At 55.2% G+C, this 69,421-nt stretch overlaps 2 protein-coding genes across 4 annotated transcripts; one reads left to right on the top strand and one right to left on the bottom strand.

The window, feature by feature from the left end:
• Positions 1 to 33,919: 33,919 nt before the first annotated feature.
• AGXT (alanine--glyoxylate aminotransferase) lies at positions 33,920 to 43,970 on the top strand. The gene is made up of 11 exons (XM_032753281.2): positions 33,920 to 34,120; positions 34,333 to 34,525; positions 35,809 to 35,873; positions 36,487 to 36,587; positions 38,001 to 38,071; positions 39,009 to 39,093; positions 40,142 to 40,237; positions 40,968 to 41,037; positions 42,517 to 42,612; positions 43,002 to 43,130; positions 43,694 to 43,970. Exons 1-11 carry the CDS (start codon positions 33,956 to 33,958, stop codon positions 43,799 to 43,801), a joined length of 1,179 nt encoding a protein of 392 aa, XP_032609172.2. The 5' UTR covers positions 33,920 to 33,955; the 3' UTR covers positions 43,802 to 43,970.
• Positions 43,971 to 51,942: 7,972 nt separating this feature from the next.
• On the bottom strand, positions 51,943 to 60,960 carry MAB21L4 (mab-21 like 4). 3 transcript variants are annotated; one of them, XM_032753278.2, is made up of 5 exons: positions 60,447 to 60,960; positions 56,464 to 56,689; positions 54,932 to 55,085; positions 53,216 to 53,572; positions 51,943 to 52,086 (listed from the first exon to the last, which is right to left on the bottom strand). In XM_032753278.2, the coding sequence occupies exons 1-5, from the start codon at positions 60,958 to 60,960 to the stop codon at positions 51,994 to 51,996; spliced, it is 1,344 nt and encodes a 447-aa protein (XP_032609169.1). In that variant the 3' UTR covers positions 51,943 to 51,993. The 3 variants fall into 3 exon arrangements, with proteins under 3 accessions (XP_032609169.1, XP_032609170.1, XP_032609171.1); XM_032753279.2 differs by lacking the exon at positions 60,447 to 60,960 and adding an exon at positions 56,886 to 56,952; XM_032753280.2 differs by lacking the exon at positions 60,447 to 60,960 and adding an exon at positions 56,943 to 56,952.
• Positions 60,961 to 69,421: the final 8,461 nt, after the last annotated feature.

Here is a 69,421-nt window from a genome sequence, read left to right as displayed (position 1 = left end):
ACCCGGGTCGTCATTCATCTCTTTGAGCCCCAGCCTCTCCGTTTGTGGAATGTGAAGTGATTACCCATCAATTTCATGGCGGGTAAATTGTGTCCAATAAACAATGGCTGTCAGGGCATGGTGAATGCTTAACCAGGCTGTGTCCACCCCTCCACAGTGGGTGGGAGCTGGCCTAGCTCATGGCCTGGGGTGCAGCGCAGACTCCCCAGAGGTCCAGGAACCTCAGCAGTGGTGTCAGCAGGTTTGCCGCATGCTCTGTGGCTGTGGTGATGGGGCGGAGACAGGACATCAGCCACTGGCCTGGGTCCAGGGAAAGGAGGCCCAGCAGAGCCCTGGTCACGGCCCAGCTCTTGCAGTGGAGCCGGAACCTGGGTGAGGAGCAGGCAGACCACACTGCAGCACAGGGGCAGCCAGGCAGAAGCTCAGGCCCAGCCCACAGACACCTGCCCCAGCTCTCCCCAGTAACCCTGACCCTTCCCACCATCCCAGCCTGCAGACACCTGCCCAGGCTCTCCGTAGTAACCGTGACCCTCCCTGCCATCCAAATCCGTGCTGTGGAATTTGTCAAGTGCTTACTTTTGGTTTTTTGGTTTTGGGTTTTTGGTTTTGGGGAGTTTTTTTGAGATAGAGTCTCGCTTGTCACCCAGACTGGAGTGCAGTGGTGCAATCCTGACTCACTGCAACCTCCACCTCCCGGGTTCAAGCAATTATCCTGCCTCAGCCTCCTGAGTATCTGGGATTACAGGTGCCCAGCTAATTTTTGTATTTTAGTAGAGATGGGGTTTTACCATATTGTCCAGGCTGGTCTTGAACTCCTGACCTCAAGCAATCCACCTGCCTCGGCCTTGCAAAGTGCTGGTATTACAGGTGTGAGCCACCACACCTGGCCAAAATGCTTACTTTTGAATAGCTGAACTGAGTTTACTCGCACCCACAGAGGGCACAAGGAGGCACAATCGCCCCCATCTTGCAAATGAAGACACCAAGGCTGAGACACTTGAAAAGGCCCCTGAGGGTCAGAGGATGCTCTAGATTGACTTGAGCCAGGTCTTTGGCTGAATACCCTTCCCCCAACTCTAGTAGCTTCTCTGGGGCCAGAGCAAGGCAGTGCTTAGAGGATGGGAGGAAGCAGGTTCCCTGGTAGGAAGCCCCCAGCCTGGCTTTTCACCAATGGAGGCATGAGATCAGCCTCTATCTGCACTAATGTTAAGCCTTGGCGATGACCTCTCCCCACTCAAGCCCACCCCTCCCAAATCCTCGTCATTCATAAACAGCTTCCACCCAGCTCAGCCATGGAGGCTGGTAGTACCTTCGAACCCAGGGTTCTCACCCTGGCTGCAGATCAGAATCACCCTGCTGTACCCCTCAGAGATCCTGACTCCATTGTTCTCCGTGAGTTATGGGGGCTCCTAGTTAAGCACGCCAAGTGGTTCTGTGTGTGGCTGGGCCCTGGGACCCCTGGTGTGGGCAGCCATCAATCAGGAGAAGTCCTGGCTATGATCACCTCTTGCCTGCCAGAGAATCAGATGGGCAGAGAGAAGATGCAAAGCAGCATTTCCTCCTTGCACACTTCCAAATGCTCGCCCACAGTGACTGTGTTTTTGTTCCATCCTGTTTTAGTGGACGCATGTTCTCAAAATCATTACTCTGTGCTTGGGTCTGGGGTCCAGGCCTCCTCCCCATTTTATGGATGGAGAAATTGAGGCTCAGAAGTTAGTCAGGACCAGGACACAGGACAGAGGATGCCAGATGAACGGCCCTTCCCATTCCTCTGCTGGAAGAACAAGTGTCCACTCCCTATTTCTTGTTTTTCTCCTGAAAATCTAAATGTTTATAGAAGTCATAAAGAGAAATAAACAACCAGGCTTTTGCCCCAGGAAACAGGTCTGGTGAAGACGTTTATTGGAGACTCTTGAGGACCAAACCCAAAACTGGATCATCCTGAGGGGAAGAGGGTGAGGAGGAGCCATGATGAATTGCACCAACATGGAATTTCTGAAGATAGTTGCGCCAGTTTCCGACCCTGGGGCAGCTGAGGGTGACCCCGTGTCCATGCCCAGCAGGACAGTCCTGACTTGTACTTTTGTGCCCATGCCCCCTTTCACTCTCACAGTGCCCGGCTTGGGCGGCAAATGACACAGGTGCCCTTCACACCACAGGGAACTCCCAGACCTGGAGGTCTCAGTGCGGTGGACAGACAAGGAGGCCGAGGCTTGTTGCGTTTTTGGAGACACTTTGCACCACATTCTGTATTTATCCACATTAGGTTTGGGACAGTTTGTTGGGAAGGGGCGTGTGTGTGTGTCTGTGTGTGTGTGTGTGTCTGTGTGTGTATGTATCCACTCACGAGTGGGAAAGAAAGAGGGCCAGGTGTGGTGGCTCACGCTTGTAATCCCAGCACTTTGGGAGGCCAAGGCGGGCGGATCACAAGGTCAGAAGATCGAGACCATCTTGGCTAACATGGTGAAACCCCGTCTCTACTAAAAATACAAAAAATTAGCCGGGCTTTGTAGTGGGCGCCTGTAGTCCCAGCTACTCGGGAGGCTGAGGCAGGAGAATGGCGTGAACCCAGGAGGCAGAGGTTGCAGTGAGCCGAGATCCCGCCACTACACTCCAGCGTGGGCGACAGAGCAAGACTCCATGAAGAAAGAAAGAAAGAAAGAAAGAAAGGAAGGAAGGGCAGGGCAGGGCAGGGCAGGGCGGAGGGAGGGAGGAAGGAAGGAAAGAGAAGAGAAGAGAAGAGAAGAGAAGAGAAGAGAAGAGAAGAGAAGAGAAGAGAAAAGAAAAGAAAGATGTCAAGTGGAAAGAGGCTGAGACCCTCAGAGCTCCAGTGGGTGGGAAGAGGCCAGGATGTGAAGTCATGAGAGCCAGGAGGCCCCAGATGCTCAGGACCCTCAGGAGTTCTGGGCTCTGTTAGCCTCGCCCTCCTCAGCCCCTGCCTTGGGGATTTGGACTCTGCGGGGCTGGGAGGAGGCCTAGGAGTCCATCATTGCAGGATCACACCCCCATCCCTGCACAATCCCTAATCTCACATCAGAATCACTCAGAGGTAGGACCAGGGTCATGATCCCATTTCGGGAAGGAGTGAAATAACTGGCAGGAAAGGGCTTTGCTGGGCCCCGAACTCAGAAACCGGAGCCCTGGGTGGGTGGGGCCCAGGCTGGGCAGCCCCCAGCCAACCAAGGGTAGGGACTGGTAGGGCCCCAAGTGAATGGGTCCCCGGGCTCTGGCCTGGGAGGCCCACCGGGGATCTGCACAGCGTGGGCAGCTCTGCCGGGATCTGCTCGTGGTGCACTGGACAGCCGGGTGCTGACTCAGTGTCTGGCCGGCGGCAACTGGGCTGGGGCCAGATCCCATTGTAGCGCAGCCGAGTCAGCAGGCAGCTGCTCCCGGACCAGGACCAGGACCAGGAGGAAGTGTTGGCTGTTGACACGTCAGTCCGAGTCCCCTACCCCTCTGCTTTTGCTGCTCCCAGTGCCTCCAGTTTTCCCTCATCTGTTCATCCACAGAGATCCTGGAAGCCCTGAGCTTCCTCTGTGTCTGGAGCTGCAGCATGGCAGTGGGAAGGGCTGCTCCTCTGTAGGGCCGCTGTGCTGTTTGCTAGGTGGGGCTAATAGCTGGGGTCACCCCTGCTGCTCACCCTTAGCTGAGGAAGACAGGAAGCAAATTGGGTGCTCCCCAGTGACTTGGGCCTGGATTCTGCTGTCAGCCTACACACAGAGCAGGAGGCTGGGGACTAGAGGTTCTCTGGGGACAGCATGTAGAGGACTTGACCACAGTGCTAGATGCTGGCAGGGATGGAATTGAGTAAGACACAGTCCTGCCCAGGGCAACCTGCCATCTTTCTGATGACAGACACTTACACAAGTACAGGGAAGACAGGGACCTCACGCCATGGAGGTGCCCAGGGTGTGCTGGGTGGACTTCTCCCCTATGCAGACCTACTCCTGCCTCCTCAGCCTGTCCCTGCCCCTGTGTCCTGGGAAGGTGGCCTCTCCAGATTCTATTCTGGCTTCAGCCAGTAGGAGAGACTGCCAGGGCTGGAGAGCAGGAGGAGAGGGTAAAGAGGGAGGGGGCTGATCCTCCTGGCCCCAACTTTTCAGATCACCCCAGACAGGCTGCCCTCTTGCTGAGTGCTTTACTTTCTGAATGTCACTGTCCAGTTCCACCAGTGGCTCCCTCCTCGTGCTCTCCAGCACTGGCAAAGACCCCAATGCCACCCACACCTCCCTTGGTGGGTCCCCAGCCCTGTCCACACCTGTGTAAGCAGTGTGTCACCAAGCTGTCTGCAGCTGTGCCCCTGGAGCATAGCAAGAGGTTTCCTGCCAGAACCCTCACTGCTGGTCATTCTCAAAAGTCCACGAGCGTTGACATAACCAGGCAGAGAGCCCCTCAAAATACCAATGAACTATTCGAAGAAGAAATTGTACAAGTTATTGTTCTCTGAGCCTAAAGCGATAAAACAAAAATTAAACAAGAAAAGTGTGGTCAAGAAAAAAACGTCTAATGCCTTGGAAGTTAAAAAACTCACTAGGTTAAATGAAGAAATATAACTGAAGTTGCACTCTTTCTAGAAATGAATGAAAATGAGAATGCTCTTTATCAAAACCAAGGGGCTGCAGCCGCTGTGCTGTGAGAGGGAAGTTCAAGCTTAAAGGCATTGATACGAATTCAGGAAAGGTTGGAAATGATTGGCCTCTATGTTCAACCTCAGAATCTAAACGATGAACAACAACACGATTCAACAGGGCAGGATAAAGGGATTAAGGCAAAACCCCAAGTCATGAAATAGAAAATAAACAAAAATTAGACTTAGGAAAAAAAAAAAAGGATTGGCTCTTTGAAAATGACAACAGGATGTAACTATAGAAACAAAATATTTAAAATTAAATACATATATAAAAAGTGAAAATCTAAGTAACATTGATACGGCTGGGTGCGGTGGCTCACACCTGTAATCCTAGCACTTCGGGAGGCCAAGGAGGATGGATCACCTGAGGTCAAGAGTTCGAGACCAGCCTGGCCAACATGGCGAAACCCCGTCTTTACTAAAAATATAAAAATTAGCCAGGCGTGGTGGCGCATGCCTGTAATCCCAGCTGCTCGGGAGGCTGAGGCAGAGAATCGCTTGAACTTAGGAGGCGGAGGCTGCAGTGAGCTGAGATTGTGCCACTGCGCTCCAGCCTGGGCAACAGAGCAAGATTCTGACAGAAAAAAAAAAAAAAAAAGGTGGATAATGAGAAGAAAATTGACGCAAGTCAAAGAGAAATTGCTAGAGGAGTCTTACTGTGCTGTGGCAAATCAAGCTATCAACTTGAAGGCCATAATAATTAAAACAACTCAATATTGGCAAGGGAACCAACAAAAAGATAAATGACAGAAGTAGCACATGCTAAGGCAGGATTTCAAACCAGTAGGGGAAAGGCTCAACCTTCTCAGCTGCACTTGGGTGAAGGATTTCCGGGGAGGGAAAGTCGGGAACCCTCCCTGCTCCATGCACAAGCCCAGTGGACTAAAACCTAACCTAAGAACAGAAACTCAGGAGCAAGCGAGTGAGTGGGTAAATCAGCGAGAATCAGCTCTTTCCCGATGCCTCACCCACGTGGAGGCCCCTGGCCAGGGTTGGCTTTGTCTGATGAATGCGGAACACCCTCCGCCAGCAGGGGCCCAGGCGCGGCTGGAGACTGGAGGCCAGCTGAGCAGAAAAGCCAGGCCCTGCAGCGAAGCCTGATCAGAGGCAGCTCCCCGCTCCCCGAGCCTGCATGCTGCAGATGGATGCTGGCTGGTGACGTGATCCCTGACCATGCAGGGCAGCCATCGGTGGGGATAGCCCATGTGTGCATACAGTTGGACGACTCAGAGTCAGTCCCAAGCCAGAGGCTTCTCACCCACAGCTGAAGTTTGATGTTGGGTCTGTGCCTCACCGCAGTGTGGCCTGGAGTTCCAGGATGCTAACGTTCACGAGCCTCTGCAGTGCCCCCACGGCACTTTCAGAGGAAGGCACTGAGGGGTGAGCTGGACACATCTCCTGATCCCAGGGCCTCTGCCTCCTCGTCTCCATCAGGGGTTCTCGGAGGCAGCTGGGCACCCGGTGCACCCGGGCCTGGCCACTGTGTTGTTAAATGCATCCTGGAGTTCTTGGCGCTCGGCCTGAGTTGGAGCCGCTGGTCAGAATTACCTCCAGTGCCCCGCACTGTGAAGGGGAGTGTGGCTCCTGGGAGAAAGGAGGTGCCATCTGCATAGAACTGCCCTCTCTCTCTCTCCCCTCATCCCCTTCTGTGGTCCCAGCTCCTGGTGCAGGTCACCAGAGAGTGACTTTCCCTGAAGCCCACACTGGTGGCTCCTGCCCTGGTCAGGAGGGGGCACACCTGGGTCCAGTTCCCAGGTAGTGTCTACTCAATGCTAGCTGTGTGTCTCCGGGCAGGGCTCCCTCTCTCCAGCCTCAGTTTCCCCATCTGTAAACTGGAGAGTCTTTTAGAGGCCACAACCTCTGATGACCCTTCTGTCACTCAGGCTCCATCAAAGGGTCTGCAGTTCTGCTTCCACCCAAGGGAGCACAGCACACAAGGGACTTAACTCGGATTCAAGGTCAGAAGATGACCTGCAGAAACAGAACCAGCAGCAGGAGTGGCTGAGATGGAAGCTTTCCTTAGTTCTTGGCAGAAGAGAAGTTGACCTTGGAGGAAGGAGTTTGGGGATCAATTCCCTTTTCCTCTGTTATCCAAGAAGACGTGTGGGGAGCTAGGAGGCCAGTCCGGATGCTGCCAGTTCCGCTGTGTGCAAAGCTGTCTCTGAGAGCAAACGTGGGGCTTGGTGGCTGTGAGCTGGCCACACTGAGCATCTCTTCCAGGCAAATTCTGTCTCCCCCAGCCCCAGGTGTAATCACTGGGCCATGACTGGAGAAATTGAGAGGGGAGGTGTGGAGGAGGCATCCTGGCAACAGCAGGGGCAGTCATGACCCATGGAGGACACCCTTCGTGGACCCTGACGGGGAGCTGCAGACACCCTGGACAGTGAGTTCCCTGGGCTGGTCAGTGGGGGACAAGGACCCCAGCAATCCATGGCCTGAGCTCACAGGCCTGGAGGGCTCCAAACAGCCTCCCCAGTGCCACCTGCTGGGAAAAAGAATTAGAGCCAGGGATGCGTCTAAAAATGATAGGAAAGGTTAGACAGGAGCTCCCAACAGGGCGAGTGTGCCTCGGGATCCGCAGCCCAGGCCCCCTCCCCATGGGGGAGCCTGTCCCCACCCAGGCCCAGGTGCCCACAGAAGTGTGGCCTCCCCGGGAGGATCCAGCTGTGGCTGGGTGGCCAACACGCCTCTTCTCAGGGTGCCTGGACACATGCTCCTGAGGCATGCCCCCCTGGGCTGAGCACAGGGAGCCCCACCTCAATGCTGAAGCTCCATCAGTGCAGCCACATAGGTGCCTGGGTCCATGTGGCCCCATCTCCTCCAGGCCAGCCTCCCCGGCTGCTCTTCTCCGTTTACAGGAGGGACCCTTGTGTACGTCACTCCCTGTTCCATGCCTCGGTTTCTTCATCTGTAAACGGGAAATAACACAGAATTTCCTCAAGGGGCTGCAAGGGCCCGTTGAGTTCTGTAAAATGTGGAGTACAGGGCACGCCGATGGCTCATTCACATGACTCCTGGGCTTCTAGGATGGACAGGAATCCAGCTTCCCAGCTGGGCTTCTGGTTTCGGCCCTTCCCTGGTGGATCTGGCATGGGAGGGCCCACTTCCTTCCAGGATCTTCCTGTGGCCTGTGCTCCTGGTCGGGCCAGCAAGAACGAACTTACTCTCAGGGTCCCCCCATCTTCCAGCCTCCTTGCAGCCTCCTGGGCCACATCTGCAGTCTCAGGGACTCAAAGCCCTGCAGGGAGAGGTCAGCAGGAGGCCTGTGGCCTCAGAACACCTCTCCACCCACAGGCACCACGTCTGGGGGCAGCCCAGGAGGGGCTAGGACATTCCTAGGGCCCTGAGGGATGAGGGCTGGGAGCTGGTCCTCAGGGCTACCAGGTGAAGGTCTGGGCTGGGCTTTGGGGAAAGGAATCTGGGGGTCTGTTCTGAGGAAGGGAGGTCTCTTGCCTGGGGTGACCCTTCATAGAGCACTCTCTCCTGTCCCACCAGGAATTAGGTGAGGCCTTAGGCTTCAAGCCTACTGGGGTTGTAAGGGAGAATGAAAATCTTTCCTTTCACCCTCTGAAGTTCCCCTGAAAAAATGAACCGACAGAAAGCAGATTAACAGGGGAAAAGGCATACAAATTTATTAACGTACACAGGAGTCAGGGAAATAGAAGAACTCAAAGAGGCTGGGCACGGTGCCTCATGCCTGTAATCCTAGCACTTTGGGAGGCTGAGGTGGGCGGATGGCTTAAGCTCAGGAATTTGAGACCAGCCTGGGTAAAACCCTGTCTCTACCAAAAAAAAAAAAAAAAAATTTAGCTGGGCTTGGTGGCACGTGCCTGTGGTCCCAGCTACTTGGGAGGCTGCAGTGGGAGGATCACTTGAGCCTGGGGGTTGGTGGCTGCAGTGAGCTTAGATGGCGCCACTGAACTCCAGCCTGGGTGACAGAGCAAGACCCCATCTCAAAAAAAAAAAAAAAAAAAAGAAGAACTCAAAGAAAGGCAGGATAGTTGCTGTTTTTATACCACCTTGAGATTTGTAAACCAAGAATAAAGTCCTAAGCCCATTCAACCAACTGACTAGACCCCGTTATATATATATATAAAGTTTGGTGCCGCAGAAGGAATAACATTTGAATATAAAATTTTATTTTTAATTCTCAGCAAGGCAAGTTACTTCTATAGAAGGATGTGCCCTTAGAGACGGAGCAATGGTGAGCGCACACTTGGACAAGGGAGGGGAAGGGGTTCTTATCCCTGAAGCACGTGGCCCCTGCTGCTGTGTCGTTCCCCTACTGGCTAGGGTTAGACCGCACAGACTAAACTAATTCCGATTGGCTAATTTAAAGGGAGTGATGGGGTGAGTGCTTTGGCGGGAAAAATGGTTATGACAGAGCAGGTAGTCGGAATGAGTCAGGGGGAGCGGGCGATAGGAATGAGTCTGGGTGAAGTAGGTAATCAGAGTGAGTCAGGGTAGAGTAGGTAATCGAAAAAGGTTGCTTTATGAGGAAGTTAAGTTTAACAGTAGAAGGCAAAGAATTGAACATACTGACATATTGATTCTTTGAAGAGAAATTTAGAACTTATATCTAACAACCTCCTCTTGACCAAGGAGACTCCACCGAAAACTGAAAAGCTGAATTCCCAGCCATGATAGAAAGTGGGGTCAGACATATCTCCTTATTATCCCTCCCTTTTGGGATTTAGGCAGAGCTGAGCAGCACTAACCTTAAAGTAGAGATCATGAGAGTGATAGAGCAGACTCCTTGTGGCAATAAGACACCAAATTCCAGCCTGACTCTGGTGTAGCCTCACATGACAGATGGCAGACCCTGAAGGAAATAAAAGTATTTTATTCCAAACCATAATTCTTTGACATATTTTGAGATGGCCCTGTAAAGTCATCTTTTGTGGGGGAAATTTGCATCTGCAGAGAATCTCCATTAATGCAGCCAGGGCTTCCTTTCTAGGCCTTTCCTGGATCTAAGGGAGATTAAATGAGAGTCTGACACTTTCAAAGTCTGAAAAGATACATTCACCTTCTATTCTGTCTGAAGACTGGGACCTGGGAGGCTTCATCTGCATAACAAGAACCGTGGTCTCAACAACCCCCTTATCTTAACCCAAGCCTTTCTTTCTACTGACTTCAAGTCTTTAAACAATGTTTAGCTCTTTCACCCAATTGTCAGTCAGAAAATCTTTGAATCCACCTGTGACCTGTAAGCACCCCAACTTGGAGATGTCCCACCTCTTTAGGCAGAACCAATTTACACCTTCCATGTATTGATTTATGTCTTTGCCTGTAACGTCTGTCTCCCTAAAATGTATAAAACTGAGCAGTGACCCGACTGCCTGGGCACACTTTCTCAGGACCTCTTGAGACTGCTCCTGGGCCATGGTCACTCATATTGGCTCAGAAGAAACCTCTTTAAATATTTTATGGAGTTTGGTTTTTCTTCGAACAGGTTACAGAAAGAATGGAGGCTCAAGCACAGCCAAAAACAGATCCCAGTGGCATGGCAGGTTATGGGAGGGGGAGAAGAGGAGGCCAGGCTCACCAGATTAGGGGACTTCACAGCCAGCAAACGGTAAATGTTTCTTTTAGCCTTTAAGGGTGACAGACTGATATGGTTTGGCTCTGTGTCCCCACTCAAATCTTACCTTGAATTTTAATAACCCCCACAGGTCAAGGGTGGAACCAGGTGGAGATAATTGAATCACGAGTGTGGTTTCTGCAATGCTGTTCTCCTGATAGTGAGTGGGTTCTCACAAGATCTGATGATTTTATAAAGGGCTTCACTTGGCATTCCTTCTTCCTGCCATCATGTGAAGAAGGACATGTTTGCTTCCCCTTCCACCATGATCGTAAGTTTCCTGAGGCCTCCCCAGCCCTGTGGAACTGTAAATCAATTAAACCTCCTTCCTTTATAAATTACCCAGTCTCAGGCAGTTCTTTAATGCAGCATGAGAAGGGAGTAATATCATAAACTCTCACCACAGAGAGTGGGGTGCTTCTGTAAAGATACCCAAAAATGTGGAAACAACTTTGGAACTGGGTAACAGGCAGAGGTTGGAACAGTTTGGAGGGCTCAGAAGAAGACAGGAAAATATGGGAAAGTTTGGAACTTCCTAGAGACTTGGAGGGTCTAGAAGACAGAAAGATGTGGGAAAGTTTGGAACTTCCTAGAGAATTATTGAATGGCTTTGACCAAAATGCTGATAGTGATATGGACAACGTAGTCCAGGCCGAGGTGATCTCAGATGGAGATGGGGAACTTGTTGGGAACGGGAATAGAGGTTACTCTTGCTATGCAAAGAGACTGAGGGCATTTTGACCCTGCCCTAGAGATCTATGGAACGCTGAACTTGAGAGAGATGATTTAGGGTATCTGGTGGAAGAAATTTCTAAGTGGCAAACTGTTCAAGAGGAAGCAGAGCATAAAAGTTTGAAAAATTTGCAGCCTGATGATGCAATAGAAAAGAAAACCGTTCTCTGGGGAGAAATTCAAGCGAGCTGCAGAAATTTGCATAAGTAATGAGGAGCTGAGTGTTAATCACCAAGACAATGAGGAAAATGTCTCCAGGGCATGTCAGAGACCTTCACAGCAGCCCCTTCCCTCAAGGGCCCAGAGGCCTAGGAGGGAAAAAGGGTTTCCTGAGTGGGGTCCAGGGCCCCCCTGCTGTGTGCAGCCTTGGGACTTAGTGCCCTTCGTCCCAGCCACTCCGGCCATGGCTAAAAGGGGCCAACATACAGCTCAGGCCATTGCTTCAGAAGGTGCAAGCCCTAAACCTTGGCAGCTTCCATGTGGTAATGGGCTTGTGGGTGCCCAGAAGTCAAGAATTGAGGTTTGGGGAGCTCCTAATCCCTAGATTTCAGAGGATGTATGGAATTTCCAGGATGTCCAGACAGAAATTTGCTGCAGGGCAGAGCCCTCATGGAGAACCTCTACTAGGGCAGTGCAGAAGGGACTGTGGGGTCAGAGCCCCCACATAGAGTCCCCACTAGGGCACTGCCTAGTAGAGCTGTGAGAATAAAGCCACCATCTTCCAAACTCCAGAATGATAGCTCCACCGACATCTTGCACTGTACATCTGGAAAAGCTGCAGACGCTCCATAGCCAGCCCACGAGGGCAGCCAGGTGGGGGGAGGTAGGGTGCTGTACCCTGCAAAGCCACAGGGGCAGAGTTGCCCAAGGCCATGGGAGACCACCTCTTGCATAAGCATGACCTGGATGTGAAACATGGAGTCAAAGGAGATCATTCTGGAACTTTAAGGTTTAATGACTGCCCTGTGGGATTTCAGACTTGCATGGGGCCTGTAGCCCTTCTGTTTTGGTCAATTTCTCCCTTTTGGAATGGGCGTATTTACCCAACGCCTGTACCCTCAGTGTATCTAGGAAGTAACTAACATGATTTTACAGGCTCATAGACAGAAGGGAATTGCCTTGTCTCACATGAGACTTTGGATTTGGACTTTTGGGTTAATGCTGAAATGAGCTAAGACTTTGAGGGACTATTGGAAGGGCATGATTGTGTTTTGAAATGTAAGGACATGAGATTTGGGAGGGGCCGGGGTGGAATGATATGGTTTGGCTCTGTGTCCCCACCCAAATATCACCTTGAATTGTAATAATCGCCATGTGTCAAGGGCAGAACCGGGTGGAGGTAATTGAATCATGCGGGTGATTTCTGCCATGCTTTTCTCATGATAGTGAGTGAGTTCTCATGAGATGTGATGGTTTTATAAGGGGCTTCCTCCTTTGCTTGGCACTCTTTCTCCTTCCTGCCTCCATGTGAAGAAGGATGTCTTTGCTTCCCCTTCTGCCATGATTGTAAGTTTCCTGAGGCCTCCCCAGCCCTGCAGAACTGTGAGTCAATTAAACCTCCTTCCTTTAGTAAATTACCCAGTCTCAGGCAGTTCTTTATGGTAGTGTGAGAACAGGCTAATACACAGGCTCTCAGCTTATCTTTCCTAAACGCAGACAAATGAGGGCCTCAGCAAAAGCCTGGCTGCGTCAATGCAGGTTTTCTATACAGATGCAAATTTCCCCACAAAAGAAAGCTTTGCAGGGCTGCTTCTGTTTTCAGGCCCTCTGAACAGCCATCTCAAAATATGTCAAAGAAGTCTATTTGCGGGGGATATATTTTGGTTTCCTTCCTGGTGGAAGCTCAGAACCTGCAGGAAGGTGAGCCTCCAGGCCTGCCTCCTTCTCTCCCTCTCCGCTGCCCAGAAACTCCTGGGACAGGGAGTCTAGACCCTGGTGAGAGAGTCTGAGAGAGTGGGCTGGCCAGGCAGCCCAGGCAGTGGGCAGCCACACAGCCCAGAGAGCACTGGCCGGACCTGTGGCATAGCTGGCCTCCTGCCAGGAGCTGTCTGTGTGCCAGGCACCATGGCCAATCTCTTTCCTGTCAACCCTAAATAAAGAGATTCAGAAAACAGGATGAAATGGACAGTTAACTTGAGCACAGAGCATGAGGACAGCCACCTGGGAACACAGACTCCAAAGAGTGGGAGTCGGCCCTCCGAAGTTCTGGGGGCTATTTGTATAGATAAGGTTTGGGAAGCTTAACAGGTGATATGGTTTGGCTGTGTCCCTCGCCTCATCTTGAATTGTAGTTCCCATAATCCCCAGATGTCATGGGAGGAACCCAGTGGGAGGTAATTGAATCATGGGGACAGTTTCCCCTAGCCTGTTCTCATGATAGTGAGTGAGTTCTCACGAGATCTGATGGTTTTATAAGAGGTTTTTCCCTCTTCCCTCTGCACTTCTCTCCTGCCACCATGTGAAGAAGGACTACAGTTGTACATTCGAAGTAAGGAACACCGTTGGGCATTAGAGGGAGAGGAGCACCACTGTACTTTAGAGGGTGAGGTGCACCATTAGGCGTTAGAGGGTGAGGAGCATGGTTGTGCATTAGAGTGTGACAAGCACCATTGTACATTAGAGGGTGGGGAGCACTGCTGTGTGTTAGAGGGTGGGGAGCACTACTGTGCGTTAGAGGGTGGGGAGCACTACTGTGCGTTAGAAGGTGAGGAGCACTACTGTACATTAGAGGGTGGGGAGCACTGCCATGTGTTAGAGGGTGGGGAGCACTGTTGTGTTAGAGGGTGGAGAGCACCGTTGTACGTTAGGGTGGAAGGTGAGCACATCATCAGCGCAGTGAGAGCACTGCCAGTTAGAGGGGAGGAGCACCACTATGCATTTAGAGAGATGAGCACTACCATATATTGATAGGAGTGAAGGCTGCACTGCCATGCGTTAGGGTGGGGAGCCTGTTGCGTTAGAGGGGGGGGGAACACTACTGTACACACATAGGGTGGGGAGCACTGCCATGCGTTAGAGGGTGGGGAGCACCGCTGTGTGTTAGAGGGTGAGGAGCACTACTGTACATTAGAGGGTGGGGAGCACTGCCATGTGTTAGAGGGTGGGGAGCACTGCTGTGCGTTAGAGGGTGAGGAGCACTGCCATGTGTTAGAGGGTGGGGAGCACTGTTGTGTTAGAGGGTGGAGAGCACTGTTGTACGTTAGAGGCTGAGGAGCACTGTTGAAGATTAAAGGATGTATTAGTCATTCTCACACTGCTATAAAGGAATACCCAAGACTGGATAACTTACAAAGGAAAGAGGTTTAATTGACTCACAGTTCACAGTTCTGCATGGGGGGGAGGCCTCAGGAAACTTATAATCACGGCAGAAGGAGAAGCAAACTCCTCTTTCTTCACTAGGCGGCAGGAGACAGAAGAGTGAGGAACAAAGCAGGACGAGCCCCTTATAAAACCATCAGATCTCGTGAGAACTCACTCACTATCACGAGAACAGCATGGGGAAACTGCCCCCATGATCCAATCACCTCCCACCAGGTCTCTCCCTATATATATAAAATGGGGATTAAGGGGATTACAATTCCAGATGGGATTTGGGCGGGGACACAACCAAGCCACATCAGAGGGTGAGGAGCACCGCTGACACTAAAGCTTGAGTCCTGGGCCCCACAGCATGTGATACTGGGCCCTGTTTACATCTCAATTCTTAAAAAAGATGTTTTTTAGATGACTGGGCAAACATGTCTATGGCCAGGCTCCCAGGTGATAGGAAGGAATTGTTATTAGCTTTTTTTAAGTGTGACAGTGGCATTGAGGCTGTGTGAAAAAGGTCCATCTGTTTAGGTGTGCACTGGAAGATCTGGGTGGAAGAACACACTGTCAGGGTTTGCTTTAAATCTTCAACAAAATTAAATGAGTAATATGGTGGGGGTCCTGAGAAAAGAAGCTGGACGGCAGGACGCTGCCAGCTGTTGAGGCCGGTGCTGGCGCCGACAGTTCCACTGTCCTCATGTCTGTGCCACTGGAGAACGTCCTCATTACTTAGAAGATATTTTAAAATGGGGCTGCTGGGATGTGTGCTTCAGTGGGAGGCTCCCTCCTCCCTCACAAGGAGGTTTGGCTTCCTGCCCCACAGAAGATTCACCCCATTACCCCAGGGCTAAGCTGAGGGAGGAACAAGAGGGCTCACCCCACAGACCTTACAGAGCTGTCCTGAGAAGTGGAGGCTGGGCCAGGGATGGGGTTTGCCCAAGGACACGCTGCAGGTTGAGGGCAGAGCCAGGCACCGAGCTTGTCGAGAAGGCCGAGAAGCAGCCCTGATGTGCACAGCCCATGGCTACGCCGAGTGCCATCGGGAACCGGGCTGTGGAAGCCCCTAAGGATGGCCAGAAGGACCAACCTAGGGGCCTTTAGAGCAGCCCACTCACCACGGGGAAGAGACAGTGCAGGAGCAGGAGCAGTGAAGGGTGGTGGGCGCTGCCCAGGGCAGGCCCAGCCAGGGAGGGCGGTCAGGCTGGTGTGGGGGCCAGAGCCCTGCATGAGAACGCCCCACCCACTGCTTGTTGATGATGAATGGGGGCAGATGGGGGTCAGAGGGCACTGGGAGCACCAAGGCTGGATGGGGAGATGAAGACAGGGCGGCTGGGCTACAGAAGGCAAGAGGCACATAGACCCCACAGGCATTTCCACTGGAACCCCCGTCAGAGCCACCTGGGCACCCTCTGAGTCATTCAGGTGGAAAAACAAATCCACGAACAAGTCCCTCCCTGCTTAAACCTGACCGACTGCCTCCTGACCATCCTCTGGTCACACGTGAACTCCGGGCCCCCTGCTGCCGTCCCCCATTGCTGCCGTCCCCCATTGCTGCCGTCCCCCATTGCTGCCATCCCCCATTGCATCCACCCCATGTGCAGGCTGCTCCCACCCCAGAGGCCTCGAAGGCCAGGGACCGGTGGGGTCCCTCCGTGACTCGGCACCCTTCCCCTTGCTGTCCCCTGAGTTTCCTGCAAATCAGGAAGCCCCCACCGGCCCTGGCCCGCTGGCTGGGTCCCTCCCCAAGAGCCAGGTCACCTGTCACTGTCTCTCACCATCCTCAGCCCCGTGGACTGTGCTGCGGGAGGCCACTGTCACGTCACCCAGGCTGAGCACACCCGTCAGGATTCCCAAGGCAGATCAGTGTCCAGCGGCTTCCCTGAGGCTGCAGGCCCAGGCGGGCTGTGGAGTCTGTGCCCACATACTGCAGGCCGAGTTTGCTCCGGGCAGGGACGGGGCGGGAGGCGCAGGTCCTCTTTGGGCCTTTCTGCAGTTCCTCCTGCCCCACATGGACATGCCAGCTGTCACTTGAGCCATCAGGAAGAACAAGAACCCTGTGTGCCCTGTGGTGGGGGCCACAGCCGGCCACTAGGTGTCACTGTTTCCTCAGAGACCAGCACATTGTCCCTATGCCTTCTCTCTGCAGTCCCTGTCTGGCAGCTCCTTGGGCAGGGTGGTGACCTCTGACCCCAGACCCGTCCCGGCTGAGCCGGTCCTGGCTCCACTGGGAGCTCTGTCCCCTGGGCTTCCTGCTGATATGTATGTCAAGCCTGAGCTGCCGCGTTGGAGCCACTAATCCGGGCAGAGCCTCGTGGGATCTCCCAGGGGCTCAGACGTTGGCCAGGACCCCACAGGAGGATGCTCAGGTCAAAAAAGGTGCCCGCACTCCAGGCGCTGCCCAGAGCTCTTAACTCTCGTGCTGAGAACAGCTTTGTGTGCTGAGTGCTTCGCACCCCCACAGGCCCCGCACGTTCTGCCTGCTGTTCCCTGTAATCCTCACCTCGCCCAGGAGTGGCGGGGCTACCCGCTTCTGGAGCGGTGGAGGATTGGACTATTTAGAGCACACACGCTGGGGAACCAGGGGCAGAGTTGTGAAGGGGTTGAGCAAAAGAAGCCTTTCTCCTGGGCTTGTAGATGGCCGTCTTCTCCCTGTGTTTCCACACGGCTGTGCCCCCTGCTGTGTCCTAATCTCTTCTACTTATTAGAACACAGTGGGGTTGGATTAGGGTCCATCCTAACAGCCTCATTTAACCTTAATTAGCTCTTTAAAGACCTTATCTCCAAATACGTTCACATCCTGAGGGACTGGAGGCAAGGACTTCAACACATACATTTTGGATGGCACAATTTAGTTCAAAACACCTCCCAGCCCCAGCTGGCGCCTGCCTTCCCAAGCAGACCCTCCAGGCTCTCTGTGCTGTGATCTGCCATTGCTGTAGGTAGAGTCCATCCTCCCATGATTCTGCGGGGCTCTCAGCATAAACCCAAATCCTTCCTGTGGCCCCACACACCCTCTGGCCACCCTGCAGCCTCCCCCTGGCCACACTGTCCTTCCTCTGATCCTGGCTGCACCCGCCCCTCCCACCGGGGGTCTTGCAGGTGCTGTCCAGCAGGCCTCGCCGCTCTAGGCCCCACCTTCACGCCCAGATTAACCGTTCTGCCCCAGGCAGATCTTGGTTCAGATGTGGCTTCTGCCAGAAAGTCTTCCTTTCCCTCCTGCTCACTCCCTGCTGCGGCCGCCTCTCCTCTGAGGTCGTACCATGCGGTTGCCCAGGTCCCCGCTTCTGGGCCGGCACGTTGGAGCAGTGAGCCTGTGCATTTTCTCACTGTTTTATTCATGACCATTTATTCACTTATGATTAATCTAGAGAAGATTATCAATAAATGATGGTGAATAAACAAAAACATGAATTAATGAATCAAAACCTCAGAACTCGCCCAGGACGGGAAAACAAGGTTGTCAGCACAGAGGACGGTGATGTGGCTCTAACTGAGAATCAACCGTGCGGAGGGAAACCACACCACTGCCTGAGGCGGAAGCAGGTGGCTGTGCAGGTTTGCCAGGGCTCCAGGCTGACAGTTCTCCAGGAGGACTTGCTGACCTTTGATTTTTTACAAGGAAAGGACACACACACGGTCAGCACAGGGCAGGGCACGGGGCAGAGCATGGAGGAAACCGGTGCGAGCTTCTAGCGTCCTCCCCAGGTGCAGCCCACGGGACGCACGCCATTCCCCAGCACCACGTTGTGGTGACGTGTGTGACATGTCCCAACCACGGAAGCCCTTCAGTGCCTCAGAGTCTCAGCGCCAGGGCTGTTCTGGGGCTGGTCATGCTGCACCCTCAGCCTGGCGTGCCTGCAGATCCCAGATCCCTGGGAGGAAAGCAGGTGCCCAGCGGAACCGCTTGTCTGCACAGACAGCTTAGGTGCAGTGGCCTCTCTGATCCGCCAGGGTGGTGAGGACCCCCGAGATCCAGTGCCAAGAGAGCACCCCGGCCTGCTTGTCACCCTTCCCTACACGAGGGTGATAAACCGCTCTCCTGGCATCCAGCAGATCCAAAGAAAGGAGATTCACCCTGGAAACACCTTGGTAAAATGTTCAATTTAAGCTGTGGCCAAATCACTCCGATGCATATGGGTAGCAACGCTGCCTCTTTAAGTGCTATCAGATGACTTCAGTTGTTTCTTTCAAAAGTTTTGTGGGATAGTAGACACTGATAAATCCACCAGGGCCACACAGTGCACAGCACCAATCTGTCCTTTCTGTCACCTTCCACTGGGGCCCAAGATTGTTCTGGTGTTTACTCCATTCAAATATCAGTGTATATTGTATGATTTCAGTTATACGGACAAAAACATGGCAAAATAAACATGAGAAAGTGACACACACCCCCACCGTTGTAAAAGTGGGCTTTGGCTGGGAGTGGTGGCTCACACCTGTAACCCCAGCACATTGGGAGGCCGAGGCAGGTGGATCACGAGGTCAGGAGTTCAAGACAAGCCTGGCCAATGTGGTGAAACCTCGTTTCCACTAAAAATACAAAATTAGCCAGGCATTGTGGTGCACATCTGTAGTCCCAGCTACCTGGGAGGCTGAGGCAGGAGAATAGCTGGAACCTGGGAGGCGGAGGTTGCAGTGAACCAAGATCGGACCACTGCACTCCAGCCTGGGCAACACAGCGAGACTCCATCTCAAAAATAAATAAAAGTGGGCTCATCTAAATAGAAGGTATAAAGGCTTTAATTTTTTAAACAATGTATTTTGATGTTTTAAAAGTATTTACAATGAGCACACGATACTTTTATTGTAAAAAAAAAATCAATTTAAAAAGTGCATCTCAAGTAGGCATCAAATTGATTTTCCTGAGAAAGTCCTTGAGAAGGGCAAGGCCACCAGCTTCTCATCAACAACGGGGCTGAGCTGATCGTGGCTGTAGTTTCCCAAGTGTCCTCTTGTTACCAAAACACCAGGAGTCTGATATCAGTCCTGCTGCTTGCCACACAGAAAGCCAATAAGAAGGCTTTAATGGGGAGCTGCAGCCAAGGAGGTGGGAGATGCATCTCAAATCCATCGCCCTGATCAACTAAAATTAGAGGTTTACAGAGCAGAAATGTAACTATATGCAGGAAAACAGGAACTAGGGAGAGTGAGGAAGAGGAGCTGGTCAGGAGGAAGCAGGTGGCCGGACAGGCAGCCATGACGGGGGAAGGGTCTGGCATCCCTTTGTCTAGATGCCATGATCTGGTGAGTCTCCCATTCCTTCAGACTACCTGGGAGAGCTGAGGGCCAATTCCTGAGAAAGGAACTCAGATAAGACAAATGTACCTTTCTCAAGTTTTAAGACTGGGAGGGCCAATTTCTATGTTTATTCAAAAGAAACCATTGACAGCTGTTCTATGGGACAATTGGGCAGGTTTCACTGTGGCATGTTATGCCCGATGATGCTCGTAAAATCCCTGAGATGCAGGCCAGGGTGGCGTGGACATCCCCCCTCCGCAGGGCAGAATTCCAGGTGGAGAAGCTCATGAGTGGGTGCGGGCCATGCACAAAGGAGAACCCAGCTCGCTCAGACCCTCTTCTCCTCAACGGCATCCATGCCAGCCTCTGTGGAACACCGGTCACTGTGATGCAGGGGAGATTCTTGGCTTTGCTCAGGAAAGAATTCAAGAGCCAGCAGGTGGTGGAAGAAAGCAGCTTCGGGGAGGCAGTGGCAGTGCTGCAGCTCCATGCCTGCTCCATGGAGCAGACTTACCCATAGGCAGTGAGCTGCATGTGGGGGTGATTGGCAGTCATATTTATACCCACTTTTAATGACATGCAAATGAAGGGGCGGGTTACTCAGAAATTGCTAGAAAATGGGCGGTAACTTGCGGTTGTTGCCATTGAAATGGGCCGTGACTTCCGGGCATTGCTGTGCCATTGTAAACTGTCCTGGTGCTGGTGGGAGTGTTTTGGCTGATGGGCAGTGACGGTGGCCAGAGGATGTCCTCCACGCTGCTTGCTGCTTTTGGCCTGTCTTCAGTCCAGTCCGGTCTATGAGTCCTGCTGGCCTCCTACCTCATCTGGGCTAGGGCCAACCCACATCCAGTATGCCCTTAACCTGATCACATCAGCAAAGACCCTAGTACGAGGTCACTTCCACAGGGGTTAGGACTAGGATGCACATATTCTGGGAGCTGCAATGCACCCCGCACCCACTGATCGCCGCTGAGATGTGTGGAGGGTGCTGTTTCCCCAGCAGAGCTCCCCAGTATCCAGAACGCTGGCCTCATGAAGGCAGGGCAGGGGCGGCAGATGGGGCCAGCCCCAGCAGAGCCTGAGGCCACACCTGCCCGGGCAGCCTCTTCATCAGCTGTTCCACTTTCCGGTTCGGATTCTACGGTCACTTGGGAGAAGAGGGTGATGGGCTGTCCTGGCATTGGGGTGCTAGGCCCCTCCAGTTTGGTGGGGGCCAGGTCGGGGGCCCAGGAGCAAAGCCCAGAAACTGCGGCAATGGGCAGCTGCCCTCTCCCCACAAGTCACCGTGGCCCTCTCCCCACAAGTCACCATTGCGCTCTCCCCACAAGTCACCATGGCCCTCTCCCCACAAGTCACCATTGCCGTCTCCCCACAAGTCACCATTGCCCTCTCCCCACAAGTCACCGTGGCCCTCACTGCCCAAGTGCATGTCCCTGCTGTGCAGATGAGGACGTGGGGTCCCAGTGGGACAAGCAGCTGCCAGGGCCACACGGTTGAGGTGGCCCTACCTGTCCTGCCCCCTGCAGCCACCTCCAGAAAGGGGGCCAGGCCTGTCCTGTCCAACCCCACATGGGGTCTCTGCTCACATCTCTGTGGCATGGGCTTGGGAAGGTCTTGAGGGGCCAAGGCTTCCTCTCCTCTAGGAACCCAGAGTGAATGCCAGGAAGGCAGTGCCAGATTCTACACCCACCTCTTGCCCCCACCCCACTCACCAATGCCAAGAACTCGCCACAGCCAGAGGCGCCTGGGGAAAGGAGCCCTGGAGGCCGCCTGGAAATCCCTGATGTCGTGGCTCCTGAGTCCTCCAGCATTTAGGAGGCTGTGCCGACTCCCAGGGAGGTGCTCCACATACCCCCCACCCCTGTCTGGGAGGACCCTCAGGCTGGCTGGGGTGGCATGGGGAGGGGAGAGTGCATGAGGGCGGCCTTGGCACAAGTGGGAGAGGCAGAGCCGGATTTTTCCACCACAAACCCTCATTACTGTGATGACCTGTGGCCCCTGACATCTGCCCTGTCACCCCAGGTGAGAACTTAACTCCACTTCACAGATAAGAGGTCCAGGGACAGCCCTGCCTCCACGTGGCTGGACTCCTGGCTTTGCATGGGCAGGCTGTTCACACAGGACTTGGTTTTATGCCCAGTCCTGGGCACAGGCACCTGTGTCGACCAGGGATGCAGCAGCAGGCTCAGCATGGGAGGGGTTGTTGCAGGGATGGGGTCACAGCATAGGCATGCGTGGCAGCCCTCACGGCACAGCATACCTGGGTACAGCACCCAAACAGGTACCACAGGACACGGCACCAGAACAGATACCCCAGGACAGATACCCCAGGACATGGCACCAGAACAGGTACCCCAGGACACGGCGTCTCATCAGGAGCTGCCCGGTGGCATCCGTTCTGCAGGACCCTCACCTGCCAGAACCAACTCCTGCCATTCCGCCCGTGACCTGGAGGGGGCAACTTGTGCCAGACACTCCCGAGGCACCACTGCATCACGTGCACAGGCCCCACGGCTCAGGGGTCCCGCCCTCCAGTTGAGGCAGTGGGTTTTACACCAATCCTCCCCTTTCTTGGGACCCAGCTGCTGCCTGTTGAAGGGCGAATGCCCTGATGGCCACCTGCAGCCTGGATGTCCCGACAGGCTGGTTTAGCCGGGGTTCAATTAAAATGGTGCATGGTGGGGACGCGTGACTGGCAGGCCGCACAGCGTCTCCCTACAGCACCTAAGGGCGACGGGCTCGCCTGCCTTAGTGAGACAGGTGCCAGACCCAAAGAAATTATTTGCATTATTTTATATCAATTATAACAAAACAAGTTAAATTTTTAAAAGAGACTCAGTTCTTGGCCTTGTGTGTCAGGTAGCAGGCCGGCTGGTTCCGCTGGTGACTTCATTTGGGGAACTAAGACAACCCCAGGTCAGTCCTGCCCAGGAGGGCAAGGCAGGCCAGTCCCAGGTCCTGACCCAGACTTCACGCCCCATCCTGCCAGCCCAGGCCCACCCCAGGGCCCAGAAAGGCGGGTGAGCTGAGCAGGTGGTGCCTTCAGCTCCCGTTTCACAGCTGCGAGAGGCCACTCCAAGGGCTCTGCTGCTGCTGGCCTTGGCTGGAACGGCCTGGCCAGCTGGCCAGGTGGCCCTTATCCCCTGGACTCCTGGGTGACAGAGGTTGGTTGCCTGCCCTGCAGCTTGCTGTGGTCAGTAGCTCCGAAGCTCCCAATGAGCTCTCGGCCTGAGGAAACACCCTCCCTTGGTGGTTGCAACAGCTTCTCCTGGTTACCTTGACAGAGGTTGAGTGAACAACACCTTCTGTTCTGGAACAAAGCACACACACCTCCTTGGCTTTCCAAGGGCTGCCCACCCACCCTCCGGGACCAGTCAGCCAACTCTCTGTCCAGATTTTCTATGCCCTCGCACAGGCCATGCCGGGCACACAGAGCTGCATAAAGGGGGTCCTGCCCCAGGGAGGACAGGCAGTCAACAGATGATGTGACAGATGGGGTGAGTGGCCTGATGGCAGCTGAGGACATTGGACAACTGGGATGACTCCCTGGGGAGTGAGGGGGAGCTGAGCAAAGACAGGAGCAAGCACTGCTGGCAGAGAGGCTGGCACATGCCAAGGCACAGGGGCATGGGTTTGACTGGAGCAGAGGGGAGTGTGCTTGGGGGAGGGCAGGAGGCAGAGCTGGGAAGTCTCCATGAGCTGGCTGAGGACAGCTAAGACCACCTGGCGACCATCAGGCAGGCCATCCGTGGCAAAGCTCCGTATTTGAGGAATTTAGAAGTAATTAAACTTCCCCATCATCTAAAGTTGGCACCTGGTTCCAGGCCTCCTTTCAACCTAACATTTATAAGTAACTAGAATTTCTAGACATCTCCGGAATGCATGGCTGATGAAACTCAACGTGCACCCCCTGCCATCCCTAAGGCACCAGAATGTCTACAAATGTAGCATTTATCGTGCAAATCACCCTTCAGCTCCCACCGTGAGGTCCAGAAATTCTCCTAAGGAAAACCCCCGGTGGTGCCGAGTCCTCTGGCAGAGGCACCCACTGCCCTCCTCTGTGGCGTTCTTTCTTCCTAATAAAACTTTCCTCTTCCAAACCCATACTGTCGTTGGTAAGTTCTTCTTACCAGCCCGCGAGTTGGCCCCTTCCCGATGCTGGGGCTCTGACACCTCGCCCGGCACCTCGGTTGTGCATACGGGACTTTACTGGGATTTCTCCCTTCTTTTCCCTGCCTGCTTCCCTCGATGGTCTGGTTCTTTACTTGGGAACTGAGGGCCCTGGCTGAGACCACTCTTCAGTGGGATCCTGAAGCCCTAGAGAAGAGATATCTTTCCATCACTGCCCTCAGGGGTGAGGAATTAGCCAGGGTTATTTTCCATTTTTGAACCGCCAGGAAACCAGCTTGAGTACTCTTTGGCAATTGAGGGTTTCTGGCCAAGGGCACTACCTGGTGTTACCCGAAGGCCAAGACAAAAGAGCGAATTTACTATTGCTCTTTGGGGTGGCAAGTCCACTTTCACTTAATGCCCTGTAAACCATGCCTTGGAAATGAGCAGCAGTGATCCCCACTCTGAGCAGACACACTCCACTGGTTGCGGACCCACTTCTGGATTCCACCGCAAGCAGGAACCGCATCCCAAGTTATGGGTGAGTTCTCCTTCACCTTAGGTCTGAGCTGACCACTCAAACACGGGCACATCTGGAGTGGCCGTCCAGGCAAGGGCAGGCCCTCCATCCATGGTGGATGCCCCCGAATAGAGTGAGCCAAAGAGGCGAGGTCCAAGTCCCTCAGGGACACCTCAGGGATCTCGTAGTCCCTGATCTGAACCCAACATGAGTCCAATTCATTCTTCAATTCCATCTGACTCGCCCTTGGATGGCATTCTTCAAAACTGGTCTCATTTTGACCCACAAACTGTGAAAAAGAAGCGTATGGTTTTCTTTTGTAATGTATCTGGGGTTCAATATATGCTCCCCAATAATTTATATTGGCCTCTTAATGGGACCCTGGATTGGAATATTATTTTACAGCTAGACGCACTTTGCTGGAACCTCAGAAAGGATGCAGAGGTCCCATGTGTTCAAGTCTTTTTGGCTTTATCCCACAACCCAAAATTACAGAAAAATTGTCACATATGCTTCTAAGGAACTTCCTCCCTCCCTGATTCTGATGTCTTAGATGAGCCTTCCTTTTGCCCATCACACTCTCCACAGCCTGTCCCACTTAACCTGCACCCTCTCCGTCTGCTCCATCCCCCAATCAACCTCCCGTCTCCATACCCAGATACTCTATCCCCCTCACATACTCACGTGAGTCACATATGCCACTAGCAAAGAGTCCTGAGAAGATCCCACAAGGGTTTTACCTCTCCACGAAGTGGCAAATGGAGATTTGGGAACAATTCAAGTTCATGTCCCTTTTCCAATGTCTGATCTTTCTCAAATCCATGCTGGGTTCATTTAGCCAGGATCCCACTAAGTTCATTCAGGAATTTCGAGCTTTAATGATTGCCTTTGATTTAACCTGGCAAGACATATTCGTGGTATTAACTACTTGTTGTTCCCATGAAGAAAAATCACGCATATGGTCTTTAGCTCAAGCTGGGGCAGATAAAGCTCAGGCTCATAATCCTAATGATAATAGAGCCGGGAAAAATCTGTCCCCAACACAGAACCCACTGGCAATACCAGGCTGCCGATGTGGCCCAGACAGAGGCAGGGGCAGACGAGATTATAACTTACTTGTTGGAAGGAATGAAAAAAGCTCTAATAAACCCTGTTAATTTTTCTAAATTACGATAAGTCACTCAGGAGCCATCTTAGAACCCCTGCCCCTTCCCAAGCTAGACTGGTGTAGGCCATGCATAAATATACCAGTTTAGACCCCAGAACCCCTGAGGGCCAATACATCGGCCACACATTTTATGTCAGGCTTCCCTAAGACATCAGACAAAAACTCCAAAATTAGAGCAAGGCCTACAAACTCCCTTTCCTACTTCATTAAATGCAGCCTTTAAGGTTTTCAGTAACCAGGAGGAAACATTAAAAATAAGAAAGTCTCAAATGGAGGAGGAAAAATGGTGTCATCAAGCTACTGACATGGCGACAGCATAGGCACATTCTTTTCATTTGCTACTAACCCCATGGCTTGTCCCTGTCACACTAACAGAACAGGGGCCCGTCATTATTTCAGGAATCCAGGACACTGGAGTATAGAATATCCCAAACCTCTGGGTTATAAGCTGCCCCCAGGACCCTGTCCTCATTGCAAACAAGAGGGTCATTGGAAGAGCCTTTCCCTCTCTCCCCCATGACGGGGCGTGTGGCACCTCTTCGTTCCGGGCCATCACAGCCACAACCTTGCCAACCTACCCAACAAGGGGGTCCTGCAGAACAAGGACGAGGATGAGGGCAAGGACGGGCACCTCTCCCTCTCTCCCTCTCTCCCTCTCTCCCTCTCTCCCTCTCTCCCCTCTCCCTCTCTCCCTCTCTCCCTCTCTCCCTCTCTCCCTCTCTCCCTGGGTCATGACCAAGCCTCTGAAAGTCATTTTCCAGATGACTGACAGGGCCGTGTGGCCCCTAACTTCTCTATCTCTATGGAGGAGCCCTGAGGAAATCTGATTGAGGCTGAACAAGAGACAATGTTCCTCAGAGATACAGGGGCCAGTTATTCAGCTTTAAACATTTACTGTAGCCCAATGTGCCAGTCCCTCATTTTCCTCACAGGTGTGGATGGAAAACCCCAACGAGGCTGTTTCACACCACCACTCCCTTGTGAAATGGAAGGCTATTCCTTTACCCACTCCTTTTCAGTCCTGCCAAGCTGCCTTGTTCCATTATTAGGGCATGACTTACTCACAAAATTACAAGCTAACTTATAGCCAAGGCTTCACCTTCTAGCTGTTTTAACTCACACGTCACCAAAAGAGCTGCTACAATCTGTAGAACCTCACATTCTAAAACAAGTGCCATTTGAGGTTTGGAAAACTTCTATTCCTGGTCGTTCAGTATCAGCCACTCCTGTCATCATTCAGCTTAAAAATCCCAGTAAGTTCCCCAGAACCCCTCAATACCCCTTGAAACCAGAAGCATTAAAAGGGCTAAAACGTCTAATAACAAAAATGTTTAACCCGTGGATGAGTGTACCCATGCAACTCACCTTGTAACACCCCCCTTTTAGCTGTAAAGAAACCAAATGGCTCCGACCTTAGAGTCATTACCGAAGCTGTTATTCCTATTCATCCTATTGTCCCAAACTCTTACACCCTTTTTGGACAGATTCCCTCCACCACAGCTTGTTTTGCAGTTCTTGATCTTAAGAATGTGTTTTTCTGCATTCCTGTATGCTCAGATAGCCAATATTTGTTTGCTTTTGAATGGCAAGGCCCAGATATTCAAATAACTCAACAGTTAACTTGGACAGTTCTGCCCCAGGGATTCAGAGATAGCTCCCACCTTTTTAGACAGGCCCTAGTTAAAGACCTGTCCACACTGCAGCTTCTCCCAGATAGCAATCTACTCCAGTATGTAGATGACCTATAATCTGTAGTCCTAGCAAAGCTGTTCCAGACCAAAACACAGTATTAGTACTAAACAAACGTGCTGATTATACATGCAAAGTATCTCCTTCTAAGGTACAAATATCCACACAGGGTGTTCAATTTTGGGGTCTTATCTTAACTCCCAGCACAAAGAGCCTCTCTAGCACTTGTAAAGATCTTATCTTAGGCCCGGCACAGTGGTTCACACCTGTAATCCCAGCACTTTGGGAGGCCGAGGCAGACGGATCACTTGAGGTCAGGAGTTCGAGACCAGCCTGGCCAATGTGGCGAAACCCCATCGCTACTAAAAGTACAAAAAAAAGTGAGCTGGGCATGGTGGCGGGTGCCTGTAGTCCCAGCTACTCAGGAGGCTAAGGCAGAAGAATCGTTTGAACCTGGCAGGCGGAGGTTGCAATGAGCCAAGATCATGCCACTGCACTCTAGCCTGGGTGACAGAGTAAAACTCAGTCTCAAAAATAAACGAAATAAAATAAAATAAATAATAAATTAAAAAATAAAATACAAAATATAAGATCTTATCTTAAACGTGACAACTCCAGGAACTAAATAATAGCTTGGGTCCTTGGGGGTATGAATATGAACTCCTTCCTTTGGATTAAGAGCAAAACCTTTACATGAAACCCTCAAAGGAGCTGAGGGACAACCTCTAACGTGGACTAATAATATGAAGCATGCTCTAAAGACTTTAAAACAGGCTTTAATCACAGACCCGGCCTTAGCCTTACCAGATCTGACCAAGCCTTTCTTTTTGAATGTACATGAACAAAGGGGAATCACTTTGGGAGTTTTAGCCCAAGATCTGGGGCCCTCTACGTTCCCTGTAGTGTATATTTCAAAACCTTTACCTGGCATCCCAGGAATGGCGCCCCTGCTTAAAAGCCTTAGCATAGGTGGCCCTCTTAGTCCAAGAAGCCTCAAAAATAACTCTAGGACAAACCTTAATGATTTTTATCCCCGCATCGGTCTTGGATATTCTAAATTTTAAAGCCTTCTATTGGATTTCAGATAATAGAATTCATAAGTACCAATCACTTTTTTTGCAAACTCCTGAACTATCTATAAAACCTATGGCTGCTCTTGGACATTCCTGTGTAGAAACTATTGATCTTACGTGCAGTGCTAGGGCTGATCTAAAGGACACTGTGCATAAAATTCCTGATTCTACCTGGTGCACTGATGGTGGCAGGTTCATTTTAGAAGGAGAGTGTCAGGCTGTGCTATAGTTAGCCTAACTAAAGTCGCAGAATCAGGTCCTCCACCCAGAGGAACCACCTTGGCTCAAAAAGCTGAACTAATAGCCCTTATCATAGCTCTCTCACTGGGGACTGGAATAAAGCTCAAGTGACTTACATCCTGACTCAGTCTGTGTGTGTCACGTAACGCATGCCCATGCAGCCACTGGAAGCAAAGAGGATCTCTCGCAGCCCATAACACCCCCACTAACCATGCACCTCTCACAGCCCATAACACCGCCATTCAGCATGTCCCTGAAATTTCAACCTCGCTAGAAGACATACATCTCCCAATTGAAATAGCAAAATCTTTCACTGTCCGGCTCATCAAAAAGGTAACTCAAATCCTGCCCGAGGGGATAATTATGGAGATAAACAAACTAAATCAGCTGCTTGGCCACCCTCTTTCCTCACCCAACCCCACCAAAACCCCAGCACACCCCACAAAAATTACAAAAGGCACTAAAACAGGGTTTCACATTCATTCCTGAGGGATGGCTTCAAAACTCTGAAAATAAACTTCTCCTCCCTGAGGTTCCACAGTGGAAAATCCTCTAAAATCTCCATCCAGCTACCCACCTGCAGGTGGAAACTTTACAAGCCTTAAGAGACCCTCTTTTTCAAGGGCCTAACCTAGCCCCAACTCTATGGGACATTTCTCAATCCTGCCCAATTTGCTGTCAATCAAATCCTGAGGGTGCAATGAACCCCTGGCCCTCCTCCAACCTATTCAACGTAGAGGGCCCGTCCCAGGGGAGTACTGGCAAGCAGACCCTGCCCACATGCCCTCTCGTAAGGGATCCAGATACATTTTAGTCTTTATAGACACTTTCAGAAGCTGGACTAAAGCCTTCCCACTCCAACAGAAAGAGCATCAGAAGTAACTACGGCTCTTTTAGAACACATTATTCCTCGATTTGGGATCCCTCAATCCCTCCAATCAGACAATGGCCTGGCCTTTATTTCTTCTGTTACTCCAGGAATCAGCGAGGCCCTCCAAATAAAATACCACTTACATGCTGCTTACCACCCACAGTCATCCAAGGGCCAATCTAGCTTTGAAAACCCTTCTCACTAAGCTCTCTATAGAAACTCAACTGTTTTGGATAACTCTTCTTCCTATTGCCCTGTTAAGATCTAGAATAATTCCCAAAGGTTTCAACCCACCTTAGCCCTTTTGAAATTCTTTATGGATGCCCCTCTTTACAAACGGACTTATTACTTGATCCAGAGGCTCATTATCTGTCTCAGTATGATGCCTCCTTGGGCAAACTATCCAGGCCACTGCTGAATACCAGGACAAATTTTGTCCAAAATCTGACCCCTCCTCATCAGAACAAAGCCCTCCTGTTAACCTGGGGACTGGGTATATTTAAAAACTTTGCCTCAAGACAGAAAACCCCTTCCAGCCCTCTGGACTGGACCCTTTCAAGTCCTCGTAGCCTCTCTCACCACGGCTGTTAAACTGCAGGGATTCTCCCCTTGGGTCCACCTTTGCTGCATGAAGTCTGCACTACCGCCAGAACTCCAGCCTGCTTACACTTTGACCCTTGGAAGATCTATGATTTTTGTTTTGCAAACAACCAGGTGACACTAACCTCTCTTCAAAAGCAAAGGATACCAGGTAAGCATTTTGCTGTGTTTATCATTCACTTTCCTTCCCTCTCTTGTCATTTCCTTACGTACTCCAGAAGGGTTTCTAGGTCCTCCAATTTTCTGAGATTATCCTCAATTCACTTACTTTTTTTTTTTTTTTTGAGACAGAGTTTTGCTCTTGTCACCCAGGCTGTAGTGCAGTGGTGCGATCTCGGCTCACAGCAACCTCCACCTCCTGGGTTCAAGTGATTCTCCCGCCTGAGCCTCCTGAGTAGCTGGGATTACAGGCATGCACCACCACGCCCGGCTATTTTTTTTTTTTTTTTTTGTATTTTTAGTAGAGACAGGGTTTCACCATGTTGGCCAGGCTGTTCTCGAACTCCTGACCTCAGGTGATCCGCCCGCCTCAGCCTCCCAAAGTGCTGGAATTACAGGCATGAGCCACCATGCGCAGCCAATTTACTTACTCTTTATCCAATCCCCATTTCTCAAGACCCACATACAATTATTCAGCTTGCACTAGATTTTTATTTGCAAGGTGGTTTTTCTAATTATACTTGGAGCAACTTTTGTAACAGTCCTTGAATTAGAACAATGAGACCCCTTTTTTCTTTCTTTCATGTTTTTCTCTTTATCTCTCATATAAAAACTTCCTAATCCTCTTGGTTTCACAATACCATCTTCAGCATCTCATATGCTATTGTGAGAGGAGGAAATACTTTGTGTGGCTGGCTTTGCCATCCACAACCCGCGACTCCAAGCCATGTAGATTCTTCTTTGTAAGCACACCCTGTCTCCAATCAAACTGTACTGTTGGGATTTCATTATTGTTCTCACCACTCCTTCCCACCCCCACCATTTCCTTCCGTGCTGATAAATTGGAAACCACCTCCCTCTTCGTGTTATCATGTTACTTCCCCCACCATCCATACTTACAGTATCACTGAAACTTCCTTAACTTGTAATGTTATTTTGGGATGTACACCTTGTTATAATGATACTCATGCGGCTAACTTTGACTCATTTGAGGCCTTAGCCTCCTACAATCAAAACTCTGACTCTGGCCAGGTGCGGTGGCTCACACCTGTAATCCTAACACTTTGGGAGGTAGAGGTAGGTGGATCACTTGAGGTCAGGAGTTCGAGACCAGTCTGGCCAACATGGTGAAACCCTGTCCCTACTAAAAATACAAAAATTAGCAGGGCGTGGTGGCAGGTGCCTGTAATCCCAGCTACTCAGGAGGCTGAGGCAGGAGAGTCACTTGAACCCAGGAGCAGAGGTTGCAGTGAGCCAAGATCACACCACTTCACTCCAGCCTGGACAACTGACTGAGACTCCATCTCAAAAAAAAAAAAAAAAAAAGATTCTGACTCTATCTCATCACTGCCAATTTATACGCCATTAAACTGGACCAATATAGTGGGGCTCCCAGTATACACCACCCCTGCACTTCTAACACCATCATATATGTTACTATAATGATGCAACCAGTGCAGGAAATAACCATCGTGCCACCTAGTTTACATCCTATGCCATGCACTGGCACCCGCCTGCTTTTAAACCTCCTCCATCAGTACTTAAACATAGTCTTTCCCCCATATGAGTCCTCTTAAAAACTGTCAAAAGGCCCGTTTCCTTTTTTCCCAACATTTTAATTAAAATAACCATCCCGCCCCTCCTGGGCTCTTATGGCTTAGCAGCCCCGCTGAAAACTATTTAAACCCTTTTCAAGCTTTGGCCCTGTCCCATCTTGATCATTCTCTTCACTTTGGTGATTGTAGCCTGGGAACAATAGCTCCCACCCAAATCACTGTCTTGACTTCCAATTCAGAATTCCCTTCTAGAAGGAAAAGGGCCCTGGGACTTGTGGGAACTATCACAACTCTTACCCCTTGGGGAGGTTTTACTTACCAGGAAATCACAACTAAGAGAACCTACCGCCTCCCTTGGAATAGCAAAAGCTGGCACCTGTCTATCAGCTCTACAAGTCATCAGACTCGCCAGCAGGATTTTGGTGTTTGGTAACAGGTGAGTTCTGGATCACCTCCTAGCTGAACAAGGAGGGGTCTGTGCTGTCATCAACAGGACCTGTTGCACCTGTATCACTGTGTCTGGAGAAGTGCAAACCAATGCCCAAAAAATCATCAAACAAGCCAAATGGCTACACACACTTTCCCAAAGCAACCAGGACTGGGCCAAAACTTTTATTGATTGGTTTTCATATGTCACTTGACTTCTCCCATTCCTTAGACCTTTATCTTCTGTCATTTTTCTTTTAATATTTGGTCCCTGCCTTTTTAATGCTCTGATTACGTTTCTAGGTTCCAGATGACAACAATTCCACCTGCAGAAGGCTATGCAGTCCCAACACCGGCCTGCAACTGCAGCTCCCATTTACATGGGGCTTCTCGATGGAATCCCATCACGTGCCTCCGTGCACAAGTTTTCATGACCCTTTATTCCCTTCATGACTGAGAGCAAGAAAGGGGAAAACACGACCTATCCCCCCGAACTCCCTCTCAGCAGCAAGTAGCCAGGCGCACTGGACACCCCTCTTCACTGTGCCGTTTCCCCTTTCTTGAGACCCCAACAGGAAGCAGGTGGACATAAGCATGGCGGAAAAGGAAGGGTCAAAGATTTCACCAAGATATTTGTCAGAGGGAAAATGAAGACGGCAAAGATCACCTGGCGACCATCAAGCAGGCCCCAGGCAGGGTGGGTGGCGGGGAAACTCTTTATTTGAGAAATGTAGAAGTAATTAGACTTCCCTATTATCTAAAGTTGGCACCTGGTTCCAGGCCTCTTTTCAACCTAAAACTTATACATAACTAGAATTTCTATACATCTGTGGAATGCAGCATGCCGAAACTCACTGTACAACCCCTGCCTTGTGTGTGTCTGTATACCATGCAGGTTTGCTTGCCAAATTGAGCCTGTAAACCAAAAAGTACCTGAAACAGGTCTCAATTAATTTAGAAAGTTTTTGTTTCCAAGGCTAAGGATGCACCCGCAGTACAGCCTCAGGAGGGAGGACATCCTTGCCAAGCTCAAGGGTGCACCCCTGACCACAAGTGCCCAAGGTGGTGGGGGCACAGCTTGCTTTTATACATTTTAGGGAGACATGAGGCATCGATCAATACATGGGAAATTTACAATGGTTCCATCTGGAAGGGTGGGACAACTTGAATTGGGGGGCTTCCAGGTCATAGGTAGATTTAAACATATTTTGATTGGCAACTGATTGAAGAGTTATTTTCTGCAGAAAGGAGTGTCTGGGTTATGAAATAGGGGTTGTGGAGAGCAGACGATGCCTCCAGGTAGCGGGCTTTAGAGAGAAAATAGATGGTAAATGCTTCCTATCAGACTTAAGGTCTATGTTGATGTTAATGCTGGGGGGTTTGATGTGGCATGGCCTGAACGTCTTCTGGGTTAAAGTTTAGAGTGCCCTGGCAGACAGGGAAGCCCACTCAGATGGTTGGTGGGGGGCCTTCGATTTTTAGTTTTGGTTTACAAGCCTTGCCATCAGCTGCGCCAGGGTCAGCAAACCACAGTCCATGGGCCCAATCTGGCCTGCCACCTGCTTTTTGTAAGTGTTTTATAGGAACACGCCCACACCTCTGGCAGCTGCTTTGCAAGCACACAGCAGGGTTGAGTGGTTTCAACATAGACCACAGGGCCTGCCAAGCCTCAGCGATCTGTGCTCCGACCCTTTAAGGAACACTTCTCTCACCCCTGAGCTAAGCAGGATCAGAGGGGCTGGACGTGCAGGACTCAGAGTGGGAGCGAGGAGGGCTGGGGTGAGGACAGCTTTGTCACACTATGTTTTTCTGTCACTCAGCCCTGGGGGCTCCCTCTGCCTGAGGGCTTAGTCCCCTGCTGCCTGGCCCTGACCCGCAGGACAAGCACAGATAAGGCTCAGGGAACAAAAGCAAAAGGCAGGGCTGCCACAGAAGCCCATCCACCAATCCTCACCTCTCACCTCTGTGTCCGCCCTGCCGGGAAATGTTCCAGGGTCTGGCCAAGGCCAGTGCAGCCCCAGGTCCTCGAGCGGCAGGTTGGGTGCGGACCATGGCCTCTCACAAGCTGCTGGTACCCCCGCCCAAGGCCCTGCTCAAGCCCCTCTCCATCCCCAACCGGCTCCTAATGGGGCCCGGTCCCTCCAACCTGGCTCCTCGCACCATGGCAGCCGGGGGGCTGCAGATGATCGGGCCCATGAACAAGGATATGTACCAGGTAGGAGTGGGGGTCACTCGGGGGCCTTGGTCTCACCCGTGTTCCCACCTGCAGATCATGGACGAGGGGAGGGGTCACCGCTTCCTCACTCAGGGGGCCTGGGTCTCACCCCTGTACCCACCCACAGATCGTGGACGAGGGAAGGGGGTCGCTGCCTCCTTACTTGGGGAGGCGGGGAGCCTGGGTCTCACCCTATACCCACCCGCACGCAGATCATGGATGAGATCAAGGAAGGCATCCAGTACGTGTTCCAGACCAGGAACCCACTCACACTGGTCATCTCTGGCTCGGGACACTGTGCCCTGGAGGCCGCCCTGGTCAATGTGCTGGAGCCTGGGGACTCCTTCCTGGTTGGGGCCAATGGCATTTGGGGGCAGCGAGCCGTGGACATCGGGGAGCGCATGGGTAAGGGAGAGGGCCAGGTGGGGATGGCTCTGGATCCATCTTTCAAGGCCTCCCTGGCCTCCCTCTGTTTGAAGCTGGCAGCCCCCATTCCGGGGTGAGCACTTACCCACCTTGTGGCCCTGTGCGCACGAACCTCCTGCCAGCCCGCTGCCTCCTCCAGGCAGTGTCAGGGCACTCATGGGGCCTGACTCTGATAGGGCTGGGAGCAGCACAGGTGCCCCGATCCCCCCAGTCTCCTTGAGCTGTTTCTGGAGCGTGTGGGGGACAGAACTACAGGGAAACCTCTGGTCCCAGCACACACTCCTGAGAGCCCCAGCCGAGGTCCAGGGCCCCAGGCACCAGCTCTGCTCTGTGACAGGGTGGGGTTTCAGAAGCTGAAGCCTCCCCTCAAATCTCAGCAGCCTTCCTTCTGGAATCTTGATGTGATCCACAAACTACGGAGGAATGGGCAGAGTATTCGCCTCCAGAGTACACTTTTCTGGGAGAGAGACAGGAGCAGGAGTGTGCCCTGGGTTTAATGACTGATTGTGGCATTGAGGGACATCAGCTCGGTCAGCTCCACAATGGCCATGCTGGCTAATACACAACCATGACAGCCAAGAGGGTCCCAACCCCAAGTCCACAAACTTTTCAAGGGGACGCAGGGTCGGCAGAGGCCAGGACCCCAAGTGGACATCAGGGCACGCAGGCTCAGATGCCTGTGGTATATGGCCTTCCTTGTCCCCATTCTGTCCCCTCGGCCGCAGGTTCTTCCCCTCCCACAACCTGGCCCTGAACAGCACACAGGATAGGGCAGAGAGAGGGAGGGGATGAGGGCCTGATTCCTGGAGTCCCCAGCTCCGACAGAGGGCAAGGCTGCTGCCTCATTTGGCCCTCATCCTTCAGTCTCATCCATCACACCTGTGGTGTGCCAGCCCTGGACCAGGTACACTCCTTGTGCCAGTCCTGGGCCAGGTGCAGCCCCGACCCCCGGGAGCTCACTCCCTGCTTGGGAAGGCACTGGTCAGTGTGGCCTGGGAAAGGGCATCTGAGCTGAGCTCTGTCAAGAGCGCCCCAGGAGCGTTGGCTCCAACAGCCGGGGGGTCAAGAAGGCCCTGGCTCTACACACAGAGAGGCTGCCATTGGGCAGAGTCCACCCTCCTCTTCAGGCAGGCAGCCAGGGTGCCACGGTGGGTGGGGTCCAGCCCTCACAGGGCCCCCCTGCTCAGCAGGGCCATGGGTGCCCAACAATGGCTTCTGCAGCGTGTGCGGGACACTCACGGCCCACTCTGTCCTACACCCAGGAGCCCGAGTGCACCCGATGACCAAGGACCCTGGAGGCCATTACACACTGCAGGAGGTGGAGGAGGTAGGGGACCCAGGGTGGGGGTCAGGGCCGGGAGGAGGTGGGGGGGGATCATGCTGGCTCAGGGGCCGCCTGGAAGCCGGGAGGCTGGTAGCTGGCCCTCAGCCCATCCTGGCATCTGTGAGGCCACAGGGGAGGGTTCCATTACCTGGGAATGGTGGGAAGACTGGTAGGGAGGCTTCTGTCTGGCAGGAAACTGAGTCAGGAGCCTGGTCCTGTGGGCAGGGCCGGAGGGGCTAGAGGCAGGAGGCTGAGTTGGGGTCCAGGATGCAGAACATGTCCCTGACACTCAGGATACCCTACCCTGTGGGCTGAAGTCAACCTCAGCCTACCCGGAGGGTGGGGACTCAGTCCATCTAGCAACAGCCCTCACAGGCCAGGCAACAGGCTGGGGACACCCTTCCTCCATCTCTGCACAAAAGTCCTGTTCTTGGAAAAGCCCCTCCTCCTCCCAGAGCGGAGACGCCCCAGCCCTCCTCCCACGCACGCCATCAGGGAGGGGTTGAGGCAGGCCCAGCCCCTGCTACCCGGAGCTGCACCGCCCCGGGAGGGTTTGTGGTGGGGTCCTGGCCCCTGCACCTCTGAGCTCCACCTGCAGCCATCCCTGCTTCCCCAGGGCCTGGCCCGGCACAAGCCGGTGCTGCTGTTCTTAACCCATGGGGAGTCATCCACCGGCGTGCTGCAGCCCCTCGACGGCTTCGGGGAACTCTGCCACAGGTGAGCCTGGCCCCAGGGCGGTGGGCTGGAGCACAGCTCAGAGCCAGGCTGTGGGGAGGGGTGGGCACTGGCCCCTCTGGTCCCTCTGCCCCTGGTCCCCACCCCGGCCTCTGTCACATGGTGTGGGGTGCAGGCACCTCCCAGGTCCTCTTTGCTTTGGGCTGAGTCTAAAGACAACCCCAGGTCTGGGGCAGGCTCAGGTGCTCCCTGGCCGAGCGCCCCCATAGTGCCCACTGACCTCTGTCCATGGCTGAAGAGGGCTTGGTGCAGACCTCCATATCTTACCAGGGCCTGTCCCCAGCTCACCCCGAGATTGCCAGGACACTGAAGCTGCCTGATGCCCTCCACTTCCCTCCTCCAGCCTCCCTCACCCCCGCATGGGGGTGCACAGGGCAGGGCCTTGAATGGAGTCGGATGGGATTCCTGAGAAATGGTGACAGGGCCCCTTGGGACCCAGCAGTCCTGTCTGCAGGTCTGAGCACAGGACAGAGGAGAGAAACTCCACGGCCAGGGAGGGTCCTTCTGACAGGGCCCCCAGCCCAGACAGCTGGCTGCATGGCCCGTGGCCATGAATAAAGCTCACAAACATAACCTGGCCGGCTTCAGCAACACCCAGGCCGTCCCCACCTGCGACCAGCACGAGACACTTTCTGTGTCTTTTTTTTCTTTGCAAGAAAACGTGGAGGTGGAGGAGGGTGAGTTTATGAACACAGAGGTGGAGGAGGGTGAGAGTTCGCGAACACGGAGGTGGAGGAGGGTGAGAGTTCGCGAACACGGAGGTGGAGGAGGGTGAGAGTTCGCGAACACGGAGGTGGAGGAAGGTGAGCGTTCGCATGAGAGTTCGTGAACACGGAGGTGGAGGAGGGTGAGAGTTCGTGAACACGGAGGTGGAGGAGGGTGAGAGTTCGTGAACATGGAGGTGGAGGAGGGTGAGAATTTGTGGCACTGCTGCTTGGGCTGTTCTGGGACTGTCCCCTCCGGCCTGAATTCTGGCCAGCGGCTGGGCCAAGCAGCTGCTGGCAGAGGGAGGCCCAGCCTGGTGCCACCCTGGTCCCTGGGGTCCACACAGGCCCTCAGGCGCCCGCTGTCCCTGGGCAACCACATACTGCCCGGCTGACCCTCTTCAGCACCGCTGCGGGACCCTGCAGCTGAGTCTCACCAGGGCCGTGATGCTCCCTCACTCCCCCAGCTCCCTCTGTTCCAATGCTCAGGGCTGGGAAAGGAAGAGCCACAGGTCCTGACGGATCCTGACAGGCAGGAGAAGGCAACTGGCCAACTCCTGGGGTGCAGGTGGGAGGTACCCCCCTTTCCTTGCCAGCCTGAGGCTCAGAAACCCCATCCAGCCTGGGGCCCAAGCCCTCCAGCGGCCCCTGCCTCACCTGCTGCCCTCCGTTCCGTCCCCCACCTCTCCAGGTACAAGTGCCTGCTCCTGGTGGATTCGGTGGTGTCCCTGGGTGGGACCCCCCTTTACATGGACCAGCAAGGTAAGGGTGTGCTCTGAGGGCCCTGCCCAGCCCAAGCAGCCTTGGGGCTCTGCGTGCAGGAAGCCCTGCTGGAAGCGCGCGTCCGGCAGCCGCCGCTGCGGATTCAGCCCCGTCTCCACCCGGCCCAGGGAAACGCTCACTCCTTACTGGGGCAAGAGCGGCTCCATGAACTACCTGGCACCCCAGTGCTTCCACTGAGCTTTCAGATCCAGGCATAGGGGCTGGCAGGAGGGACAGCTCCTGGTGGGGGACATTTGAGACGCCCCAGAGCAGTAGTAGAAGCGGTGGGAAGAGGAAGGGCCAGGGCTCCAGTCAATCAGGCGTAGGGGGCCCCACTGCCCAATCCCCCAGAGGCTCAGTTTCACATCTGCCCTGCGCCCTGCCAGGCAGCCCATAGCCGTGAGCACCACTGTCAGGGTCACCTTGCAGGCAACCTGAGCCAGGCCGGCCGAGGGGCCAAGGATCCTCCTGTGCCCATCCGCTTACGGGGGAGAGCCTGCACCCTGCACCCACTGTCATCCACTGCGGTGCCTGCCTACCCACCCCATGGGAGCCTGTCTGTTTCTGCAGAGCCCCTCCTGATTTGGGAGTTCTCAGGCAGGAAGGGAGGGATTTCTGGGCTGATCCTCAAACTACTACTGAAAGCAGGGACCTGGGGAAGGCCCCAGGGACATGGTGCCTGGGGTGGCAGGGCTGTCCCTGGGGACCAGCACAGCGGAGGGAGAAGCTGCGCTAAAACGCTCAGGCCTGAGGTCATGGCTGCCACGCAGCAGCGCCCAGATTTGAACCTAGGACTCCCTTCCACACCTCCCCTCCCATCGTGTATGGATTCTTGGTGGGGTCGTAGCCCACCAGCCCATCAGCTAGGCAGGCATCCCGCTGGACTGGCCGGCCCTGAGGTGGGGCTCACCCACCCGAGCAAACCACCCACCTACAGGCATCGACATCCTGTACTCGGGCTCCCAGAAGGCCCTGAACGCCCCTCCAGGGACCTCGCTCATCTCCTTCAGTGACAAGGCCAAGTGAGTGACCCACAGACCCTCGCCTCTGTGCAGGGCTGGGCTTGCAGGGAGCTCAGGTGGCCTGAGGCGGGAGGGGCGGGAGCCAGGCGGGAAGGGCTCTCCAGTCTCCTCCAAGCACCTGGCGCTCTCCTGCCCACCCTCTGGGAGGCCAAAGGCACTTCATTCACAGGGAGTGGGGAGGCCGGGCGAGGGGAGGGCCACGGGCGTGCGCAGGGTGCAGAGTCCGCCGCTCTGGAAGTTCCCAGCTTCACACCAAGGAGTGGCCGGGAAAGGACTGAGGGCCTGGGGCCCAGCGCCCCGACCAGCCTCTGCCCTGGCTCAGCTTCCAGGGGCTGCCCCAAGGGACAACGTGGGCCACACACAGTGCCCCCTGCAGTTCCAATCTCACCTCCCGCTCCTGGTGTCCAGATTCTGAGCCAGGCCGGGCAGGGGGTGGGGGAAGGGGGCCAGGCCTCACAGGCGGTTCCCATCCAGCTGCAGCCTGGCAACTGGAGGTGCCGTTCCCCAGAACAGAGAGGACTTCGGGGAGAAGTCAGGAATTCAGTGTTGGACGTGGGAGGTCTGAGATGCCTGCTGGACCACAAGGGAGGGTGAAGGAGGCGGCTGGGTGTGAGTCAGGAGCCTGGGGAGAGGCCAGGGCTGGCCCCTCAATCTGGAGTTGTAGAGACAGACACATTTAAAGTTTCAAGCCTGGCCACTGTCCCCTGGGGCCCGAAAGCAGTCACCTTTGGGTGATGTGAGAAATGAAGTCTGACCCTGTAGGAGGGGCTGGGGGAGAGAAAGGGGCACACAGAGCGGAGGGAGCTGGCCTCGGTGCCCCCGTGGCAGGGTCACACAGGCTGGGCCCAAGGGCCAGCGGGACTGGACAGCTGAAGGACCCACGACCCGCCCGGTCCCACACTGGCCCCAGAGCACAAATGCAGCTGGGGCGGGCCCTCCTGGGGGCCCTACCCTGTCTCACTCCTGTGAAACAGGACAGCCAGCAAGACCGCCCTGGCCTTCAGCCCAAACTGAGGGGCTGGTGCTCAGGCTGCTTCTTCCTCCCCAGAAAGAAGATGTACTCCCGCAAGACGAAGCCCTTCTCCTTCTACCTGGACATCAAGTGGCTGGCCAACTTCTGGGGCTGTGACGACCAGCCCAGGATGTGAGGCCCAGCAGGGACGGGAAGGTGGGGGGCGCTGGGCATGGCTGAGAGGTGGGAGGCTGGCCTCTCACTGCACTCAGGGATTCTCCGAGACCCCCACCTTCATGCCTCAAGAACCCCAACTAGAGCCCCAGAATCCACCTGCATCAGGCAGTCAAATGCCCCACCCTGGGTTCCCCTATTCCTCGATTGGCCCAAGGCTCTGGGCAGGGTCATGGCCCCCACTGCCCCTTCCACAAACACTGTACCCCCCAGAGGTCCCAGCACACCCTCGGGCACTTTGGACCTGGCCCTGCCATATCTCCCCACTCCTGGGCCTCAGCTTACCCCTTCTCAAAAGACGACCTTGGCCATAAACCCAAGGTCCCTTATGTTACACACAGGAACAAGGCGCCAGGAATGGTGCCCTAGCCCAGTGGGTACAGAGGGCCAGTGCCGGCTTCACAGGCACGTTGGGGCTGAGGGGCTCGGCAGGGAGGTAGTGGCGTGTGTGTCTGCTCCTGCAGCCACCCACTGCATCCTGGCTGGGCCCTACACAGAGCCATGCTCTCCCTGGCAGACGAAGCTGCCTTCCTGGTCCAAAGTTCTGAACCCGGACAGGACTCCTACAGAGGGTACCGGCCTGTGGTCAGAGAGCCTGTGCTGTTGGGGCTGGGGCAGACAGAGCTAATGCCCCATCTGCCCCCGACCCTGCCCATGGTGCTGGACCAAGCCCCCTCGTGTCTTCCAGGTACCATCACACGATCCCTGTCATCGGCCTGTACAGCCTGAGAGAGAGCCTGGCCCTCATTGTGGAACAGGTGCGTGGGCTGCACTCCACAGGAGGAGACAGGGCCACTGGCTGGATTGTCGAGGGCGCGGCCTGCAGAGAAGGAACCGTCCCTGGTGCACAGAGAGAAGGGAGCCTGCCAAAGAGAGACCCTCAGTGGGGGTGGGGGAGAGAGGACAGGGCCCCGGGTGCACTGGCTGTGGGCAGGGCCAGGGGGACACAGCCCCAGGGACAGATGCAGCAATGGGGCAGGTGTGGATGCTCCCAACCCTTCCATTGCTGTGTGAAGCAGTAAAGTCCGTGAGGCCCGGTGAGTGGGTGGGCTGGGAGAAGGGGAGGCCAAAGGGGCCAGAGACGTGCCCACAGATAGGTGGGTGTGGATGTAAAGTGAGGGGTTGGCAGTTCCTGCAGGCTTGTCCAGCGCCTATGGCAGGGCAAGAGCTGAGCATGAGCACTTGGGTGTGATCAGGGGTTGATTTGGCCACTGCAACATCCGCACTCTCAGGACACAGGTGGCTGAGAATGGCCTCAGGCCCAGGAGCTCTGCTGGGCCACCTACTTTCATCTGGGTCCTGTGTTCCACAGGGCCCACTGCCAGCCACCAGTCCAGAGTCCAGGAAGGGTCCCCGGGCTGCAGCCAGCTTCCCGTGAGGTTGCAAGGCCGTGCCTGCCACGTTTGTCCTCCTGGGTCCACTCATAAAGCCACTACCTAGGGCTGGGTTAGTGCCAGGGTGCCCCTGTAAGCTAAATGCCACCCGCACCCCCAGGGGAAGGCGAGGGGTCAGGCACTCACACAGGGAAAGGCTCTAGGGTCGTAAAGGTGGGTGGGGGGTGTGAGCTGGGCGGAGAAGGAAGAGAACAGGACCAGACAGCAGAGCACAGTCAAGGGCAGAGGCACAGGGACCTGGCAGAGTGCAGATTGCAGGGGCACATGCACAGGGAAGACGGGCCAGGGCCAGAGTAGAGAGCAGCTGCTGCCCCGGGGGACCCACCAGGGGTGGCCATGGGAACTGGTGGCTGGAGGCCGGGAGGACCCATGACCTGAGGTGATGGCACTGAGGGGCCCAGGGCTGGAGAGACCACCCCTCACCTGCCCAGAGCTGAGGCAGGAGCAGTGCTGGGGAGGAGGCCAGGTCGGGGGAGCTGGCCCTGAGAGGAGAGGGGGCCTGGGAGCCAGCGCCCTAAGCCCTGGCCCTGATCCACCCCAGCCCTGTGTAGCCCAACAGCCCTTCCCCTCCCTGCCCAGCCCCCTCCCCCTGCAAGGCGCTCTCCCCTCTTCTCCCCCAGGGGCCACAGGCAGACCCCCCCTCTGTCTCTCCCAGACCCAGATGTTTCCTCCTGCCCTGGGGTAGTCCCAGGCCCTGCCCCCGGGCAAAGTCAAACTGGGGGCTCCAGGGGCTCCCCTGCACCAAGGCCTGCAGAGTCAGGTTCTTCCTCCTGCACCACAGAGGGCAGGGCTTCCTGCCTACCCCACCCATGCCACTGCCCACCAGCGCCATCTCCCACACAGGGCCTGGAGAACAGCTGGCGCCAGCACCGCGAGGCCGCGGCATATCTGCATGGGCGCCTGCAGGCACTGGGGCTGCAGCTCTTCGTGAAGGACCCAGTAAGGAGGCCCCTGGCAGTGGGCAGCCTTGCACCCATGGGGAAGGATGAGGGGCTCTTGCCCAGCCCCCTCAGGAGGGACACTGGCTCCTGAGAAGGAGGGGGCAGCTGCCCGGTGGTGTGGCCCCGGGGCCCGGGATTAGTCTCCGCAGGAGCCATGAAGTCACAGCTCCCGGCCTCTGATGCCGGATCTCAGGACGGCCTGTGATCTCCCAGTGGGAAGTTGCCCATCCCCTGCCTCCTAAGGGGTGGGGACCCTGCTCTCTCCTGACCCTTTCTCCCCCGGCTCCTGTGGAACCTGAAGCTGGGGCAGATGGCGCCAGCCAAGAGCTGTCACGAAGGTCCGTGCAGGGCCTCTCACCCACACACTGAGCCAGGCCCCTCCTGCAGGCGCTCCGGCTGCCCACAGTCACTGCTGTGGCTGTGCCCGCTGGCTATGACTGGAGAGACATCGTCAGCTACGTCATGGACCACTTCGACATTGAGATCATGGGTGGCCTTGGGCCCTCCACGGGGAAGGTGAGAGGGAGCGCCTCGAGGGCCTTTTGCAGAAACCAAACCCGCCACCCCTCCTTGAGCAGGACTGTGTACCAGGTCCGGGGGAGGCCGGGGTCATCCGAAAGCCCACCCTGCAGAAGCATCCAGAAGGGCCCGCTCTCCAAGGGGGATCCAGTAAAGCGTGTCCTGTCGCCCCTGCTCCCACCCCAGCCCACTGAGGTCACCGGGTGCAGCCTTTATGATTCCACTCAGAACGTCCTTCCTTCCCTCTGAGCAGACCCTGGAACCAGGCCGGAAGCCCCACGCCTGGGCCCGGCTGTGTCTCTGAGTGGCAGTGGGGAGGGACCTTCACCGCACCACCCTGCCCTCCCGTATGGCTGCGGGTGCGGAGGGAGGAGAGCCTGCCCTGGCCTGGGTGTTCGGGGGCCCCCTCTGTGACCTGCACGGGGCTCTCAGCTCCCCTCATGGACACTGGGTGGGTAGTCCTCACTCAGGTGAGCCCATCCTGGCTGTGGCCAGCTGTCGGCCAGGGTCAGGCGGGTCCCAGGCGGGAGACTGACGTCAGCTGGGCCTGTGCCCCCCAGGTGCTGCGGATCGGCCTGCTGGGCTGCAACGCCACCCGCGAGAATGTGGACCGCGTGATAGATGCCCTGAGGGCGGCCCTGCAGCACTGTCCCAAGAAGAAGCTGTGACCTGCCCGCTGGCACACACCTGGCGCTGGCACACACCTGGCCCATGCCCACCCCGAGGGATCAGGAGGATCAGGAGCAAACAGACCCTGCAAGGTCCTCCAGGCCTGGGGACAGGAGAGCCACTGACCCAGCCCGGGAGGCAGAACCAGGCAGCCTCCCTGGCCCCAGGCAGCCCTTTTCCCTCCAGTGGCACCTCCTGGAAACAGTCCACTTGGGCGCAGAACCCAGTGCCTTCCAAATGAGCTGCAGTCCCCAGGCCGTGAGCCTCCCAGGAATGTTTAATAAAGGGCCTGGCCACCCCTCCTCACTGTGTCGCGTGGTCTGTGAAAGAGTCTGACAGGAGAGCATCTCTGCTCCCTGAGCTGCCTGATTGTGGACTTTAGGGGGACACTCCTCGTCCTGCAGCCCACAGGGTAGATCCTCCCCTGGAGGGGGTGCTGTCACCACACTCTAGCCCCAGAAGTCACACCCCCAGATGTCCTCGTGCACCACATCCGGGTGAACCCACACGGCCCACAGGGTTGGTTGGAGACCCCTGTCATGGACAAAGGCACCTGCGTGCTGGAGAGCGCACAGCCAGGACCTGAGCCCATGACACATGGAAGCCTCCAATGGAAGGCCCCCGATGCTCCCATCCAGCCAGTGCCCACCCCTCAACTGCCTGACTTCTGTGACCATAGATCAGCCTGGCATATTTGAATTTATTTATTATTTATTTATTTATTTATTTTGAGATGGAGTTTCACTCTTGTTGCCCAAGCCGGAGTGCAGTGGCACGATCTCAGCTCACTACAACCTCCACCTGCCGGGTTCAAGCGATTCTCCTGCCTCAGCCTCCGGATTAGCTGGGACTACAGGTGTGCACCACCATGCCCAGCTAATTTTTGTATTTTTAGTACAGATGGGGTTTCACCACATCGGCCAGGCTGGTCTCGAACTCCTGACCTCAAGTGATCCACCTGCCTCGGCCTCCCAAAGTGCTGGGATTACAAGCGTGAGCCACCGTGCCCGGCCATAGTTGAATTTCATGGTCAGTGGAACACACGGCAGGTCCTCCACTGTGCCAGCTTCTTTCACTTACTGTTTTTGACACTCACACGTGCCATCGTGGGCGCCGGTGTGTCTTTGTTGCTGAGTGCCGTCCCGTCATTCGGACACATCATGATTTGTTGGTTCATTACCATAGTTGAGCATCAGGGTTATTTCTATTTTGGGGCTGTTATGAATACGGTGGTAGTGAAATTCTTACTCAAGCTTTCACGTGGCCATATATTTTCATTTTTCTTGGATAAATAACTAGGAGTGGAATTGCAGGGTCATACGATAGGCTTAACCTTATATGAGACTGCCACGAAATTCTCCGAAGTGGCTCTTCCATGCTTCATTCCCGCAGCTATGCACAAGCGTCCAGGGTGCTCCACGTCCTCACCCACACTCAGCGTTGTCTTTTTGTGCTAGGGGGTGTAAAATCGTGTCTGATTTGGTTTTAGTTTGCATTTCCCTGATGCCTGTTCATGTTGAGCAACTTCTCATATACTATCGGCCATTTGTAGATCTTCTGAAAAGTGTCAGTTCAAATATTTTGTTCATATTTGGATTTTTATCTTTTTATCGTCAATGTGTGATCATTTTAAAATATATTCTAGATACTATCAGATATGTGTGGTATGAATATTTTCTCCCACTCTGTGGCTTACCTATTCATTTTCTTTTCTTTTTTTCTTTTTTCTTTTTCTTTTTCTTTCTTTTTTTTTTTTTTGAGACACAGTCTGTCTCTGTCCAGGCTGGAGAGCAGTGGTGTGATCTCGGCTCACTGCAAACTCCACCTCCCAGGTTCAAGAGATTCTCCTGCCTCAGCCTCCCGAGTAGCTGAGATTACAGGCACGCACCACCACACCTGGCTAATTTTTGTGTTTTTTTGTAGAGACGGGGTTTTGCCATGTTGGCCAGGCTGGTCTCAAACTCCTGACCTCAAGTGATCCACCCACCTCAGCCTCCCAAAGTGCTGGAATTACAGGCATGAGCCACCACACCCAGCTTTTACCTATTCATTTTCTTAATTGTGTCTTTCAAAGAGCAGGTATTTTCAGTTTTGGTGAAGTCGTATTTGTGAATGAGTTTTCTTCTACGGTCGGGGCTGTTTGTATCTTGTCTGAGAAACCTTTGCCTACTCTGAAGCCGTGACGATGTCTTCCTGCGTTTTCTTCTAGAAACTTTACAGTGTCAGCTTTTGTGTTTAGGTCTCTGAGACACCTCATGTTAATTTTGCACACAGGGTACAAAGGGGGTCAAGGTTCATTTTTATCCATACTGATATCCCAGTTCCAGTAACGTTTGTTCAACAGACTTTCCTTTCCCCATTGAACTGGCTTGAAAGCTGTGTTAAAAATCACTTGACTACACATTCATAGGTCTATTTACAGCCTCTCTCTTCTGTTTCATTGCATCCTCATGTCAATCTCATGCCGTTGCAAATATTGTAGCTTTATAGTAAGTCTTGAAATTAAGAACAAGTCCTCCAATGTTTTTCTCCCTTTTAAAGGTTTTTCGTATTCTACATCCTTTGAATTTCTGTGTGCGTTTTAGACTCATGTTGTCTATTTCTTCAGAACAGCTTGCTGAAATTTTGGTAGGAACTGCACCAAATCTATATATCAAGTTAAGGAAAATGGAAATAAAGTATAAATTCCATTTCATAAACATAAATGTAAGTCTTTTTAAATTACTCTCAGCAATGTTTCTAGTTTTCAATGTACAGCAAAGCGGGAGGGGGTTATTTAAGGAAAGCCAGTAACCCAGAAACAGGAAAGCCACTGACCCAGCCCAGGAGGCAGGACCAGGCAGCCTCCCCGGCCCCCAGTGGCCCTTCTCCCTCCAAGTAGGACCTCCTGGAAACAGCCCACTTGGGCGCAGATCTTTTGTTAGATTTATTCCTAGATGTTTGATATTGTTGATGCTGTTACAAATGGCATTTGAAAAATTTCATTTCCAGTTGTTTATTTTTTAATATATAATCTCATTTTTTTCTATATTAGTCTTATATCTTCTGACCTTCCTAAATTCACAAGACCTAGTAGCTTCTTTGTAGATACTTTGAATTTTCTAAGTAGATAATCAAACCCTCTGTGACTAATGAGAGTTGTACGTCTTCTGCCTGTTATGTACTTTTTCTTGCTTCATTGCGCCGGTGTAGGCCACAAATACAGTGCAGAATCCCAGTGGTGAGCGTGCACCTTCTCACCTTGGAGACGTGTTTAATGTCTCAGCCTCAGGCTCACGGCAGCAGTGGGGTTTCTGCAGCTGCCCTGCTGTCAGACGCAGGAAGTCCCCACCGGTCCTAGTTTGTGGAGAGTATTTATCACTAACAGCTGTCGTATTTTGTCAAATACCTTTTCTGCCTATGGTGAGATGATCATAAAGTTATGTTTCTTTATTCTACGGATGTGCTGTTTCGTTGACTGACCTCTTATTTTCTCGTAATATATTTGTCAGGTTTTGATAGCAAGGTTACATTGGTCTTGTAAAGTGGTTTGGACAGTATTTTCTTTTCCTTTATTTGTCAATTAAATTTGTCTAGAATAGGGACTATTTTTTTTTCCTTATATTTTGGTAGAATTGTCCAGTGAAGCCTTATGGGACAGGAGCTTTTTTCATGGGAAGGATTTTTTTTAATGACTTCTAATGTTTTAATAGACATAGAGTTCTTTAGATTTTTGTCCCTCTCTTTGTGCCCGTTTTGGTAATTTGTGTTACCCAGAGCGTGCTTGATTCCTTCTAAGTTGTTGAATGTGTTGGCATAAAATCATCCATAATATCCCTTTATTATCCTTTAATGCTTACGGGCTCTCTAATGATTTCCCTGCTTCATTCCTGATATTGGTAATTTATATTTTCTCCTTTTTTTCCCATTGATCAGTCTTGCTAGGAGGTTACTGATTTTATTAATCTCTTTGAAAAAGCGACATTTACCATCATTTTCTCAATTGTTCACTTTCTATTGATTTCCACTCTTATTGTTCCTTTTATTTTACTTCCCTTGGTTTTAATTTGCTCCTCTTTTTCTAGCTTCCTATGGTAGAAGCTTAATTGATTTTAAACATTTATTTGTTTTCTAGTATGAGCATTTAAAGCTAAAAATTTCCCTCTGAGCGCTTTCTTCACTGCATCTCCCAAATTTTGATCGATGGTGTTTTTGGTATCACTCAGATCAAAATTTTTATAATTTCCTTGTGATTTCTTCTTTGAACCACGGACTATTTAGACTTACATTGTGTAATTTCCAGATATTTGGTGGATATTCTAAAGGTATTTTTGTTTTTTATTTCAAATTTATGTCTGTTGCGGTCAGAGCTCATACTGTCTATGCATTTCAGTATTTTGAACATGTACTGAGAGTCTGTTTTATAAACTAGCAGCAGTCTTGGTGACTATCCCATGGACACGAGATGGATGTGTTTTCGTCATTGTCAGGTGTGAGCTTCTACAGATCCTCAGGTCCGCCTGGATGACAGCGTTGTTCAAGTCTTCTTTGTATCACTGGGGTTTTGTTGTTGTTGTTTGTTTTGTTTTGTTTTTTTGCCTGCTTTTTCTGTGAAGTACTGAGAGTGGGGTGTTCAGTTCTCCCAGTGTGAACGTGGTCTTGTCTCCTTCTCCCTTTAACTCTATGTATTCATCGTCATGATTTTGAAGGTCTGTTGTTAGGATTGCTACACCTTCTTGATGAACTATTTTTATCATTGTGAAACATCGCCCCTTACCTCTGGTAATACTCTGTCTTAATGTTTGTGTGTTCTCTTTCCTTGGGCCACTTGTCTCTCCATACGAAAGAGATGAACAATTTCTATTTCTTTTCTTTTCTTTTTTTTCTTTTGAGACGGAGTTTTGCTCTTGTCGCCCAGGCTGGAGTGCAGTGGCGTGATCTCGGCTCACCGCAACCTCCACCTCCCAGGTTCAAGCAGTTCTCCTGCCTCAGCTTCCCGAGTAGCTGCGATTACAGGCACCTGCCACCATTCCTGGCTAATTTTTTGTATTTTTAGTAGAGACGGGGTTTTACCATGTTGGCCAGGCTGGTCTCAAACTCCTGACCTCAGGTGATCCACCCCCCTCGGCCTCCCAAAGTGCTGGGATTACAGGCATGAGCCGCCGCGCCCGGCCCAGTTTCTATTTCCTGATGCCCTGCCCATGTGGAGGATTTTCCCTAACCACTGTCTTCTAGGAACCCCGAGTTGGGAAAGGCCATTTTGGTGTGCACCGAAAGACCAAGCCATTATATCCATGAAACAGGCTCAAGATTTTCTTCCTCGGTCATCTCATCCCAGGGAACCCTCTCAAGGCCATATGTGTGAGGTTAAAGGAGAGGCACAGGTGCACGTAGGTGGTAATAGGGTGACCCGGGCCATTGTTCATCTAACTGACTTGTTTCCACGCCCCCTGCTTGGCCTGGCCCTGAAGGGGCCATGTCCATGTACCACGGATTGCTGTTGCACCACCACTGCCGCCCCCAAACTTAGGACTCTGTAACATTCAGCTCATGGTGGGCAGCTCAGGTCACACAGTTACTTGGTGTCCCCTGGTCAGGGGCCTACTATCACGCCAAATGCTGCTTTTGAACAGTGAATACTTCTCTGCTGCAGATGATATGCTCTCGTTCCAGGACTTCGCCTCCTCTTTTGGGGTTTGCCAGAGATGCCACATGGTGCCCCTTTCTACTGCAGATACCATTTGCACCATGGTGGTATCATAGCGTGAATCTGCTCAAGAACCTCCCTGTGCCCTGGCCCCACTCAGAACCAACAGCCTTCTGAGTCCCCCAGCAAATGGACATTTCCAAGTGAGGTGCATGCAGCCTCCAAAATCCAATGAGGCCCACTAAGCACCATGCTTGTTCTTCACAGTAGGTGGCGCAAGGTACAAAAACTTGCCCTTCACCTTGGAAGCAAAGTCTCAGCATGCCCCAGACCACTGAGCCTCTAAAGTCTTAATCTCTGGGCCAGACCCTGAGACTGTAAGGTTTGTCTCCCACCCTCTGGAATGAATGGTCTTAGAAGGCATTCAAAGAACTTTCCAGTCAATCCTCTCCAGTTCGAATTAGCATGATGTCATCAATACAGTGAACCAGCATAATATTCTACAGACCATCCAGGTGACGAAGGCCCATTAGGCCTACGTTGTGACACAGAAGAGAGGGTTAACATCAGTCTGAGCCAGACTGTGAACTTATAATATTATCTCTTCCAAGTAAATGCAAACCGTGTCTGAGCCTCCCCTCTGATGGGGATTGGAAAGAATGCTTTTCTCCCAGGCCAGTGGCCACATATGAGTTCCAGAGGCCCTGCTGTCCTGTTGTACTAAGGATACCATGTCTAGCACAGCACCTGGACTACAGGTTACAACTTGGTTAAGTTTATGTAATCCACTACCACTCACCATAACCCATCTGGCTTCTACTGGGGCCATATTGGTGAATTAAAGTCTCTGAAAGTAGAACTAAATTCTGTTAGTACACCCAGGATGTGGTATGTTTTGCTGGGTTATCTTGGCCATGGGAATAGGGACGATTTCGAAATAATCTTCCCCTTGGCCCTTCCTGCTATTCCAGCTCTTACTCCTGCTATGTACAGCCACCCTGATTCACAATCAAATGCCAAGGGAATGGCCACAGGGTGGGCCTGGCCCTTCAGTTCCATTATGAATCAGATGTGAACCAAGATTCTGCTTCCACCAGCCCCCATTCTAATGGGGGAGGAGTGATGGCATTTTGTGTCCCCTTGTGTGGGTGTTGGCTCAGGCCCTGGATCTTGCAGCCTTCAAGGGGCCTGGGCATCTCCTGTCGTGAGTGTGCACTTCCTCTGGCAGATGGTCAGAGGTCCCTTTCAAGGAGGCTCCAGGGAGCTGCTGCTGCATGAATTGCAGGTCCCCTCCAAGAGCCTAGGGTGTGAGCTGTGGCTCAGGCACTGAGGGGTAAATGCCCCTGAGATGCCAGAGATGGAGAATAGGAAATGTCCAGTGGGCAGGACCCATGCAGGTCATGGGCTGCAGGCAGGCAGTGCTGGGCTGATGAGAGAATGTGAGTTGTGGGTACAAAGAATGGTAAGGACAGAGTGGGGGTGGCATCAGATGCCAGGAGAGGACACCTTACATCAGAGAGGGGGGGGATGTATTAGTAGGTTCTTGTACTGCTGTAAACAACTACCTGAGACTGGGCAATGAATAAAGAGGTTTAATTGACTCACAGTCCCGCAGGCTGTACAGGAAGCATGGCTGGGAGGCCTCAGGAAACTGACAATCAAGGTGGAAGGTCAAGGAGAAGGAGGCACATCTTACGTGGCCGGAGAAGGATGAAGACAGCAAAAGGGGAGGGGGAGGGGCAACACACTCAAACAACCAGATCTCATGAGAACTCACTCACTATCGTGACAACAGTGAGGGAGAACTCCACCCCCATGATCCAGTCACCTCCCACCGGGCCCCTCCTCCAACACTGGGGATTACAATTCTACCTGAGATGTGGGTGGGAACACAGATCCAAACCATATCAGGGGCCACTTCCACAGGGACAGGAAGAAGCAGATGGGACTAGTCCTGGGCAGGTGGGCTCATGGCTGTGTGTGCACCCTCAGTTGGCTTTAGTTTGCTCTAAGAATGAGGTAGGAGGTAGGGACGCCTGGGGAAGGGGGGTCATTCACAGAGAATGGAGAAGACTCAAAATTATCCATCAGCACATGAGACTCTTCTACTTCTAGGAGAAATATTTTCCACACTGATATACAAAAAGTGGACTGTACCCTTTCTGCTGTGTATACCCAACACATTCATTTTCTCAAAACCAAATATACAGCATTTCGTCACCAAGGAATGGCATACAGTGCAGGCAGGGCCAAGCCCTCAGCTCCAGGTCTCCTGCCGATGCTGTTTGCTTGACAACACCACGTGGCTGGGCCAACATGCACCACACGGAGAGCTTGCCACCTGCATCCAGGCCCTGACCCAGGAAGGAGGTGCTCCAAGAGGCCTGCCCTGCCCCACCAGGCACTGAAAGACTCTCAGAGGCCACTCCTGGGGAAAAAAATCCCTCCACTACCCGCTCAAGGAGAAGCCCGTTCCTTCTTCCAAACGTCCCAGGAGCCTCCCATGGTGCAGTGCAGAGTCTGTCGGGGAGCCAAGAACAGGTGGCTGAGACCAGGTGGCCCAGCTCAGCTCTCCTCGCCGCCCAGAGTCCTGGTCTTCTGGAAGATGCTCTGCATGGCAGAGATCCGGTCCTTATCCTGGATGTTGAAGACCTGGAACTACAGGCAGGGTTGCAGGGGAGAAGGGTTACAGGGACCACTGGAGCCCATCATAAGCTCTCAGGGCCGAGAGCACAGCGTGGAACAACTGGCCCTCCCTGGGCCATGCCGGGCCTTCCTGCCCCGGGTATCTGCCTGGACGGGCATCCCAGAGGCAGAGCGGCCCCAGCCTCTGCTGCTCCCTGAGCCCCTCCTCACACACGGCGTCCCTGGCATGGGCCTGCACAGAGGAGGCCCCAGGGGGTGCTGCTTGAAGGCTGCCTCCGGCGACCACCCCATCCTCACCCCACCCTGCCCACACAGGTCTGCTGAGAGCACAGAGCATGGCCCTTGCCCCCTAATCTGCAGGCTCTGGGGTAAAAATTCTTAAGTATTGGGCATGAGGGGAGACCCCAGGAGGCCATCAGCATCTCAACAGGCAGAAGTTTCCTAAAATAGGATAGAAGATGCCCAGCAGAGGGTGGCTTCCCTGGGGCCTCACTGCCACTAGGACACAGGAGAGGGTGGCTGAGAAACCCCTGTTTGTGCCCTGGAAGCAGACTGTGTTTGCTCCTGGGATGAGGGTGAGGGCCGGGCCCTGGGCGAAGAGCAGGGTGGACTCCAGGCAGGCTCGGCAGAGGTGGCAGAGCCTGGGGCACAGGGAGGGGCAGTTGGTGGAGCCTCCAGGCACCCATGAGAAGTGGCCCAGGGGACACAGGGTCCCAAGGAGCATGGCTGTGGATTCTTGAGTCCAGGGAGAAAAAAAATGTTCCCTCTGGGGCCCAGGTGAGGCCATATCCCTTCACAAGGAATGGAACTCCAGGATGGGCAGCTGGGGCTCTGAGCATTTGCCAAGTGTGAGCTGGGGGGCAATTCTGGTGGGAAACGGAAGCAGGGTCAGACCCACTGCCCTGGTTCCAGGGAGAAGCCCCAGGCCCTGTGAGACCACCAGTGAGGCGACCCCCCCACGGCCCGTGTGACCCCCAGACATCACATGTCCCCACAGACGCTCTCCATCCGAGCCCTGACCTGGCCTCAGCATTCCTGGGGCCGCTGACCCGGGAGAGAATGGGCAGGGAGCCAGGCCAGGGGTCCATCCCACCCTCCCATGCCCCTGGGCCTGCCCAAGGCCCCCGCAGCCAGCACCCACCTTGTCCAGCAGGACGTCGAAGTAGGCAGTGGCCCAGTAAGTGGGGTCGCTGGCCGGCAGCTGCAGGAGCGCCTTGAGCCCGGAGCCGATGCGCGGCGGGGGGCTGCGGCCCAGGTGGGTGGCGTGGATGCGCAGGGCCGCCTCGGGCTGGCTGGCGAAGCCCTCCACGCGCTGGTAGATGGCGCCGAGGTCCAGGTCGCTGCCCTGCAGCAGGTTGTGCTGCGGGTGGAGGAAGTGGGGCAGCTTCCGCGTGGCCAGACAACAGAGCAGCACCACCAGCAGGCGGTACACGGCTCCCTGCAACTCTGCCCAGTCCTCGGGCGCTGGGAAGAGCACGGAGGCCCATAGCAGCACCACCTGCAGGACAGCAGGGTCAGCCCTGGCCTCCTGGCCCCCCTGGCCCACCCTGCACTCCCACCCTGCGCTCTCACCCTCACCGTGGCTGCCCCTCCCTGCTCCCACCCGCACCTCTCCCTACCCTGCGCCCTCCCCTCCACGTCCCAGTAGGAGTCCCAGGCCCCTCCCACCCGCTGCCCCCAGCCTGCTGGCTCCCGAAGGCATGAACCCCTCTCTCTCCTCCCCTGCCTGGTTCTGGCCCTGGCGCCCCACCCCAGCTCCTCCTTTCACCCCCCAGGACCTCCCTTGGGGACCTCTGCAGCTCCCAGCATCCTCTGGGCCTTTCTCTCCTTCCCTCCGCCCCTTTGAGCTCCTACTCCCCCCTGCAGCCCAACCCAATGGGCCCATGGCATCGTCACAGTCCTAGCCTGTGTGCTCATGACCCCTGGCCTGAACCACAAGACCTGAGCTGCCTGTAGCCGCTCCAGAGACCCTTCCCCTCCATCCTGCCCCAGGCCCTGTCTCACAGGCCCTGTCTCACAGCGGCTTTTCAAACCCTCTTCTCCCACGGCCCCTCACGCTGCAGTTGAGTTTGGGGCTTGGGAACCACCATGCATCTGACCTCAAGGGGGGCTGGAAGCTCCAGGTCAGGTGGGGGCCTGAGAGGGCGTGGCCAGAGGTCACCTAGGGATTCCTGACACCAGGAGGGGCACCTCTCCCTCAACACCGAGCCAGGTGGAGGTGCCAGCCCCATCTGTGGAGCAGCGCCCAGCTGGCCACACACTCCAGGGAGGGGCCAGTCGAGCAGACTCCCAAGACAGCACAGCCCCCACCTGCTTCCTCGGGGTTGGGGTGGGTTGGAGTCCCTGGCCCCTGCCTGTTCCTTGTTCTTCTTAGCATTTGACGTTACAAAGCCCCAGAAGGACAGAGTTCTGCAGAATGTCACTGTGGCCCAGGAAGCAGAGAGAAGGGTGTGCCTGGACTCTCCTGGGAACCAACCCCCAGAGGGAGATGTCCCAGCCGGGTGACATTCCCAGACACTGGGAGGAGGCTCACTGGGTGAGAACACCGGGCTCTGTGAGGCCCCACCCTGAGATTCTACCCAACAGTGTCCCAGGGCCAGGAGGCCTCCGAGGTCGCGGCCCAGGGATGGCGAAGGCCAGCCTGCGGCACCACGGCACCCGCAGCTACATTCCCATGACCCTCATGAGCCACGGCCTCACCTCCTCAGAACCTGGGCAGGCCCTCAGAATCCCCCCAGCTCCGACTCGGGACTCATAGCAGCTGCCCGCCGGTCAGGGCTGGCAGGAGGGACACGCCTGGGTGCACCTACCCCTGGGCCCTGGTGACAGACAACCCGCTGAGTCCCGCCCTGGGTACCTTCAGGTGGCCAAAGGTCAGGCCGTCAGTCCGGCCACTGTCACGCCAGCTCTCGTGGTTGACCCGGTCGAGGATGGAGAGGCTGTCCAGGCGATGACCCTGCAGGGAGCCCAGCTCCCCCAGCAGCCTCGTGAGCAGGTAGTCAGCGGAGGTCCTGGGGCCCAGACAGACGCACTGGGTCAGCCCCCGCCGCTGTTGGCCCCCAGCATGGGGAACTCCTGAGCCCCGGAGGTTCGGGCCCTGGCCGGGGTTGTGCTGTGCTGCGCCTGCTGGTGGGACCCAGCCCGGAACCCAGGCTTCTCGGGAGCTGCGGTCACCGGCTGTGCAGTCTCCACGCCTGCTTTTCCTGGAGACTCCCTGGCCCTGAATACGGAGGGATATAGGAGCCTCCAGGCCAGCCCGGCCCTTTGCGTAGACAGGAAGGTGCCTCTCAGACCTGCCCAGGTTGGAGCCACCCAGCCCGGGGGTGTGACAGCTCCACCCATGGCCCCTTCAGGGAGCCCAGGGCGGCAGCCTCCAGGTGTGGCCGCACGATTGGCTCAGAATCTCTGCTCCACACCCCAGCCCCTGCCATGCCCATAGCTCAGAGCAGCTCACACCAGATGACTTGCTGTGTGCATGCTGGATGGGCTGAGGTGGTGGAGCCTTGGCACCGTACCCTCATGGGCCCACCCTTCACGGAGCCGCAACGGGGGCCAGTAACGCGCCCAGTGTCCCCCCCCCAAGTCTACAGGACGTGGGGCACCAAAAATGTCATTTTCCCATTTACTTGCAAAAATGACTCTGCCTAGCCCAGCCCTTCCCCTTCCTTGGCAGGAGGGCAGGTAGTTATTCCACAAGCTTGGACACCGCCCCTGCCTCGTGTGAAGGGGTCCGCGGGAATGCACGGCAGGTGACTGGCGCTCCGCTGAGCCTTTCCTTTCGGGAGAGAACCACAGGAGGGACATGACCAGCTTTGCAAAGCCCTCCACTGACGAGCGTGGATTCAACCATCCTTCCAGCAAGTGACGGGGGGAGGTGAGCCACCCTGAGGGGCTGTTGCAGTGGTGTCAGATCTGGATGGGGTGCGGTCCCTGGCCATTGGCTAGGGGTCTCCAGGAGAGCTCAGCCTCTGCCCAGGGCCCCTCTCCTTCCTCTCAGACATCAATGTGGACACACCCCCACTGGGGACCCTCTCAGCTTCTCTGGGAACCCGCCTGCCTGGACAGGTTGCCTGAACTCTCAGCTATTTTCCTGCCCCAAGCAAAAGCTGGGTAGTGAAAGGTCCCATCTAGGGCAGCCGTCCACAATTCCAGGTCTCTCATCACCCAGTGTCAGATGCCACCAGGCCCCTTTCCACTTGGGAGAGGTCACATTTCCACCCTCCCTACAGCCAGAGACCCCAGTAATCTCAGTGGAACACACATGCCCATGGGGGCAGAGGCAGATGGAGGACCCTGCAGATCCTGCTGGCTGGGGCCAGGGGAGCATGGGGGCGGTGGCCCCTTCCTGCCCATTCCCCAGGAACCTTGTGACCAGGAGGGTGTGCCTACCTCCAGAGCTGGGCGCTGGCCGGCACCAGGTCCACCCCTTGGCCGAGGATCCTTCTCAAGCTGCCCTCGGGGAATCCGGGCATCTGCTGCACCCCCTCCAGGGCAGGCACCCCAAGCTTCCTTCTCACCACGGGCACCACGTGGAAGCTGATTGTTCTCCAGCCGCTGGACACCAGCAAGGACAGATGGAGCTGCTCCTCCCTCAGGCTGGCCGCGTTCAGCGAACCTGCAAAGACCCAAGTCACGCCGGCCCCTCGACCTGCCTTACCCTCCCAGGACACTCCACAGCCCTCCTCCTGCTGCCAGCTTGGCCCCTGCCCCTCATCACCTCTCCAGCCTCCTCGACCTGCCTCACCCACCCAGGACACTCCACAACCCTCCTCCTGCTGCCAACTTAGCCCCTGCCCCTCATCACCTCTCACCTGCAGCCCTCTCTGCTGGTCCCCACCTGCAGGCTGCAGCTCCCCAACCCCGGACACCTGTGTCCATCCCGGGACCTCAGCCGAGTGATGAGCTAGCCACCATGCCTGCCCAATGGTGACAGTCCTTGGCACAACTGTCAGCTCGGCGACTTGCAGCATCAGTGATGACAGCAGCATCCTACGTGAGGTTTTCCTTTGCCAGGCACCACCCTCACCCCACACCCCAGGACCACGCCTGCTGTGCCTTCCCAGGCCTTCCTGAGCCTGCTCTCTCTGCCCCAGCCCTGGGACCGAAGTCCCAGCCCGCAGCTAGCCCCCTACCTCTTGACGATGGCCCTGGCGTCTCTGCTGCCTTCTCTGCAGGGGAGGAGGCAGCAGCAGTCCAGGCTGGGGCCACAGGGCTCCCACTCCAGAGCTGGAGAGGGTGGAGCGAGGCTAGGCCTTTCCTCCCCAGAACTCGCCTCCTCCTCCCCCCACCCCTGGAAGCTTCCCTGAGAGCCCCCTGCCACTCAAATCAACTGCGTGCATGGGAAGCCCATGTTGGATCCAGCTAGGGGACCAGTCTACATGATGGGGGCAGCTGGGGAGAGAGGGACAGGCCCAGGCCAGGGCTCAGTTCCCATGGAGAGAAGAGGTGGCGGCGGCCTCCAGTAGCAGGGAGCCAGCTCGGCCACCCCTGTTTCTGGGCTGCCCAGGCCAGCAGGCTCACAGTGACGGAGCTCAGCCACTATTCCTGACCAGGTCTGGATCCTACACTTCTCAGAGAGCCCTTGCCCGAGAGCCCCATGTCCTCTGTCACCCCACAGGTGGCACATTCTGGCCAAGAGGTTTCCCACTCCCTTCCCTCCTCAGACCCCACCCAGGACCCAGCCCAGTGCCCACTTCCCTAACATGGAACCCAGAGCCCTGAGGGCCTGCTCCAGGGTGTAACGGGGCTGGGGCTGGGGGCATTCTGGTGAGTCCAGGGGCCCTCTGGCCTCTGCTTCAGTTGCCCTACTCCCCCCAAAACAAATTAATGTCCGAGAATGAAGAGGTGAGGTGTCACTCAGGGTGACTGCAGACACCCGCACAGCCCCCGCCCAACACTGGCCCAGGGACTGGGGGAGAGGCCGCCCCTCCCCTCCCCAGTACTGTCCAGCCAGGGTGCCCAGGTCACAGGGAGCAGGGTCCAGGCAGCATGCTGGCGTGTCCCCGAGGGAATCCTGGCATGTGCCTTGGGAAAGGTCCCCATCATGAGCGAGCATGGGGCCTGCCTTCCCACCATCCCACCGTCCCAGGGCCCTTCCGGAGGGAGCCTGGTCCTGGCTGTGTGGACCCCTCAGCACCCACAATCTCCCCTGGGGCAGTTCTGGGGACACCTCTGGGACCCACCTCAGGGCAACCCTGGCCCTGCTGCCTGGGCAGCCCATCCCACAGGGGCCTCAGTTCCCATCAATGGAAGAGAAGGAGGGGCCCCCCATGCGGCATTTGAGGTGCCTGCCATTCAGAGCCGCCTCTAGTGGCCACACACCTCATCTGCCGTGGGCCACACACGCTCGCTGCCCATGACCTGGCAGCTTGGAAGGCAGCCACAACTACACCAGCCCAGCCACAGGCCACAGCCCCGGGCTGGTCTCACCGGTTCCCAGGGTGGGGGCAGCCTGACCCCTGTCACCCAGGCTGCCACTTCCCGTTTAAGGTGAGTGTCAGGAAACAATGCCTGGAATCTCCCTGCACGCCCAGCGCAGCTTCAGGGGCCGTGGGTGCGGCCTGCATTATCGGGTCTGCTTTCCCAGGACGCACTCTGCGGGTGTGAGGAGCCTGGCGGCTTAGACCAAATCCGAACGACTCAGGGCCTGGCACGGCCTCCTGCTCACCCCAATGGGTGGGCCTGTCTCACAGGTGGGGACAGGGCCAAGTGAGGTCGGGAAGAAGATAGAAATACCCACCCCACGGCCTAGATGATTAGAGGTTCAGAAGATGCTGGGGCAGGAAGCCCAAGGAGCTGGGGGCAGGGTGAGGGCTGGCTGGGAGCACCAGAAGCTGACACCCCACAGGTCAGGTCAGTCACTCACCCTAGGGCACTAGACAGGTCTGGGGAGGGCTTCTGTTAGAATCCGCCCTCCTGGCCTCCCAGTATATAGACGGGAGGCCTGGCTGTGTGCGGCGGTGGCGGCACACCCTTCCCCAGAACCCACAGAAGGTGCCCCTGCCTTCAGGCAGGCCCCAGCGCTGGGCAGCCCCAAGCAGCTCACGGCCTCTCGCGAAGGTGAGCTGACCCCACCCGCTGACCTCACGGAGGACAGGAGGGTCGGATGAATACTAGGGAGGTGACTCGAGGCAACAAAGCCCTGTGAGGACTGTGGTGACTGGTGACTCACATGTGACAAATTCTGTTCCAGTCCCCAGTTCCCTTCCAAGACAACCTGACCCCCTGGAGGATGGCTGCACCACTCGGGGTCCCCATCATCCCGGCTCCTGCACAGGCTGAGCCCTGTCCTCCCAGCCACCCTCGCCGTCCAGGCAGCCCCTGCTGAAGGAGCCCTGGGCTCAGACTCACCCTGCACTGTATCAACAAGGCCCCAAAGGTGGGCCAGGCCCTGTGGCTCACACCTGTAATCCCAGCACTTCGAGAGGCCCAGGTGGATGGATCGTCTGAGGTCAGAAGTTCAAGACCAGCCTGGCCAACATGGTGAAACCCTGTCTCTACTAAAATACAAAAATTAGCTGGGCGTGGTGGCCCATGCCTGTAATCCTAGCTACTCGGGAGACTGAGGCAGGAGAATCGCTTGAACCGGGAGGCGGAGGTTGCAGTGAGCCAAGATCGCGCCATTGCACTCCACCCTGGGTGACAGAGTGAGACTCGGTCTCAAAAACAAATAAACAAACAAAAGGCCCCAGAGGAGAGACTGAGGCCAGCCCCTGGTCCATGCAGAAGCCCAGCCTCAGAGCCCACTTGGGGCTCAAGACACCAATAGGCAACTCAGCCACAAGCTGATAAGACACGGGCACACACATTCACACCCCTGCACTCCTGTGCACGCAGGCAGGCACACACACACCCCTCCCACCAGGTGCAACATCATCAGACACTGGAAGTGGGCATGAGACGGCCTCGGGGAGCCTCAAGGTCACAGGCTGTGACTGGCAACAGAGCCACCTGCCCGGAGCCGTGTGAGGGACCCTCCTGCAAGGCCACCAGTGAAGCAGCTGCCCCAGACTCCAGCCACTGGACCACCGGCAGCCATGGAAACCCCGTGCAAACACACGACGCAGAACACGTCATCTGTCTTCTTAGAGGCATTTGGAGCTGGAAGACCTAAGTGAGGTCTCCCGACTTCTGTGCCCCAACACGCTGTTCACACTTGCACAGTGTCACACACGTGCACACATGCCTGTGTGTGCAGTCACACACAGAGGACAGTCGCCACCTTGTGTGCACATACATGGCAATCACACACATGTGCACTCACACACTTGCACACAGACACCCACACAGTGGGCAGGTACAGCTCTGCGAGCACCCACACAGCAGCCCCTCGGTACGCACAGATACGCGTGCAGAGTGGGCTGTGCCTGTACCTGGCGCGATGAGACTGTGGTGCTTGCAGTGTACGATGGCTGCCACCAGCAGGTCCTTGAGGACACACAGGACCTTGCTGGGCACAATGTGTCCACGGCACTTGGCGTCACCCTCTGAGGAGGCAGTGAAGGTATCGTCGGTGGTCCACCGCTCCAGGCCAGCCCCTTCCCTGGGCACACCCAGGCGGCATAATTCAGGGCCATCCCCCGGCCGGGTGGCCTCCGGTTCCTCAATCAGTAGAGCCTCGGCATCCACCCACAGGGGCACCTCCATGTCCATTGGGTCCTCAGAGGAGCGCAGGGCGAACTGGAAGGCCTCCAGGCCGCGGGAGTAGTCCACGATGAAGCGGCGGTCCAGGGCATGCACGCGCTCCAGCACCGTGAGCAGCACGTTCTCTGCGCGCTGGAAGTCCTGGGCACGCGGTGCCTCCCGGGACCGGATGGCCTGCAGGTAGTGGTGCCACAGGGGCACCTGCACGGCCATGGCTGCGGTGGGGACAGCAGGGGCAGGCATCCCTTCAGTGGCAGGTGAGGGCCAGTGGCCCCTGAGGAGGACTCCGCAGGCCAGCTGTGCAGATGGGCTGTGAGGAGGCACCTGCCCAGGTGAGCAGCAGGTCTGCAGATGGGGCCTCAGCTCCCGCAGAGCAGAATTCCAGTGTGACAGCACAGTGCGGCAGGTGAAATAGCTGAACTATTTAAGGCCTTTGAAGTGGGGGTGAGTCAGTCCCCAGCAATTGAGAATGTCACAGGGGCCGTGCAGGGCAGGCGGAGGCTCAGTTTGGTTACCACCCTCCTCCCTCCCGTCAGAAGAGCTCTCTCATCTTAGGCCCAAGGCACGGCCCCTGTGCCAGCCAGGCTTGAGGTCCCTGGAGAAATACTGCCGCTGGACTGGGCCATCCCTGGGATGGCAGCCTGTGTGTGTTGCTGATGGGCCTCCTTCCACCCTCCTCCCCACAGCCCGGGGGCCGGGTCTCTGGATCAGGCACCCCCGCCCCAGCCTCCCTGCCAGGTTGGAGGGAACACAAGGCACCCCGTGGCTCAGTGAGGAAGGGGAGGCAGGGCAGTGGCTGCCTAGATCCCACTGTTGGGGAGCCCCGGACTCTCTAAGGCTGCCTGGAAGGCTGGGAACCTAGGGGCTGCGTCTCTGCAAATGTTCCCCTCAGACACCTGTGCCCGGCTTAAAGGAAGACGCCTCAAACACGCACAGGCCGCAGTCCTGGCGTGGCTCCTGCCTCTGCCCCAGCCGTGCATCCAGCCATCTGGGCCCCGGACCCCTGGGCTACCAGTCCCCACCCCACCCCACCCTGCCCAGCCTCCAACCTGAGAGGAGCTGGCACCCACCTAGCCTGGGAGCTGGAGCTCGTCTGGTTCTGGAGAGAAGCAGCCTCCGTGGCTCCACCTCACCCAGGTGGAGAACCTCGCCCCACCATCCCCCTCCAGCACCTGCGCCAGGCATCCTGCCGGCCCCGCCCCTCTCCCTGCACAGGGCCGTGCAAGTCCCAACCAGCAGGGAGCCGCCCCACCGACCCTTGGCCCTGCCAGCTGGCCGAGTGCATCGGGTGCTCAGCCGCAGGGGTGTCTGCAAACAGTGAACGTGGAGACGGCCCCACACAGGCGTCGTGAAGATGCGCCCCTGTAGCCACCACACGTGGGCCTCTCACCCCCTGGGGATCTGCACCTGAGTCAGAGCTGTGGGCAGAACCAGGATCCCAGGAGGGGTGGGGCAGGGGGCGACAGCCACTCACTTCCTGGTGCTTGGAAGCCCCTGTGAGGGGCTGCAGCCAAGTGAGCGGGTCTCTGCTTCCATGCCTCCCAGGACAGGGAGCTCACCACCTCACAGGGTAGCCCACGGTCAAGCGAGAGACAGATATCCCTCTTCCAAGCTGGCCCACTCCTGTTCCCTGGAGGTGCCTAGAGCACGTGTCCCCCTCCCCGAGGGCAGCCGTTCAGGTTCAAGGCTCCATTTGTCCTGGGCCCTCGCCCACGGCCTGCCTAGGTCCCCACACATACCCGTGTGCCACAGTCCTCTGTCTCCACAGGACTCTGGCCTGCGGGGAGGTGGACGCTGCTGCAGGGCAGCTGGGACCCTGCACTCCTGGATAGCCCGGTCTTGCCCCTCACCCTCGGCCGCAGCGGCCCAGGGAGCTCATCTGCCTGTTCTGGGCCTTGGCTTCAACGTCTGTGATTTGATGACACCTTCAGTGCCCCAGCTCCTCCTTCCCAGGAACCTCCTGGTGTTCTGAATTCGCCCAGGAGACCCCCGACCCCATCCCAATCTACCCAAACTGCCCAGGGGCTCTGAGCCACGGGAAGGGTTCGGCTCCTCAGCCCCCAAGCTGCTCCCTCCAGTGGCCGCAGAGCAGGGCCCTTCTCCCTCGGGGGCAGCCCCCAGGCTTTGCATCCTCCTTTGCCCCTAAAGCCCCCTCTCCACTGCTGTCAACACCAAGAGCCCAAGACAATGTCCCCCCTCTCCTCTCCTCAGCAGGGGATTCCATCCGGCTGACACCCTGTCCTGTCCTTCACTGGCTCTGGCCTCCTGGCCCCCACCAGTTCCTGAGCTGAACCCAGCTGGTTGCCCCAAGGGACCCCACTCTCTCCACCTGTGCCCCAGCTGAGGTCAGAGCCTCTGATGGGCCAGGCCCCATCCTTGCCCCTTGGCCCCTCTGGCGGGTGGTGAATGACATGGTGAGCTCCCTGTGGCTGGAACGGTGTCACACTCCTCAGTGTACCCTAGAGCCGGGCACGATGCCTGGCACACAGGAGCATGTGGAGCACACCAGGGAACTGTGGACAAGCAAAGGTCCCTGGAAAGCTGGACCTGTGAGAGAGAGGGGAGAGCCACTGCTGACGGAGGGGATGTGGATGACCGCCCTGGATGCAGGGCAGCTTTGACCACAAAGGGGCCAAGTGCTCCAGAGGCCTGCAGGCAGCCACTAGCCACAGCGAACCCAGGACTCCAACTCTGACCCCAGGACGGCAGCGTGGTGAGGGTGGGGAGGGTCAGAGAAACCAGACGTGTCCTGGGGCCTTGGCAACTCAAGAAGGGGTTCCTTGGCACCCGTGGCAACCGCAAATGCTCAGATGGGTGTTGATTCAGTCTCTCAGTAGAGCTCAGGGCCAGAGCACGGATCCTGTATTTCAGGAAGTCCCAGATGTACTGGGAAAGGCGGGGTGGGAAGCAGACATTCCGGCCTGAACAGAGTCCAGGGGCTGAACCCAGGGAAGCACCAGGGGCACACCCTGAGCCGTGGGGGCTCCACGCAGCTGCAGCCCACAGCGGGGGCATGTTTCCAGGGCTGCGACAGACCACGGCAGAGGTAAAATGACAGAAGTGAATTCTCACAGCTCTGGAGGCGGACGTCCAAGAGCATGGTGTCGTGAGCTCCCTCCGGAGGCTCCAGGGAAGCGCCGCTCCCACCTCTCCCAGCTCCGGTGCAGCCGCGTTCCTTGGCCACGTCTCTCCATCTCCGTCCTCACGCGGTCCTCTCCTGTGGGCAGCTGTGCTATCTCTTTCTGCTTCTCTTACAAGGACACTGGGGAGACCATTTAGGGCCACCAGGCCATCCCAGATGATCTTCTCATCCCACAGGCCTCAATTCACCCACAGTTCAGTCTGTTACCGCGTAAGATCTCAATTCACCCACAGTTCAGTCTGTTACCGCGTGAGATCTCAATTCACCCACAGTTCAGTCTGTTACCGCATGAGATCTCAATTCACCCACAGTTCACTCTGTTACCACGTAAGATCTCAATTCACCCACAGTTCAGTCTGTTACCACATGAGATCTCAATTCACCCACAGTTCAGTCTGTTACCACGTTCACTCTGTTACCACGTAAGATCTCAATTCACCCACAGTTCAGTCTGTTACCACGTAAGGCCACACTGTCTCCTGTGCTTTGTAAGGTCCTGTTCACAGGTTCTGGGGACTAGGAGGTGGCTGTTCCTCAGCCAGCCACGGTCAGCAGCCCCCACACCACCACGTGCCAGGAGCCCTGCCGGGACGCTGCCTGCAGGGACCCTGTGCTCACTGCCCCTCCCCAGCCCAGCCACCTGTTCGGGAACAGTGCGCACAGCTCTGTGCAGCCTCAGGCATGCAAAAGCAACCAAGACAGGAGTCTCCAACCGAGGTCTACACCAGCCACCGACGCCTGCAGTACTCTGGGAAGGAGACCCTTCTTCTGCGTCGGGCCCTTCTCTCCAGGACACTGTGGTCCTATTCAGCCAAGGTGCCCAGAGTACCCGCCAGGCCTGCTCAGGCTCAGATGTGGATGCAGAAAAGTCAGACTTGAGCAGATGAGCTTGGCACCATCGCTGCCCCGCTGTGCTCCAGGCCCTCAATGGACAGTGAGGAATCCACAGGAGACAGACTCTCAGACAGAATCCAGCCGCCCAGAGACCAGACGCCCTTTACGCAGATGCCTCTGCGGGGAAGCAGTTTCCGTGCTGACATGAGTAGTCTGGACTTCAGGATAAAGCTGCAATGCTCACCACGCGGGACAAACCTGCGTCCTGACTCCCGGAGCACATGCCCAGCCCCTGCGGCCTCCCCTTCAGGGCCTAACTCTGCATCAGGGTGACAAATAAAATGCAGGACGCCCAGCTGTTAGGATTAATCTGAAGTTCAAATCTAATTTGCATGGCACACAAACATTTATTGTTGTTGATCTGGAGTTGGAATATAACAGGGATCCCTGTATTTCCACTGCTAAGCTTGGCAGCCCCCCTGGGAGCGGCTCTGAGCGGTAGGGGGGAACCCCCGCTGGGAGGAATGAAGCAAAGAAGCAGGGGCTGGGGCGGGAAGGAGGTGATGGGCAGTTAAGCCCTAGGTGGATGGAGAGGGCTGGAGTCTGCTCAGCTGGGGAACAGTCAGGTGTGTGGCGGGGTGGGTGGGGTCGGGAGATGCATCTGTGGGTCATGGGCTGGGGGCTACTTTGGACCACCCTGAGGAGCTGAGCCTCATGGGGCTGAGAGTGGGCTGATCCCTCACCTGGAAAAACCAGTGGGGAGCAGACATTGGAGCAGACTCATTTTTCTGAGGCAGGCTCAGCCCAGGACAGGGGGTGGGCAGGAGTCCTGGGGAGAAGGAAGCTCGACGGCACGGGGTGGGTGGAGGGCGGTGTGAGAGAGGGGAAGGGGATGTTCTCTCAGTGGTGGCATGGAGACTGCTCATCTGGGCACTCAGGGACACCAGCTCCGTCTGTCCAGGGCTCCAGTCACCAACTCAGGGCCAGCCCACAGGCTGCAGCTCCCCCGGAACGTGCAGCTGGGTGGGGGAACCCTCTAGGTCTCCCCAGGTGCTGGCCACAGTAGGTTTTGTTTTGCTTGCTGGTTGCAGTTTTAGTTTTTTACATTTTGGTAAATAAACATAACTTTTATCATCTTGACCACCTTTAAGTGTGCAGCTCAGCACCATTAAGAACATTTATGTTGCAGTGCGGCCATTGTCACCGTCAGTCTCCAGAGCTCGTCTCATCTTCCAAGCTGAGACTCTGTGCCTGTTCCACACTGACTCCTGCCCCTCCCCCAGCCCCTGGCTCTCACCATTCTACCTTCCGTTTCTAGGGCTTGGAGCACTCCTGGGACCTCAGGTAAGCGTCGGACTTAGCACGTGCTTATTTCACTTGGCGTTATATCCTCAGGGTTCTTCCAGATTGTGGCATGTGTGAGAATTTCCTTCCTTTTAAAGGTGGAGTAATGTTCCACGGCGGGGACGGACCACATCATCTGTGAACAGACACCTGGGCTCCTTCCACCATCGGCTGCAGTGCAAATGCTGCTATGAACACAGGGGTACGAATATCTCTTTGAGTCTCTGCTTTCAGTTCCTTGGGGTATATGCCCAGAAGTGGGTTCCTGGATCATATGGGAACTCTGTTTAATTTTCTGAGGATCTGTCACACTGTTCCCGCCACAGTGCACAAAAGCCCTGGCTTCTCCACGTCCTCCCCAGCACTCATCCTCTGCTTTCTGGGTAAGAGCCATCTCAGGGATTGTGAAGTGCTGACGTGCTGTGGTTTTGATTTGCATTTCTCAGATGAGGTGACTCTGAGTGTCTTTCACATGCCTATTGGCCATGTGTGTATCTTCTTTGGAGAAATGTCTGTTCAGGCCTTTTGCTCATTTTTAATTGTGTTGTTCGTTTTCTTGTTGTTGGGTTGTAGGAATTCTTTTTTTTTTTTTTTTTTTTTTTTTTTTTACAGAGTCTCCCTCTCACTCAGGCTGGAGTGCAGTGGCGCCATCTCGGCTCACTGTAACCTCTGCCTCCCAGGTTCAAGCAATTCTTGTGCCTCAGCCTCCTGTGTATCTGGGATGACAGGCGCACGCCACCATGCCCAGCTAATTTTTTTGTATTTTTTTAGTGGAGACAGGGTTTGGCCAGGCTGGTCTCGAACTCCTGACCTCAGGTGACCCACCTGCCTTGGCCTCCCAACATGCTGGGATTACAGGTGTGAGCCACCACGCCTGACCAGAATTCTTTATAAATTCTGAATACTAATCCCCTATCAGATATAAAATTGATAAATATTTTCTCCCATTCTGTGGGTTTTCACTTTCTTCATAGCATCCTTTGATGTACAAGTTTTAAATTCAGATGCAGTTCAATTTATCTATTTTTTTCTTTCATTGTCTGTGCATTTGATGTCATATCCAAGAAATCACTGCCAAATCCTGTGTCATGAAGCTTTTCCCTACATTTTCTTCTAAGCTCTGTATGGCTTGGGCTCTTACCTTTGGATCCCTGGGCAGGGCGGTACCCCCAAGCCTCCTCTGGTCCCCAGACAGGAGGTCCCTCCCCAGGCACCTTTCTTCACTGTGCTGTGGTGTTCAGCCTCTGCCACGCTGACAGAAAGCACCAGAGGGCAGGGTCCCCAGCCAGCCCTGCAGCCTCTCCCAGGACCCAGGTCCCCCAGGGCCTGCCCACGGCAGCATCCACCAGCAACCCCTCACGTGGATAAACACAGGGTGGTGGGTGAAGAGCGAGGTCTTCTCTCCCACCCCACAGAACCTCTCAGGACCTGCCTGCCCCCACAACCATCTGGATCTCCCCTAAAACCCAGTATCTGTATCCAGCTGGCCTCTCCTCTCAGGAGAGTGGGAAAGACCTTGAAAATCCCACCAAATGCATTGTTCTCCCACATCAGACCACCTGCCTCACCAGCCACCACCCCGCCCTCAGCTGGCCTCCTGTCCACACCCGACAGATGGGGGTGGGACGGTGCCACTCAGCTGCTGTGTGCAGGATGGGGTGGCACTTCCATGCCCTCTGAAGAAAGTTCATGTGCAGGGCAGCTCTGTGGAGAGGGTAGGCGGTGGACAGACTGTGGCGCCCTCTGTCCCAGCCTCACAGCCTCCAGGGCTGCCCGTCCTGCTGTAATCACTCTGGGATCTTTCCTGCCTTCCATCACTGTCTCAGCTCATTCAGTGACTCTGCACCCCCCGGGGCGAGCGTCTCCTCCTCAGAGCCAAGTCCACACCTGGCAGAGCAGACTGTCTGAGAGGACAGCCAGTGACTGCTCCAAAGGAGTGGCTCCGTGGCTCCCCGGGGCCGACCTGGTCACAGCCTCTTTGGGTTCTGTCCGAGGCACATCCCCTGCTGGTGCTAGACAGGAAAAGAGACCCATGGCCGGCTGTGTGGGTGCCTGGCGGCCAGAGTGTCTGTGCCTGCTCATCATCTGTTCATGTGTCCCCACGTGGGCCCAGCACAGCCAGGATTGGGGACTGTCCCCAAAGAGATAAGGCTGTAACTCCTTATCTCCTTGATAAGGAGATACAAGGTTATCCTTGATAAGGATAACAAGGTTTCCTGTTTCAAGGGAACAATGACAAAACCGGCGATGGTGTATCTACAGACAGGTGTTCCCCTGAGCCCAGGAGGGTTCTTCCTCAGCGTCCGAAACCAGGCAAGTCAGGCAGGACGAGGAGGACCACATCCAGAATGGCCATGGGTGCCGAATACTTTCCCCAGTCCCGGGGGAGGGAGGCGTGAGGTCCAGACAACAAGAGCTCAACCCCCATCAGGCTGTGGGTCAGGACTGGGCAGGGCCCCCCATGCCCTGCCCTCCCGAGAGCCCACCCCACAGAACGCCTGCACTCGAGGAGGACCCTCTATCCCATCCTCCACTGTCCCAGGACGTTCCCTGGGGGCCCAGCCAGGCTCCGGCCAAGGCCTACCCTGTGGGTTCTTCTTCTAGTCCAGCCATGGCCCTGGTCTGGGAGCCCCATAATGGACGCCCAGCAGTGAGGCCTTGGGAGGCATACACGGGGCTGGGCCGGCCCTCGTGTCCTGGAAAGGCGTCCTGGGGAGAATCCAGGCCTCCGCCGGCAGGCATGGGCCTTCCTGCACAGCCACGGAGGGGCAGGGTTAAGGGGGAGAAGCAGCAAAGGGGGAGAAGTGGCAAAGAAACGAGGGTGTGTCCGGTGGAGCAGCCGGGACCCCAAGGCTAAGAGGAGGTGGGCGGCAAGGAGGGCCTGCCTCGGGTCAGGGCCCCACCAAGAGGAGGGACCAACCTTCCTGGTTCACCAGGACTCTCCCAGGAAATCCCTCTTCCCTGGGCAAATCCTCCAGTGACTGAGGAAGAGGCGCGGGAGGACATCTGGGAAAACCATGGACTTGGAGCTGCGGCAGGCAGGGGAGGCTGAACTGCAGGCGGCCACGCCCACCCCAGGTGGCACAGAGGCTCCAGGCGATGCCCACCTGGACCGACAAAATCCCATCCTCACGTTTAGTCTCGTCCAGGGCAACTCCACAGCCAGAAGGAACTGTCTAAAACTCAGGCAGGCCGGGTGCGGTGGCTCACGCCTGTAATCCAGCACTTTGAGAGGCCAAGGCGGGAGGACTGCTTGAGGTCAGGAATTCAAGACCGGCCTGGTCAACATGGTGAAACCCCGTCTCTACTAAAAATACGAAAATAAGCTTGGCACGGTGGCGTGTGCCTGTAATCCCAGCTACTCCGGAGGCTGAGGCAGGAGAA

This window comes from Hylobates moloch, unplaced genomic scaffold (genome assembly GCF_009828535.3).
Source record: "Hylobates moloch isolate HMO894 unplaced genomic scaffold, HMol_V3 SCAFFOLD_1, whole genome shotgun sequence".
Taxonomy (NCBI): Eukaryota; Metazoa; Chordata; class Mammalia; order Primates; family Hylobatidae; genus Hylobates; species Hylobates moloch.
This window is presented reverse-complemented; position numbering and strand designations above follow the sequence as displayed.

Excerpts from the sequence above, each read along its gene's own strand:
- AGXT (XM_032753281.2), top strand. The coding sequence starts at position 33,956 with ATGGCCTCTCACAAGCTGCTGGTACCCCCGCCCAAGGCCCTGCTCAAG. Across the intron at positions 34,121-34,332 it reads TGAACAAGGATATGTACCAG|ATCATGGATGAGATCAAGGA; the intron begins GTAGGAGTGGGG and ends ACCCGCACGCAG. Across the intron at positions 40,238-40,967 it reads TGTGACGACCAGCCCAGGAT|GTACCATCACACGATCCCTG; the intron begins GTGAGGCCCAGC and ends CGTGTCTTCCAG.
- MAB21L4 (XM_032753278.2), bottom strand. The coding sequence starts at position 60,960 with ATGCCTGCCCCTGCTGTCCCCACCGCAGCCATGGCCGTGCAGGTGCCC. Across the intron at positions 53,573-54,931 it reads TGACCTTTGGCCACCTGAAG|GTGGTGCTGCTATGGGCCTC; the intron begins GTACCCAGGGCG and ends GCTGTCCTGCAG. Across the intron at positions 52,087-53,215 it reads TCGACGTCCTGCTGGACAAG|TTCCAGGTCTTCAACATCCA; the intron begins GTGGGTGCTGGC and ends CCCTGCCTGTAG.